Below are 59,381 nucleotides of genomic sequence, written 5' to 3' on the forward strand. Positions count from 1 at the left end.
AATTTCATGGTTCCAGACCTGGGCAGGGCCACTCTGGGCAGCAGCACCGTGTCCAGCTCTGGCTCTGGGCACTTCTGCAATTCTCGGCCCAAATCAGCTGGGACTCTGCTCTGAGGGCTGTGGAAAGCTGGAACCAAGTGAATTAAAGACTCCAAGCAAACTCCTCTGAAACCTGGATTTAGGTTCTTGTTTCTGCAGCACTCAGAGTTTGTTTGAACTATGAAAGTGGGTGAAGTAGCTCTGGCTGAGCAGCCTGTTTTGAGTTTGTTTTCCAGTTGTCTGCAGTATTTGAGTGCCCCTCCCACCAGACTTTAGAATCCCGATTCTGTGGGAAACTTTCCAAATTCTGGCTGGAATACTCGACCACTAATTCCCAACTTGCCCATCTGCCAGGTTTAGAAAAGATTTCTTTAAACCTTTTAAAACACATCTCTAAACTACTTGTTTATCCGTCAACACTGTCTCACACTATTTAATTTTAAAGCTTAACTTTTTAAACCCCTCAAGGCTGACCCTGCTCTGAACGTGGGGAGCTGTCAGTGACTTTGCACCATGTAACAACTGTCTGTGGTACCAGAGAGGCTGAGTGCCCACTGACCGCACACCCAACAGCTGCCCAGATTCTCCCACAGCAGCCTTTTCCCTCACCCCTGTTAAAATACTAAAAAAAAAAAAAAAAAAAAAAATAATAATAATAATAATAATAAAAAATAATAATAAAAAAAATTAAAATGGATTTGAAAAGAGGCTGAGGAGCTGGAGAGAGGAAATGCAATTTTCTTGTCAGCCTACCCGGGCTGTCCAGAGGCAATGCCAGAGCCCGATGCCCCGAGGGGAGCTCGGCTGGTGCAGACAGCGGGAATTGTTGATTGTTGCCTGTTTAATGTGCTTTGCCACACGGGCTGGCTGCTGACAGGGACTGGCTTATATGGAGCTTTATGGGACACTAATTTCAGTTCAAAAAGAACAGTTCTCTAAATGCCTGAGTGTTTGCAGAAGAGCCCCTGACTCCTCCTCAGCTGCTCTGCTCTCAGAGTTGGGAGCACCAGCAGAGATTTCCCCGTTTGAGGTTCCCTGTGCTCTGATATTTCTCTGCTTTCCCTGCTGGAGTGTTTGAGCTCTCCCAGGCCCCCCTGCCAAGCTCAGCCCCGTTCCCTGCCCTCACCTGGTTTTCAAGGGAAAGTCCCCATAGGGCTCCTCTGAAGCTGTCACTACATGGCCACACACACACAGAGCACGTATATGGACACAAAATATGTTATTTATTGTGAATTCTGCAAAGACACATTTAAGCAACAAAATATACATTTGTGAACCTTTAGTTTTATACATAACAATCTGCTACCATAGCAATAAATTAAATATACATTATTTACAACAGACATAGGTCACCAGAAAACTACAAAGCACTGCCTCTCTACGTCAAAAAAATAAACTTTGTCAGATACGTTTCTTCAAGATTTAATTTTCACTCTTTAACTCTCTCTCTCTCTTCACATTCTCTGATATAAATCCAGCATTTCCCTTAGCAGGACACAGGCAGTGCTACATTCATTGAAGGCGATGAAAGCATGCGGGGGGCTGGAGGGAGAGGCTGCTTGAAGACCCTCAAAAACTCTGGAAAGAAAACTGAGTTTGTGCTTAGGATCCCCTGCTTCCTTCAGAAAAAAAGGGAAAGAAAAAAAAAAAAAAAAAAAAAAAGCACTTCTGTGTTGTGCTTTGGCTCCGTGGGGTTTCAAGAAGATGCCAAGTGCTCTCCTGAAGGGAGGCCCAGGCGGAGCAGCAGCTCTGTGCCAGCCCCTGGAGCTGCACACCAGCCCCTGTGGAGGGGACAGGTCCCAGCCAGCACAAGGACTGGGGACAGCAGCACCAGGTGTGGAGCTGCACCTGAGCTGCCACTGCCTCACCCAGCCCAGGAGCTGGTCCTGGGAGTGGGCAGGGACCAAAATCCTGCAGGAACAGGAGCAGCCCCCAGCAACAGAGACTGTCCCCACAGAGGGGCTTCCCCATCACCCCCCTAAGGCATTTCTGAGCCCCCTCTGCTCCCTCTGCAGTGTCACTTCTGAGCAGGGCAGAAGTTTGTGTGCATGGAAACAGTGGAATCAGAAAGGAAAATGCACTGCCCAATAATTCTAGTGTCAGTTAAGGATCCTTTCCTTTATATATATAAATATATATATTTCATACATATACATATATATATATATATCTCCCTTTTATATATGTATAGATGTGTAAGTGTCACTTGTAAGCACAAACATTTTGCAAAATATGTACAGGAACACCTTCACCCAGTGCTGGAAGTGCAGAAGTCCCTGGGATGTGACACAAGCACAGCTCAGCCCCAGACCCACCCTGGGACAATCCTGGACACGGCGGGATGGGAGGCCCAGCCCAGCACGGGCAGCTGTGGGTGCTCCAAACTCAGCTGCTGCTGAGGATGTACAGCAGGTTTTAGGTGAGTAGTGCTGGAAATGTCCCATAGGAGCCTCATGCCAGACCCCAGCACCTCTGCTGTTCCAGCACAGGAGAGACAAGTCCAGAACACTGCAACTCTCCCTGAGGCTTCACACTGTTCTGCCCGTTAGTCCCATCTGAATAATTCCCAAACCAATCTAGGTCAAAAAAGAAAGCCACAGTTTCAAGTGAAAAAAAAGCAACAAAACAACCAAAAAAAGGCAAACCAGCTGACAGTAGCCACTGCATCGTCTGCTGAAAGATCTCACAGAGATCAACACCCATAGGAATGACAACATCCACAGAACCAAGTGACTTCTCAGAGGGAAAAGGAAACCCAGAGCAGACCCTGGGAGCGAGTCATTGCACCAGTCAGTGTTCCACTGTGCAGCCTCAGGAAATCAGACCAAAGCTTCTAAGAGGGGAATTGGGGGTGGGTTTCAAAGTGCTACTGAAGCATCATCAGACAAGTGCTGAACAGCAAAGTGTGTGATCCTGAGACACCTACAGCTACAGGCTGGGCTGAGCACACTGCATGCTCCTCTTCCAAAAGGCTTAAACTCTATTGAAATGCAGCTGGCTGGGAGCAGGAGGGAGCGTCCCCATGGGAGTTGTTGATATTTACTAGTCCTGCACAGCACCTAGGGCCGGTCAGACTGTTCCCTGCCTCTTCACAACTGTTCTCCTTTAACCTGGTTCCCCTCCCATCATAGCTGCAGCCTTCCCACATGGATTAATTACAGCAGAGTGGAGCACCGATGTGAACCGGATCATAAGGCTCTCGGGGAGCACCTCCCTGCAGGACCAGGGTGAGCAGAGCAGGTTCTGCAAGGCTTGGCTCATCTCTGGCCTGGGGAGATGGCAGGGAGGAGGTGAGGATTGAATCCACTTGCCCCAGAGAGAGGGCAGCAGGAGCAGCTACAGCCACGGGGGCTGCCCAGGGCTGATCCAGGAGCACAATTCTGCACCCCCTCCTCAAATGGGCTGTCAGGTCCTTTGTGCCCCTTGGAGCACCCACTGGGCGAAGGTGACTTTGGCACTCAAAGTCCTGTTTTCAGTAGGAATCACAAACTCGAAGAACTGTGTTCACTTGAGACTGAGAACCTGATTTCGTGAGGGTTTCCCAAAGGTCACAGGCTGGGGGGACATGGGGGAATATCTCTGCAGCATCATGGCCTGTCTTCCAGAGAATGGGTAAGGGAAACCTATGAGCAATGTGAAATTTATGGACAGGCTTCAGGAAACTTCACACGAAGTTCCATAAAGGAGCAAAAGGATTTCTTGGCATGTTGAGAGAGGTATTTTCTGGGAAAGGGCATTATGGGAAAGTTACCTTGCAGAATCTATAATCCTTTCAGAATAACAAGAGCTTGCTCAAAAGCAGCAGGACAGACTCTGCCAGGGCTGGAGCAGGCTAATGCCTCACAAATCACCAGAGTTTTATGCATTTGCTTGCCTGGTGATCCAAGCCATAGGGCAAAGCAGAGCCCACCAGGTAAATCCTCTCTGCTTCCAGTTCTAGTATTTAGAAAAGCTACAGCTGTGACAGACCACAGCTTGAGCTTTGGGTCACCTTTCCCAGGCCTGTGCTCAGTGTCGGGCAGGGACAAAGCAGGGAGGACAAACCTGCCAAGGAAGATGAGCTGGCTGCATCCCCAGCTCCACTCCCTGGGCCAAGTCACTCACCTGCCTCTTGTGCAAGAAACTGAGCAGGTTTGGAGTGAGGGGCTGCCTCTGCCCCAAGAATTTGGGGGTGTAGGAAGGAGCTGGGGGATGGCTGGAGAGACACTGCAGACCCCACTCTGGGGGAGCTGCCCAGGACCCCCCCAGGGAGGTTTTTCCCCATCAACCCCAGAGAAGAGCAACAGCAAACTGGAAGGCAAACTGCCCAGAGCCACTAGTACCTAACTTTGGCCTGACCTCCCACCCCTCAAAAACAAACATAACCCCGTGTTTCCCTACTGACAGCTGCAAATAAAGCATGGAGGGACCTAAACTATGTCTCTCCTGCTGCCCCTCTGCCCTAAAGGAGCTGCCAGGCAACCCAGGGACGGGGGGAATGGATGGTGCCCACCAGCTGCAGCTCATGTGGGCACCACAGGGTGACCCAGCACAGCACCAGAAGGGGACATGGCCCTGGCCACGTGTGTGTGCAGCACAGTCAGAGACACATCCCCTCCTGCAGGCAGAGAGGGGGCACCTGGACAGGGGGACACCAGGTGAGAGGGTGGCTGTCCCTAGGGACACCAGGTGAGAGGGTGGCTGTCCCTGTCAGGACAGGACTGTAGCAAGGTGGGAGCTCTTTTCTGGTGTAGCAGGCAGCTGGCAGGCCAGGGCCCCTCGCTGCCCATGGCCGGGGCGTGCGTGGTCCCATGGGGTGTTGAAGATTTTTCCCTTTGTTGAAACATTCTGTGCAAAGAAGAAAAGGATAAAAGTGTCAGGAGTGTGGAAGGAGAATATTGCCACCCCTGAGGTGCTGGCTACTGAAGCACCTGTCCCAGGAGCTGAAGCCACGGCAGTGCCCTTCCCCAAAAGGGCCAGGCCACCCATCACTCCCTGTGGGAGAAGGAAACTCAGTGATGGGGTGAAAATCACAGCTCTTTGAGACCCATGCTTTCAGAAATGTAAATTTCTCTCATTTCAAGTTCTATGGGCTCTTCTTCTCATCTTGGGTCTTCCTAATGACACCCTTAATGTCATGGAATAGAAGGAACCCAGGTAAATCCCACTGAGCTCCCTTTACCTCTGCCCATGAAATCCATCTCATGAATCTTCCATTTCCCCTTGGATTTTTGGAAGGGGTAAGGGCCTGCACTGCCTTTCCACCCCAGTGCTCAGGGCACAGCACAGCAAACCTGGAGATGAGCACCAGGGTTTGACAAAGGTTAACTGGGAAAATGCACCCAGCTGGGCTGGGGGCTGGCCCTGGGAGCAGGTGCAGGAGCACGATGCTCCAGAAAGGAACAGGTAAAGCTACACAGCAGCACAGGTGGGTGCAGACTGTCACTGATCCTGCCCTCTCCCTCCCTCACCCACAGCAGCGTTTAAGGTGCTCTGAGGTACAGTATGGATCCCACAGGCTCTAACAAGTGTGAGCAGCCGTGGCTGGCTGAACACAGCTGGCCCCCAAACAGCCTTTGTGCACAAAGCAAAACACTCCAACACTCACCTGTGACAAGTTCATTACTTCCTCCTGCTAGTGGCTCTATGTGAAAGAACAGAACATGGGGTGGGTTGCAAACAAAGGGGCAAGAAGGCACAAAATCCCTTCCCTTTTGTCCCTCACGGGCCCCAGGGTCACCCCCAGAGCCCAGACCCCCCCTGGCAGGCAGGGAGGACAGGGCTGCACAACCCACAGGGAGAGCCCTGGCACCCACCATGCTGGAGCTGCTGTGGCTGAGCTTGTCAAAGCGGAACTTCAGGTTGGACCTCGGAGAGTTTCTGTTCTTTAGATCTGCTGGAAGGAGAGGACAAACAAAGAACAAAAATAATAAACTGTGAACGAAAATATTTGCTGTAGTGCTGGCTGCACTCGCCCAGCTAGGCACTTAATGGGCTGTCAGGAGTGCTACCAATATTTAGTCTGCCTTGGCTGAATGTTTGGCAAAAGCTGTACGTTAAGTGTTTGCGATGGAACAAATTGAGGCTTAATTACATTTCACAGCCTTTCTCCTGGAAATGCCACTAAAAAGGCTACAAGGAATGACTGATCCATATAATGTATGGGTGGATTTTCATGCTCTTGGCAGGAAAAATACAAAATAAACACTCCAAGCATTAAAAGGGGCTGGTTTAAGGGTTCAGAAAATCGCTAATGAAATAAGGAGGAGGACCTGTGGGGTGCCAAGACACAAAAAGCCTGTCTGCACTCCATGGCCCCATTTTGCCTGCAATACTCCCAGTTACAGAGCTGTTTGGGTCTCTCTGTGCTTCCCAGCTGTTTCCAAAACAGCTCCTCTGCTGACACTGTCTCCACGTGGATGGTGGTGCCTTGTGGCAGGTCTGTGGCTCAAGGATGGGGATTTGTGGGTGAGGGGTGACTGCAGCCATCCCCTGTCTCCCTGCATTGCCACCACAGGATGGGCCAGCAAAGAGCTTTTCCTGCCTCTTTTGCCCTTTTGAGTTGCACCTCGTTGTGCAAATCACCCGACTGAAATGGATGGAGTTGGTGAGCAGGTTGGCAGCAGAGGAATGGAGCCAAGACCACAGGAAGCTGCTTGTTGATTAAATAATTGTGAGTCATGGCTCGGCCTCTGGAGCCAGAGTTTCCACGACTACTGCACATGCCTGTCAGGGGAGACAGAGGGAACAAAGGCACAGCAAGAGCCACCTCTGTGCTCTAATTGAGAAAGGAAACAAATTCCCCGTGGAAATACAGAACTAGAGTGCATGGGGCCATCCCTCCAGAACAGCCCTGTCAGGATGGGGCTGCCCCACACCCCGTGGGTGCCTGTCCTGCCAGGGCAAGCACAGCTGCTGCCTCACCCTGGGACCAGGACAAGGATATGTGTGGGGGCTCCTCCATCCCAGAGCCACAGAGCCCGTTCCAACCCTCCACTACAGGGACCCAGGGGCTTTGAGTGGCTCCAGCAGTGAAGGCAGAGCTGGTGTCCCCTGCCAGTCTGGCTGTCACCCACCTGTGGGGCTCCTGCTCATGATGACAGGAGTGGCCCCCACGCCGGGGCTCTCACTGCCGGGCGAAGCGCTGTAGACAAACACGTCCTGCTTGAAGGGCGACGCCGTGGAGGGCTGGCTCCCCTGCTCACAGAGACAGGACATGGCTTTCCCTGCAGGAAGCTCCTCCCCACACCCTGCCAGTGCCCCACTGCACCCCTGCCCACCGCAACCTACCCGCCTGGGCAGACCAAGCAGTGCCCAGGCCATTCCAAGGCTCACTGGGGTGTCACAGAATGGTTTGGGTTCTTGGTTTGGAAAGGACCTTCATCACCATCGAATCAGACCCTCCCTGCCCTGGGCAGCGACACTTTCCACTAGAGCAAGTTACTCCCAGCCCTGTCCCACCTGCTCTTAGACACCTCCAGGGATGGGGCAGCCACAACACTCCGATGTCTCACCAGGCAACCCACCAACCCTCCTCCTCCCCACGCCCAGAGATGGGGTGAAGCCTCTCCGTGTCAGCAGTGAGGAGGCACCTGGGGGCTGGCAGGCACTTCCCTCCTCAGAGCCCGGAGGTGTGGAGGCAGCAGGGAGCCGAGGGGCGCGAGGGATGTGCTGCAGGGAGGGTTTGGTACCCACCACGCTGTCGTACTCCTCCAGGGTCTCGCTCTCCCCCGCCGTGCTGCTGAAGCTGCTGGTGCTGGAGGAGGAACGGGAGATGTTCGACCGCCCGTTCTCTTTCAGCTTGATAAAAGGCCTGGAGAGAGGCGGAACGAAGGAAGGGCGGGTGGCTGTCACCAGGGACAGGGCTGTCACCTTGGGCTGGGACAGGGGGACAGAGGCTCCTGCACACGCCTGGAGCAAAGTGCTGCTGTAGGAATGAACCTTTGGGGGTTCTTCAGCACACAACCACTCCTGAGGGCGTGGGATAAGGCACTGGGAGGTGCCCAGCAGGAAGCCCTGCTGGGGTCAAGCTGACCCTGCCTTGGCAGGGAGGGACAGGCACAGCAGCTTCTGTGCCCTGGGGATTTGGGCAACCTCAGTCAAATGCTGCTCTCTGCTCTTCTTTGTAAAGACCAAAAAGGAGCTGTGCTCATGAATCAACAGAATCTCTCCCTTAATATCAGAATTATTTTCACTAAAATTTAGATATGGTTTTGTTTGACAAATTCCTCAATGTCTGTTGAGCTGTGGTGGAAGGAGGATGGGCTCCTTCTGCCTCACCTGTCTTTGTTGGGGCATATTTCAGGGGAGCTGGGGTTGGATGAGGTTTCAGATTTCATCTCTTGGGAAGAATGTCCCAAATCTGGCGTCTTCTGGGCTCCAGAAACACTGTCACTGAGGGCACAGAGAGACAGGTTGCACGAGTTATACAAGAGACTTAAAAAGGATGGTCAAATTTTACTACCTAACACCAACTATAAACTGTGAGAGTGGCAGATGCTCTGTAGGCACCACCATAAACTTACCACCTTGTCCTGCTCTCTGCCTGGCTCTCCGAGGTCGTGTGCAGGCGAGGGAACAGCCCTGACCGGCGCTTGATGGGGCTCCTGGACTGGTTCTTGGCAGCAGCAGCTGGGACAGGGGGCTGGAAGCACAGGACAATCTGGGTTTGAGAGCACAGCTCTCTCCTGGGAGTTCAGAGACTAAACATCCTGAGAGGAACTGCACTGTCTGTGCACCTATAAACCACATAATGCCAGAACTTCTTTTCTATCTCCTTTTACTTGGGGGCCAAAACCCCAGGAAGCTTATCTTTGGTTCTTCCACAAAATAAACCCAAGCTTGAGCAAGGCACCCAAACTCACAGCCTGCTCAAGTCTCCCCCTCACCCTTACCCTTGCTGCCCATGCAGGGGACTGCCAGGCTGCATCGGAAGAAGGCAGTGACCTGTCGGGCTGTGGAGGGGTGGGAAGAGGAGGGAACAGTGGGATGGAGGGACAGGGGGACAGAGGACAGGGGGACATGTGGACACACTCACCGAGAAGGTGGTCTTGGTCACCTCGCCACTGTTGTGCGCGATGCCCCCGCTGAGGCTGCCGGGGATGCCGCTGCCGTGGTGCTTCTTCTGGCTGCCCACCATGGTCTCCATGGAGTGGCTGCGCACGCGGATGGCTCTCTGTGCCAGAGGGGACAGCAGGTCGTCACCACCCAGCAGGTGCTGTCCCCAGAACTCCTCCCCAGCTTCAGGTAATCCCCAGGCATAGAGGAGAGCAAGCACACCCCAGCAACAGCCCTGACACCTGCAGCTGGGCATGGGCTGCCCTTGGGGAGCCCCACAGCCACCACAGGATCAGATTTTCCCCCCATTGCTCTGTGATACCAAGGACTGCAGTTATGGGACCAGGAGACATAGACACAAGCCACAAGCCTTGCCTCCTGCCTGGCCAACCTCCCAGAGGCCCCAGCAGGAATGGGGACCACAGCCAAGCCATAAGCCATGTTTGTGTGCACACCTTCCACTATTCTCCCTGGGCTCAGGGAGGACAGATCCTCTCAGCTATTCCCTCAGCCATGGCTGCTGCTCCTCCAGCCCCTGAATCCCAGCCCAGGATAAAGGCTAAATGAGCCATGGCAGACCAAACTCCTGAAGGTGCCAGCCCTGCACCTGCAGCAGGCAGGCTGTCTGCTGCTGGCTCTGGGGGTCACACCAGGGTAAGGGGAAGCTGCAGCCCTGAGCTCTCACCAAGCCTCCAGTGCTGAAGGTGACAGCCCCAACAGCCCCTCCTGCCCATCCAATAATGAACATCAAGCAAGAGTCCATCAGACTGAATTTATTGGGGTCAGCAGCAATTCATACACAATTCGGTGTTGTTCTTAGGTAAAAGTGACCAGATGCTTTGCTGGAAAGCAGCAGGCACAGAGTGTTCACACTCTGCGGCCTCCTGCCCTGGTCTGTGGAACTCTGGAGGGTTCCCCAACACCCCAGCCCTGAGGAGTGGCTCCTTTCCCCACACAAGAGGCAAAGGCATCTCTCACTCACTCAGAGACCAGCAGAACTGAGCTCTGCCCACCTCTGGGAACTGGTCCCCTGGCTGCCTGGCCAAGGGGATGGGTCTGCAGGCTGGGTCGTAGGTGCAAGGCAGCAGGTAAAAAGATAGGATGGGATGGGGAGCAGGTCTGAGCCCCTGCAGCCCTCCTTTCCCATCTGTGTCCCCTGTCACTCTGACAGCACACGGTGCAGGATGTAAGCCAGCAGGCAGCCCAGCAGGGCGGGCCCCAGGCGTTGGGGCAGGCGCAGCCCAGCTCGGCCCACGGGGCTCACCTCCCACCCCAGCACTCCCTGCAAAGCCAAGAGAGCACAGTCTGTCTCCTCAGACACACAGAGTGCCAGAACACCCCTGTTTAACCTCAGCTGAGACCCTGACATGAAGGCTGTGATGGATGACTGACTGCACAGCACTTCCATTCCTACACGTCTCACACTGGAACAGGACCCAGCTGAGCTCTGCAGCAGGGCCTGCCGAGCTGTGCACCCTCCTCCCCAGCCCGTCCTCGGGTACAGGATGAGGTGACTCATTCACCAGTCTCACTTCTCTGTGCTATGGAGATAACTGTGCCTGAGGTAACTGCAGGAGCTGTCCCAGCACAGTGGCAGCCAGGACAGCCCCCCTGCCCTGACAGTGACACCCCCCAGCACCAGCCCCCTCTGTGCCACAGGGCAGCTGCATCACAGACACCTGGCAATGCCTCATACCCCCTCAGAGTCAGGTGCTGCCTTCCACCTCCAGGGATGTCCCTGCTGCCCAGCCAGTCATTGTCCCTAGTGCCACTGGCTGCTCAGAGTTTCCTCCACAGCACTTTATCCGTTCCTTTTCCTGTAGCTCATCACCTCCCACCCGCTTGCTGTGGCAGCTGCCCCAGGATCCTGATCCCTATCCCACAGCAGTGGCAGCCAGCAGCCAGAACATGAGCTGGACATGTCCTGTCAGAGAAGTCACTTCAATGGGGATGCTCACAATGTGACTGTGTCAGCTTATGCTTGCTCCCATTAGGACCAGCTTGGGCACCTGGCAGGCTCAGCAGGCAGTGGTGGCAGCAGCCCCCACCTCCCCTGGCCACCCTCCCCTCAAGGGACACCTCTTGTCCCCCGACATGCCAACCCCAGGTGCCTTTTAGCTCTGCTGTCGGCAAGGGCAGGACTTTACCTTGAAAGACTCCAGAAAGCCTCCATGACCCCCATTCTCCATCTTGTCCTCCTCAGGCCCCAGCCCCAGCATGGTCTGGGTGTGCCCGTGGAGGTCATCGTGAAGGTTGTCCAGCAAGGCAGCCCGTGTCCTGTCCTGCAGGAGGGACAAAGGACTCAGCCAGGGCTCCAAGGGAGGAGCAGTGGCTCCAATCCCTGTGACACCAGCTCGTGCATCCTTAGGGCACTGCCTGCCCCATGGTCACCATGCTCTCGTCCCCAGAGCACCAACCCAGGTCAACAGGGAAGGGTGGCTTTGAGGAGGAGTGGGAGAACTCCCCAAACCCTGCTCCAGGCAGGGACACGTGGGCAGTGTTACCTCCAGCTTGGCAAACTTGTCAGACTTGCAGCAGGCGTTCTCAGCATTGATGAGCTTGGTCAGCAGGAACTCCCGGAACTCGGGGCTCTGCAGGGAGAGGTGGAAAACACCCACCCGTGTAAGACTCTCTGTATCTCTGGTACCACAGCTCTACCAACACAAAACCCAAGCTCACAGCACCCAGCAGTCCCTCCAGATGTGGTAGCATTGGTGGGAAACCCCAGATGGGTTTGAGGTGCTTGCCACACCAACACAGGTGCCTCAGCACCAGAGCTGCTGCTGTCTCCTGGCTCAAGTAATGCCATGCAGTGGTGCATGGTCACTCACCCCACCATAAACACCAGGGGCCTCAACGGAAACCAAAAATAATGCAGATCAATTCCAGAAGTCCTGTTTTCCCCAAGCTGGTGTGCTTGGAAACATCTTGGACATGCACATCTACTTTTTTACAGCTCGGAACATGCCTCCCTGTCAGCTCCTACCTTCTGGAACACCGGTGGGCTGGGCAGGGGTGGGCCAAAGGAGGGAACGTCTTCCCGGGCTGTGACTGATACCTGAGGAGTCAACAGACATGTTATTCCCACGGATAACAGGGTTTATGCCACCTACACCCTGGTGATACATCAGACTGTTCCAAGGCACATCCAAACACTGAGGACCATCAAACTCTTTAACAAATGAGCTGTTTTACAAACAGGTATTTTATGCACTGATGTCTGTGCACACACACATTATGTAACAGTGCACACATAACACACCTGTGTGTGTGTTCAGCAGACAGGTACACGTCCCCACCAGGCCTAACACTGACTGCATCACTGAGCACAGGGTAAGGGCCCTGGGCAGCCCTGTGCCAGGGACTCACCACCCTCACAGGGAAGATTTTCCTCCTAATCTCTAATCTAACCCTACCTGTTGCAAGTGGGAAGCCATTCCCCCTTGTCCTGTCACTCCATGCCCTTGTCAAAAGATGCAAAAATGGGTGGGTGCACATTGGGACTGCCCTCACCTTGTAGGATGTGTTATCTGCCTCGGGGTTTTCCACCTGCACCACAATGTAGGCGTGCAGGAAGTTGGAGGCAATCATGTCTGGGACAAATGGGGTGTTCTCCTCTTGGAAGATGATTGCCACGATGTCATTGCCAATGTGCCTCTTCCTCTGGAGCTGAACCAAAAGGGAGATCATTGGGTCAGTGAAACCAGGCAGTTCTGCTCCTGCAGGAGCAAGTGCCAGTCCCGGGCTGGGGAGCCAAGGAGCCACTTCCCACAGTGCCAGGGCTGGGCAGTGCCCAGGACACTGGGCAGGGCAGTGTCAGTGCATCCCCACTCTGCCCCTTCTGTGCATGCAACCTCATCTCTCTTACTTGCTGTGTGTCTCCTTCGGTAAAAGGCAGCTTTGTAGAGACATGAAACATTATCTCCCTGTCCCTGAACACCGTGTACACAGACTCCGCTCCCGTCTGCCCATGGCTGACATCCAGGCCTCCTCGAAAACTGGAGATCAAGGGAAAGGCGGAGAGAAACGGAGAGATATTAATTGAAAGCTTCAGAGAGAGCACCAGCAGCTGTCAGGGGACAGGATGGAACAGCCCAGCTCATTTATCTTTATCTAGCAACGAGCAAATGGGAAAGAACAAACCGTGCGTCATGTGTTGTAACCAGCCATGGCTGTCACTGGCCTGCAATACAGGGTGAACGTAAAGCAGGGAGGGCTGGACAGCCAGGGCTGACCACAGACATGGGCACCAGCAGTGGCTTCACCATCCCTCACCAGCAGTGGGGTCTCTGCCTGCTGCAGTGACCACCCTGGAGGCACCATGGCTGAGCCACGACACAGGGCACGGCACATTTCCACAGACCTCCTTCCATCTATGGCTGAATATAGCCAGATTTTATCACAACCTCAAAGCTGCAGGAAAAGAAGTTTTTCTCTCTTGGCAGCTCCAATTTTTTTTTTTTTTTTTTTTTAAACTCCCCCAGTTTTGAAAAACAAGCCAAAGCTATATTTGCTTCTGCTCCGCACATCCCGCTCATGAGCGAGATGACTTCTGTTCTCACACGTAGATATTTTTACATATGACATGGTCTCTTGTTAATGCATTTGTAAAATCACCCTTTTTATCTAACTTACCCTTTGAAGTCCTGGAGAGTTATGGTGTCTCCCAGAAAACTTAGGAAGTTCTTGAAGGCTGTGCTCTCTTCATTATTGCCGAACAGCTCCTCCTCTTGGGTCTACAAAACACAGGGTGCGTCTGCTGGCAGCCCCAATTTCCCTGCCTGTCCAATCCCCTGTCACCTCCAGCTCCACTATGGGGTCCCTGCTGACCAGCACCTTGTTCCGTGGTGTCCTGCACAGCCACAGGCTGCTCCCCAGCTGGGACCACCACCCACAGCCCACTCAGCACCCAGGACAGCCTGGGGTAAAGCTGCTGAGAGCCTCTGAGCCTCAGCAAGGACCTTAGAATAACATCCAGGCAATACCAAACCAGAAGTGAATCCTCTGTTGAAAAATCCCTAATCATCTCCCGCTTGCTGTATTTCCAAACAATGAGACCCTAATTATGGCCTTGCGTGAGTCACTCAATCCAACCCAAAATGCAATATGTAAGATAATTAGAGTGCCTGTCAGAGTAATTCTCAGTGAGTTCTGAGGCTGAGCTCTGCACTCCCCATGCAGAATCTCCCTGCTAATGACAGCATTTCCAGCAAGTGCCTCTCTTCAGAGCCCACAGTCCCTCCAGACAAACGTAGCTGTTTAGCTGTCTAAACATATATCTGATTAAAATACCACGCCTGCTAAAATCCGTCTTCACATCCGCTTTTCCCTACAGCAGCTTGTGGGCTGATTTCCACACTGAGACTTTTCAGTCGTATCATTTTTTAATGAGTGGGGAAAACATCCGAGCAATGAGAAACACAGTCAGTGAGGACATCCAGTGACACGAGGTGCTGCACATGGCAGGTTTAACGTCACAGCTGAGTCTGTGCTCGTGAAATGTGGATCTCTGGGGCACAGGGACATGCCCCATGAAAGTGGTGTGGGGATAACTCACCTGCCTGAACTTCTGATAGATCACACCGAACTTGAATGTGTTGTTGACCTCATGTTCATCATAGGACACTATCATCTGGGATGCCTGCAGGAAAGCAAAATGCCAATTGTGGTTTAAAATGTGATGGCCAAAAGATCCATGGTGAGGGGTGAGGAGAGCCCACTGGAGCTGCAGCAGGGTACAAAAACAGCTGAGCAGCACCAGGGGAGTGGAAGAGGGAAAGAAGTCAAATTCCCACATAATTAGGCTAAAAGTTTTCAACACTGGGTGTGGTTCTCAGTGTCCCTGCAGGACCACCTTGAGCAGGTTACCTCACCTTGGGGTAGAGAACTGGGTTAAACTTCAGGCCGGAGGCATCGTCACAGAAGGCCTGTGGGCAAGGGGAAAGAGCAGTCAGTGCCAGCTCCTTGGCCAAAACTTCAGCCATGAATGGCTTATAAAGAAGCCAAACACAGCCTTCGAGAGCAGGAGCTCCCCACTTCACATCCCATCCCATCCCTGGGATGCCCCATGGCCTGGCTGGCCCCCCTGGGGATGCAGCAAGACAAGTCCCAGGTCCCCCCAGGTCAAATCAGGGATCAGCAGGAAACCAAGAGCAGGGTCAGCACACAGCACCACCCAATGCCCCCTGACCTGAGAGCCCAGGCACCCTGCCCAACACCTCCCAACGGTGCCTGAGGTGCACTGGCACAGGCTTTCCTGCACGTGTCCCAGCCAGGCAATTCACCTTTGCAATCTGGGGGATACTCGGGAGTTTGCTGAATCCTGCCAATGGAATCCTTTCATGCAATGTCTTCACTTTGGACCTAGCAAAGAAACAACAGTGAGCAGACAGATGTCAGAGAGTGCCTACAGCAAAGCAGCACCTGCTGTTGGGAAACACTGTTGTGCTGCATTTGTTGGCCCTGGTTAGGGAGCAAATTTGTCTTCTCATCTCTGCAGCTCTTAAAATATTCATAATTTGGAGGAAAATGACACAGCGGCTCAGACACGCTGGGTCCTGTCAGCTTATGGAGGGATGGTGAGAGAAGTGACTGGTGTTATCCCAGGGAGGATTAAACCCACAGAGGTTTACATTCAGTTCCAGTGGGTTTAGCAACAGATCAGAGTCTCACGTTCATTATCAGGTTTAGCAGCCCCAGCACAGCAACACAGGGATGCTGCCACTCCCTCCCATCCCACCCAGAGCCCCTCCACACGCTGCTCAAGCTCGAGCCCTTGCTGTAGCAACAGAACCAGGGACACCCAAAGAGAGAATATTTTGTTAAACAAAGCTTTTTTTTTTTTTTTTTTTCCATACCTGAGTATAACCCTTAAATATTCTGTGCCATCTGTCTCCTCGCATTTAACAGACAGGATCAGATTTCCGAGGCTGCTGGCTGTACAGTAGAAATTTAAATGATCCTAAAAATAGAAAACAGCCCGTTAGCAGCCGGGAAGCAACGTGCTGAAGGCAAGGACAGTGTCTGCACACTCACCTGCTGCCCCAACACCCTCCCAGCACTCACACACCCACACCCCCTTCCAGGACCAGGGCTGTGAGCAAGAGGGCAGGGATGGCCACACGGGTCCCCAGGGACAGGAGGCTCAGAGCCAATGTCCCCACTGGTGTCCCAAGAGACCCTGACTGTGGGGCCAGGGGCAAATATGTGACCTCACTGCCATGCTGGGAACCCACCCGTGCCTCCATTCCTCACAAAGAGGGAAACTGTACAACTTGCCCATTTTGCTCACGATTGGAGAGTTTTCTTAGTCCAAAGTGTGCAACTCTGTGGAGCAGAGGAACCCACCTTCCCCAGGAAATGCTTGCGGTAGGCTCTGGCCTCCCCCTTGCACTCCAGCTTGTAGCCATAGGTGCTGGGGCTGAGGTTTTCCTCCTCCTCCTCACAGATGCTGCTGTCAGATGAGGTGGGCGTGCCAAGGTTTTCTGGGTCTTCTATCCAGTATCCCCCAAACTGGGGCAGGATGATCAGGGGGTATGGGCTGCCCTTCTCTAGGATCTGCAGAGACATGTGCCACGAGGAGTCAGGCAGGATTGGGGGGTGGGATGCAGAGCTCATTGCCCCATGTTTTGCCCCCCTGCTGCAGCAGACCCCAGCCCTCACACCAGGGGGGACAAGTCCCTCCCTGAAACCTCTTCTCTGTCACAGAAGAGAGCACATGGTACTGAGGAAAAGCCAAAAACCACAAAGGTCGGGAGGGGGGAACGTGCTTTATGCAGCTCCTCTCAGAAACAGAATCTTCACCAATTCCTCTGCCATCAGCAATTTGGGAAAGGCTTTCACTAGACAGTGTTCAGGGGGTTCAGGGCACCCACCTCATCGATGCTGGGGTATGGGATGTAGTCTTCCTGGAGAAAGGAACCAAAACACCATCTATGACCATCTGTTCCCCACCAGCTGCCCCTCAAAACCCCAGCCCTGCCCACCCAACCCAGGGAGTGTCTCCAGCACCCTCTGGCCCCTCACAGGAAGGCATCAACACAGGCTAAGTCCTGCCCAGAGGGAATTCCTCTGCTGGTGCAGCTTCCCAGTGTGGTGGCAAACCCCAACCCCTCTGCACAGCTGGAAGCTGAAATGCACCAGCCTGGACATAAAGCTGGATCAGGGATTTACAGGCACCATGCTCCCATCTCTGCAATTCAATCAGTGCCTTATTTTTAGATAACATCTAAATCCTTTCCAGCCCTTTGAGTGACTGTCTTTGACCATCACATTAAACCTCTGAGATAAGGGGGGGACACTTGAAAAGATCTCCTCAAGAAACAAAAATCAACCAACCTTGTGCTTTTGGCTTCCCGACTTCTGTTCTTCCAGTTTTGGTGCCTGTTTGGAACAAAATGAGAATGCATCAAATAATTTAGATGGTTCTACCAACACAGGGGGGTCAGTCCACCAACACGAGGGTATTTTGCTACGTGGAGATCACTCCAACCCAAGCAGCTGGAAGGTGGGGTCTGTTCCCAGGACGGGCCTCCCAGCACTGCAGTGGGGCCTCTGCCCTCAGAGACTCTGCTGGGGCAAACACCCCCAGTCACCGGCATGCACATTGCTGCTCACCTGCATCTTCTCCAGCATTTCGAAGAATTCTGCCGACTGAAAAGAAAAGAAGGAAAATCTACTGTTCGATAAGAGCAGACACAGGGCAGGCCAGTCCAAGCCACAGCACTGCAGGGACACTGGAACCCCCCAGGCACTTGTTCTGCTCCCTGGCTGTGACCAGGGGCTCCCACCCAGCCCAGCCCGGAGCTCAGCATCCTTGCTGCAGCTGCCCTTGCCAGAAACTCTCACAAGACCCCCTCAAATGCCAAACTTTGTGCACGGTTTGAGCAGGGGTTGGAATAATTTCTTTTCTTAATCACAGCAGCACTGGTGAAGCTGTTCCCAGTGGTGCTGGGCTGCCCAGCGCGGGGTTAATCCCCACTTGCCAAAGGAACTAAAGAGATTATTGAGCTGCTCCAGGGAAACCCTCAGTTTGTGCTGCCCCAGGAGCTGCAGCCACCGCACAGAGACACAGGGCGAGTGTCCCCCACCCTCGGCTGAGGGACAGGAGCGCCACCAGAGCGGGCACAGGCTCTCCGGGAGAGCTGCCAGCACCACTGATGGCTCAGCCCAGCCCTGCTCTCCCCGGAGCTCAGGTAACCCATTTCCCAGCCCCATCTACCTGCGCTCCCGGCGGTCCCGGTGCTCTGTGCCCCCCTGGCACAGCACCCCAGGAGCTGCACCTGCCGGCCAGCCCTGATCCTGATCCCAGCTCTTCCTGCTGGCAGCCACACACAAATAAATCACCCGGCCAAACTACGCCTGGGTGGATGCGGCACTCCCAGTAACCCGTGAGTGGATTTTCTGGAGGCGCGCCCGCCCCGGCCCTTCTCTCAGCCCTCCTTCCATCCCGCCCGGGTTTGATCCCCAGGAGGGGCAGCGCTGCAGCCCCAGGGGAGACTGAAAAGCGAGAGACGTGAGTGATTTGAAAAAAAAAAAAAATTAAAAAAAAAAAATTAAAAAAGGGGTCATGGTAACGAGGGGAAAGGCGCGGGGAATCATTTTTAGTGAGCTCTTAGAATAGATTGATTTTTTTCAAAAGACAAAAAAAAAAAATAGAGGAAAAAACAGAGGAGGGGGTGAGGAAATGAAAATCAAAGGGAAAAAAAAGTCTGAGATAGATATTTAATATTTGTGGTGAGCAAAGGTCGGGTTTACAGCACGAGCAGTCTGCGGCTGCCAGCACAGGTGGGGCAGCTGTGGCTTGGACACAGCCCCGGCTGTTCCCAGCTTTAGACCTCACCTACTGCCCCTGCAGGGTCAAAAAAAAACCAAACCCAGGCTCAGACAGCTCTCTGCCCACAGCTGGATGCTCTTTAAAAAGTCTTTTCCTTAGTTTGAGCTTGGTTTGGATCCTGTTTATCTCCAGGTACAAAAGTGTTCCTGGATAGTTCCAGGTCCTGCTCCACCCGCAGCCAGAGCAGAGACCTGACCCGTGGGGGCACCAGACCCACCTGCTGCAGTGAGAAAATACCCACAGGGTCTGAGCAAAGCAGGCTGTGCCCTTCAGGGAGCTCTGCACACTCAGAGCCAGCCTTCCTGGGCCACAAAGCAAAGCACCAGAAAGAGAACCCTGCACCAGGAGCTGCCACTTAGGGAGGGCAGCAAGCAGAGCTGTGCCAAAATCCCACCCCAGCACTCTCCCCCAAGTGTCACAGCATTCACCAGGGAGAAATCCATTACCTTCCAGGCCTCATCCCCACCTGCAGCAGCCACGCAGCCAGACCTCCTCATGGGCACCCAGCTGAGTGGGCTGAGCCACCCCTGCCCAGCCCCACACCTCCCTGTGTTAATGTTTCCTCAAGCCACAGGCACAGCAGGACAGATGTCTTGTTGTTCCAAAGGGTGGCTCCCCTGGGAGGCCAAGTGCCCGGAACAGGTTGGGCAGGAAGGTTTGCAGGGACAGGCAGGTGCCCGCTGGGATGGACAGCCCGAGAGGTGAAAAGCCTCAGGATGTTCCAAAACCAGGGATCTCACCTTCATGGTCGGCGGGGCGGTGAGCGGGGGGGACAGGGGCCGCTCCGGGGCCGTCACATCCGCGCTGTTCAGCAGCTCCTGTTTCCTGGAAAAAACCAAACACAGCCGTGTCAGCTCCCCCCGGCCCAGGCGGCGCACCAGGCAGGAGATAAGGGTTATCTCCCTTGGCAAAGCCGCGGTGTGCAGCTGCCTGTACAGTAATATCTGGAATCTGAGGAAAAAGCCCAGCAGACGGTGTGAGGAGGTGATAGGAGTCATCAGAAGAGCCCGTGCCCAGGGTGGGCTGCCAGGCCTCATGTGTGGGGTTGGTGGTGCAGGGACAGCAGGGCTGGGTTCCTGTGGCAGCCCATCCCCAGGGCTCCCCTCCCTCTGGCACCCTCCCCATCAGGGCAGCAAAGGGACACCCAGGGACAGCCAGGGACAGCCAGGGACACCCCAGCACGGGTCTGGAGACACCCAGCCAAGGGCCCTGTTGCCAACACTGTCCCCGACACCGGATTTGGAAGTACCAAGAGCCATCATGATGATGCAAGACCCCAGGAAAGTGGAAAGCACTGTGCCATGGAGCTGTCAAGACAGTCTCCCCCAGAAGTCCCCTGAGCTTTGGAAAAGCATGGCCCCAGCCCTCCCCTGAACAAGACTCCCATCCCTCTCTCCCGGCAGTTCCCGGGCAGGCAGCCACACCATCGCACAGCGGCACCGCCAGATGCTCCCCCGGGAGTCAGAAAATCTGAGATTTAATTTAGTTTCCTCTCGTCCCTGCCAGGTTAGTCCTGTGGAAACCGGGCCAAAATGTCCAACTGTTTATCTCGGCGTGAGGAGGTTTGGTTCCCATGGCAGCGCCCCGGGATGGCTCCCGCAGCACCGTGTGCACAGCAACGGGCACCAAAACACACGGCTCCTGCCACGGGCTGCACCCTGCCCCTGCCAACACCTGCCCCTGCAAACACCTGCCCCTGCAAACACCTGCCCTCCCGCCCTCCAGGCCCCCTCCTCCCAAGCCCCAGTATTCGTGACAATCACCTGGGCCTGCAGCCCCTCCTCAGCAGGGCCCTGTGCCATGGGGGTTCTGAGGGCATGAAGTGGGGAGGCAGAAAGGAGGCAGTGGGGAGGCTGCAGGGAGGCTGGGAAGGCCAAGTGGGACCAGCAGCATCATCCTACTCCCAGCCAGGGCAGTCACAGCATCACCTGGGCTGTGCCAGCAGCATGGACTGAGCCAGAGTCACTGGGGAAATACCCATTGCATTGTGTCCAAATGTGAATCCAGACCAAGAATTGATGCTTCACATCACATCAAACCAAAATAAATCTTCTTTCTCTCTTCTTCGTATCAGAGCAGGTTAAATTTATGTTGTTACCCCTCATTTGAGCTACTGGCACCTTCCATTTTTTGGATGCAATAAATTAATTGGAGCAATGTGGGGCAACAGCAGAATTCCTGTCCTGCCCACCCATACTGTTTATCAGGCTCCTTCCCTCTGTGCTCTCCACAACCCCACCATGTCTCTGCTGCTGAAAGACGCCGAGGATGACAGATTTCCCTTGTTTGCTCTTTGACTTTCTAGGACACTAAAGCACAGCCTGATCTGGAGCAAACCACTCATCCTCTGCTCTCCTTGCTTTGAACCCTGAGCTCTGCCTGATTGCACTCGGCTGCATAGTGGCCTCAAAGGCATAAAACAGATACGACTTTGAAAAGATTAAAGTTACAGGGATGCGCACAAATAATTTGATTTGATCTGGGATTTGTAGTGGGTTGCCATAGCATCGTAGTCTAAGTATTATAAAATCGCCCAACTCAACAACATGTTCCTCTGTCACATGCTGGCTGCTTCTTTGGGGCCAAACTGCTGGAACTGCTCCTGCAGTTCCGGGAGAGCAAAACAAGCCCATCCCCAACGCCTGCTCAGAGCGGGGCTCTGCGCTGTGAATCCGGGATGGTAAAGTCCAACCACAGGCGCCAATGATCCAGCCCACCATCAGCGCCGGGGTCAAGGGCTGGGGCCCATTTCCCAAACTGATGGTCCTCAGGGGATGATAAATGAACCAGGAGGAGAATTAGCACGTATTTGTCCATGCACCAGGGTGCAGCCCTCAGGGATGCCCCTGAAGAGACCTTGGAACCAGAGGGGGCTCACGGCAGCCCAGCACTGTGACCTGGTCCCAGCTGACACTGGGTGTGGGTCTCTGCAGAGCCCGAGGGACACCAGAGGTGGCAGTGGATAGGGACACTGGGCAACTCCTCAGGCACCCTCCTCTGCCATATCAAGTGTGTAACCAAAGGTCACAGCACTGTGTTCACCCCTCAGGGGGCACCTGGCAGGTACCAGGGGGCTCTGCCTGTCCCCAGTGCCCAGGGGTCCACTCTGGCCATAGCCACGGCCAGGGCCACAGCCATGGCCACAGCCACAGCCACAGCCACGGCCACAGTCACAGCCACGGCCACAGTCATGGTCACAGCCAGCAGCCACAGCCACAGCCACAGCCACGGCCACAGCCATGGTCACAGCCACAGCCATGGCCACAGCCACAGCCACAGCCAGGCACCAGCACACGGATGGGCCAGAGCATCCTCCAGAGCCACGTGGCCGGACACCAGCGGCCTCTGCAGAAGGAAACGTGGGCATCGCTTTCGTAATTTTATTTCTTTGTTTTTCTCATTAGGCAAATTAAGAGAGAAGGAAAAGAGAGAATTAGAATCCTGCATACTTAGTAAATCTAATTAAGGAAATACCTTAATGCGGTTATGGCAGGGCCGACTGCTGGGTTTCCAAACGGAGACCAAGATCACTCCAGCCACCCCAGCCCCCTCCTGGGACCTGTGGGCAGCTCTCAGGGAGGCAAAGCCCCCCTGCCAAGGGCTGCTCTCCTGGCTCCTTCCAAAGCAGGACAAAATGGGGATTTTTCTCCCCATTTTGGGCACTGGTGAGCTCCCAACACAGCAAGGGCAGGTGTGGTCTTTCTCTTTAGAGCATCCCTGATCACAGTCCTAAAACACTTCCAAATTAATATCCTGTATTTGGTAAACCCCACGGACATACTAAAATTCTGATTAAAAAGTCCTGTCCAGCACAGAGCCAAGGCTGCCTGGACCCTGGAGTGTTCCCATCCAGACCCTGACCCCGAGTGCACACTTCTCTCATGCTCTCAAGCTAAAGCCTAATGAAAAACCCCTAATGCATCCCACCTCCTCATCTTGTCCATCTGATTTATTTCCCAGACAGGCTCTAGATCTACACAGTACATTTAGATAAATCACAGGTGGGGAGGGGAGATGTCAACGTGTTACCTGACGTGGTGAAATGCTCCACAACGTGTGGTTGGCTCTACCTCTGTCGAGACGTACAAATGAGATGGGAGCACCCCAGGCTACCCCAACACCTCTGCTTAATTCCACAGATCAAACCTGGCCTAAGGAGGTACCAAACTCCTCCAGCAACAAGTTCTGCCTGTCAGATGCCTCATCCTTGAGAAGGTCAGCAATGACTCTCCTGTAAATTAACAGCCTCTATTTTTGGACTCATCATTTTTTATCCTTGATGGGCATCACCTTGCCAGCTGCTTCCTTTTTAGTTTGTTTAATATTCCATGCCCAATCTCATAAGTTTTCCGAGGGGACTGTGCTTCCATGTCCCTTTCCATCCTCCCCCTGCCCTGGCTCAGCATGGTGGGCAGTGGGAGAGGGGCACAGGCTGCTCATCCTCCCTCCTGGGGGGCTCCTCTCCATCCCCCCCACAGCTGGGACCAGCCCCTGGCTCCTGGGACACGAGCACCTGCTGACACACCAGGCAGGGCAGCAGTGGCCAGGAGCCCTTGCCAGCTGCTCACAAACTGAAAAAAACAAAACAAGCCTCAACCAAAACTCTGCGTTTTTTGCAACACAGACAAGGGCACCTTGCTGTGAGTTTACACCTGGAAATCTGCAGTGAGTGCCTGAATGAAGAACCTTGCCCTGACTTTGAGCAGCTCTCCACCCAATCCCAGGATGCCAGGCAGGCAAGATCTCGCTGCATCATCACTCATCCCAGGGAGGACGTCGGCAGAGGACATGCACTGCTGCAGGCTCCCACTGATGTCAGACACTTGTGGGGCTCCAGAATCCCCCCAGACAGGGGGTCCAGCCCAGGCACTCAGTGCTGCAGAGCTGCCAGACCCCTGGGGAGAGCCCCTGCCATGGAACCTCTTCCCTAGAAAGTGATTTACCTTGTTAAGTCCTGGCTCAGCCCAGCCCTATTCAGCAGTGTTGCCTTCTCACATCCAAGCCTGAGAGTCAGCAAAAAAAAAAAAAAGAAAAAAAAAAAAAGTGCAGCATTTTCTCATCTACAATTCTTGCAATAAATTACGTATTTTCAAACTGCCAGCCTGCACCTGCACACACACACAGCGTCCCCAGCACCCTGTCCTGTCCTGGGAGTGGGACCGCAGCCCTGCTCAGAGAAAGGTGACATTTAACTGCCAGGGATTGGCTTTAATTGCCCCTCTGAACAGCAAATAAACATTGCTGAACAGTTCAGAGCGCCCCACACTTGAGCAGGCAGGAGCCCTGCTGCCTGCTCTGGGGTCCCTGCTGCCTGCCCTGGCCGTGGGGTCCCTGCTGGGCAGGGGGGACACCAAGGAGCTGATCCCTGCTCTGCCTGCACCTCTGCAGACACTGGAATCCTTCCAGCTGGCCAAGGGCTTCCTGCTGGGCCAGGCCAGGCCAGGACAGCGAGGCTCGATATGCAAGTAATGGTGAAAAGAAGTTTTTATCTTTTACAAAATGTGCTGCCTACTCTCCCTCGCAGGAACAGAGAAAGTGGCAATTTCCTGCAGATCTGGGTAAATCAGCCAAGGCACTTGCAGAGATTTTCAGACCAGAAGGCTCGTCTGATCCTATTCCTGCCAAACCCGAGCCAGGAGCCTCGGGCGGCCGTTTCTGAGCTGATTCAATAATTTGCAAATTGCAGAGAGCAGCTCCCAGAAAGCTCCATCAGCCGTGGCACCGGTGCCAAAGGGCAAGGGGAGGCTGTGAGAGGAGAAGAGCCCCACCACAGGGCACCCACCCACCCACCAGCCCTCCACTGTGACGGGACAGCCACCAGAGCATCACCTCACCTTCATGTGGGATAGTGAGGAAAATTCATTGAGGTACAAACACAGTTACAAATCCCAGAGGAAAACAGGAGCAAGGGGGAGCCCCCAGCAGCAGCCAGCCCCCCAGACCTCCCTGCTCCTCCCCTCCAGCTCAGGTGGGCACAGGTGAGCAGCCTGCAGGTGGAGGGGCGGGCACACATCACCCGGCTCTGCCAGGGGAGCCTGGTGTGCTGCGCTGCACTTTGCTGGGCTGCTGACAGGGAAGGGACACGGGCCACCACAGACTCTGCAGCTGCCACCCATCCTGCCAGACTTGCATATGGCTCGTGGAAAGCAAAATTCAATTGCAAATGCAGAACAAAGACTGAATGTAGGAGGGAAAAAAAGCAAATAGGAGCAGGTGGAGGAACAGAGTCCCTTTTGACGATGCTGCTACCAGTCCCTTCCTTTTCCTGCAGATTATGTCACTTTGATGGCCCTGACAGCTTGCATAAGATGAAACAACCACCGTGGAGCACCGCTTGAATTCTTGCAATCACCCCCAGGGAGGCTCCTCAGTCCACGGCAGACGGAAAAAACCTCCTCAGGGTCTTGTTCTCCCCTCGAGGTGTCTGTGTGACTCTTGTACTCAGTAAACCCCACAGCAAGAGGCGCACTGAGACGTTTTGTGCACAACACAATGCTGGGGGGAAAAAAAAAATAAATAAAAAAGGAAAACCAGACTCACACACCACGGGGCAGATTCCTGTGCAAGTTCAGAGCCAGGTTTTTTCCTAAGCACTTTCAGTGTCGTGCTGAGCTCATTCATAGAAACCTGGTCCCTGGGGGAAAGAGAACTCTTGGGCAAAGTCTTGCTTGGTGTGACAGGTAAAGCACCCCCTGCCCTTGAGGCAAACGCAGGATTGGCCGAGGAGTTTCAGGGGGTGCAACATCCAGAGGAGCATTTGGGCCCCCACCAGCGTCACTCTGCACTCATCCCCACACACGGGGGTCTCTACCACACACAAAAAAGGAGAAAAGATTTCCAGCCCCCCCAAGAGCTGCTGGCTGGTGGCTGAACCCACGGCCCAAGGGCAGAGCTGCGGCTACAACAGGCCTGGGCTAAACAGGACAAACCCAGGGAGCAGCAGCAGGGGCAGGAACAGTGAAACCCACCCGGGAACCTCAGCGCAGTCCCCACACTCTGCATTCAGCCAGGGAGTGTGGCACAGGGTTCCCAGCCCCGGGTGGGTCATTGAGGACCCTCTGCTGCTCAATTGGGACCTGCAGGGTGGGTTTTTCCAACTGCTCTGCTTTGATGATCTGCCTCACACCCCAGCAAGGGAGAAGGAAATATCCCACAACAGCAAGTGGCACAGGAACTCCCCGGGAATGTTCAGCATCACTGAAATCCTGCTCTCCACAGCCCCAGCTGTCCAAGGCAGAGTCCCTGTGCCAGCAGCACTGGGAAATGGGGTACAGACCCTGCAGCCCACAGCTGAGGGCAGACAAGATCAGAGTCGCCTCACTCTGATTTTACATGCTTATAGATTAGGGAGTGGGAGAATATTTTACAACAACTATTCCAAATAATCTATTCTTCATTCATTCCAGTTTGGTACAACATCACAAACTGAACCAAGAAACAAAACAAAACAAAACAAAACAAAACAAAAAAAAAAAAAAAAAAAAAAAAAAAAAAAAAAAAAAAAAAAAAAAACCACCACCTCAGTGTGCAGCAGTGCCCGTGTCTCTTCCCCCCTGACCCAGAGGCACACACTCTGTGAGGTTCGGCTGCGTATTCCTGACTATTTTTAACACTGAAGTTGCCGGAGCAGCAGAGCCCTGGGGGCGAAACCTCCGTGCCGGGGGAGCCCGCAGGATCAGCGCGGGGTCAGCCCTGGGGCCGAGAGCGGCTCCGGAGCGGGGCGGGGGGAGAGATTCCGGCTCGGACAGCGCTGGGAACGGGCCTTTTCCTCCGGCACAAAGTTGAGCACCAAGTGCAGCCCGTGGTTTGGGCGATGAAAGATGAAACCGTTTGTCAGCTGTTCCCGGCGCGGCGGGACAAAGCTGCGGGGCCGGGCCGGGCTCTGCCCGCCCGGGAGGGGCCCGGGGACCGCGGGGGTCCCGCCGGGTCTGCCACAGCAGCGGTACCGGGGCTCACCGGCTCACCGGCTCACCTGGGCGGGAGGGCGGCCCCTGCACACACCGGGACCGGCACCGACACCGGGACCGACACCGGCACTGATACAGGCACCGACACCGGGACCGACACCGGCACTGATACCGGCACTGACACCGGCACTGATACAGGCACTGATACCGGCACTGACAGCGGCCCCGGCCCCGGCCCGGAGCGCTGGCGGTTATTGCGGTGTCGCGCTCCCGCCGCCCGCCCCGCGCGGCTCACGGTTATCCCAGTACCGGTCCCGGTCCCGCTCCGGCTCCGGCGCCCGCCCCGCGCGGGTCCCGGTTACCCCGGTTATCCCGGTTATCCCGGTTATCCCGGTTATCCCGGTTACCCCGGTTATCCCGGTTACCCCGGTTACCCCGGTTATCCCGGATCTCCATCCCCCGCCCCGCAGTCCCCCCCGCAGCCCCGGCGGGTCCCGAGCGCTCCCCGCGGCGTCACCTCCTCTCGCTGCTCTGCCGGGAGCGGTGCAGGAGCCCGATCAGCACCACGGCCGCCCGCACCCCCGCGCGCCGGGCCCGCGTCCTGCCGCCCGCGCGGGACATCGCGGCCCCCGCGACCCCTGGAGCCCCTGCGGGCCCTGCCGGGAGACAGAGCGACCGGCAGAGCGACAGAGCGACCGAGAGACCGAGCGACCGAGCGGCGGCACCGGCGGGGGCGGCGGCGCGTCCACGGCCGCGACCGCCCCCGCCCCGCGCCGCCGGGAACGAGCCCAGGGACGGGAACGAGCCGGGAACGGGAACGAGCCGGGAACGGGAGCGAGCGCGGGGACGGGAACGAGCGCGGGGACGGGAGCGAGCCGGGAACGGGAGCGAGCGCGGGGCCGGGAACGAGCGCGGGGACGGGAACGAGCGCGGGGACGGGAACGAGCCCAGGGACGGGAGCGAGCCGGGAACGGGAGCGAGCCGGGAACGGGAACGAGCGCGGGGACGGGAACGAGCGCGGGGACGGGAACGAGCCCGGGGACGGGAACGAGCGCGGGGACGGGAACGAGCGCGGGGACGGTGACGGAGCCCCGCGGGAGCGCCCGAGGGATGGCACCAGCTCTGCCCCGCTGCCCCTCGGGCCGGGGGCTGGGTGTGTCCGCAGACCCCCGGACAGCCCCGGGCCGGCTCCGCGGGCGGAGCTCTGAGCGCGTCACCGGCCCGGGACCGGCACAGCCCCGGGTCATCCCGGCCAGGAGATTGTCCCGGCACAGCCCCCGGTCACCCCGCACGGAGATTTCCCCGGGCTCCGCCAGGGGCGAGGTGCCAGCACAGCCCCTTCATCCCCCCAGAGGGAGGACCCGCTCCTGCCCCACAGGCGGTTCCTCACCGCAGCAAAGCCCCCCAGGACCTCCCAGCCGGTCCCAGCCGGGCTCTGCCACCCCCTGCAAGGGCCGAGCATCCCTCCCCTGAGCCCAGGCTGCAGCAGCCCCCAGCCTGTCCCTCGCACCCGGAGCTGGCACACAGCTCCCTCCAGGAAAATAATTCTTTTTTTCTTTTTTCTTTTTTTTTTTTTTTTATAAAGTAAACTGTAAATTATCTACTTCTCACCTCAGCACCTTTCCCTGGAAATCCTTGTTGCCGTGGTGATAAAACACCCAGGTCCCTCTGCCCCCTTTATCTCACCATTCTCTTCTGCCGGTTTAATTCTCACAGGAATTAGACACGGGACAAGCTGCAGCACTTTGAGCAAGTTCCTAGTCTGAGGGATGAAAGCAGCATCCCTGCTGCCAGGTGTGGGATCAGACAGGACAACATCCCTCCAGCACAGCACAGGGCACAGCACAGCACAGCACAGGACAGCACAGCACAGGGCACAGCACAGCACAGCACAGCACAGCACAGGACAGCACAGCACAGGGCACAGCACAGCACAGGGCACAGCACAGGACAGGGCACAGCACAGGGCACAGCACAGGACAGCACAGCACAGCACAGCACAGCACAGCACAGGGCACAGCACAGCACAGGGCACAGCACAGGGCACAGCACAGCACAGCACAGCACAGGGCACAGCACAGGGCACAGCACAGCACAGCACAGCACAGGGCACAGCACAGGGCACAGCACAGCACAGCACAGGACAGCACAGCACAGGGCACAGCACAGCACAGCACAGCACAGGGCACAGCACAGGACAGCACAGCACAGGACAGCACAGGGCACAGCACAGCACAGGGCACAGCACAGGGCACAGCACAGCACAGGGCACAGCACAGGGCACAGCACAGCACAGGACAGGGCACAGCACAGGGCACAGCACAGCACAGGGCACAGCACAGGGCACAGCACAGCACAGGGCACAGCACAGCACAGCACAGGGCACAGCACAGGGCACAGCACCTGCCCAGAGCCTGCTGGGTCTCACAGCCCCGCAGCCATCAGGAACAGTCCAGACAACCCTCCTGCACCCGGCCCAGGCCACTGCCCAGGTGGGTTTAGCTGGCCCGGCCTCAGGGCAGGGAGGGCAGCACCTCCCTGGCAAAGGGACACAGACACAGAGCCCCTGGGACAGCTGCTCCAGGTGCCACAGCCAGCTCAGGGCTTTGGGGGGACCCTGACACAAACAGGGGTCTGTTGGGGGGCACACACAGGCTGCAGGCAGCCACATCCACCATCCATTCAGGCAGGACCTGAACAGTTCCTAGGGAAGAGATGGTGAGAAAGCCCCCTGCTCCCCACCCAGAGAGCGAGAGCCCAGCACGGAACAGGAGCTGCCTGGGAACCCCCAGCTGGGGCAGTCAATCATTAACAATGCGTGGGGCTCCCCTGGCAAAGCCTGTAATAAATGTGTTTGCTCAGGAGAAACAGCTTGCAGAGGCCACAGAGCACATCTGGCAGGGAGCAGCCGCTCTCATCCTGCCTGCCACACTCCTGCTTCACCCACCTCCCCTGCCCGTCACCCCCTTGTCTCCCAGCCTTGAGGAGATCAACACAACCTCAGTTCTGGCCTCCTCTGTCTAAACACTTCAGCAGAATCTCTAATCATTTGGCTTCTTTAAATACAACAACAACAAAACCCCTATCATTGCCGTACTCTCTTTCTGTATCCCACTGTAAGTCAGATAAAAACAGGAGTGATGTTATTTTTATCAACACTCAACATGAATTCACCCCAGATGAACCAGACAGCGTTTCAGTGTCACCACAGCACCCATCCCGTGCACATGGAGCACTCCAGAGAGTCCAGACCCAAACTTAAACCCAAGAACAGTATTTTTGTATTATTTTGTATTATTTTGTATTATTTCATCAGATCTCGTTATCCCTGGGGGGACTGAGGCAGCAGCAGTTCCAGCAGACAAGTGTTGAGGTACCCACTCCCCCACAGGAAAAAGTCCAACTCCTTCTCCAAATTTTCCAAAGTCCATTTCTGTCTCGTCACAACAACATCAGGTGATGCCAAACTCTGAATGGTGGTGAGAGAATGTGAGTAGGTGAGAGGAATGAATCTTGCTAAACCTGGGTGCTGCCTCCTCTGCCAAGCTTTTCAATACAGTTTTTGGTGGATCAACAGATCTTTTCCTGCAGAAAATACCTGTCTGCTTTCCTTCAAGCTGAAGCTATCAGTCTAACAAATTTCTCAGGCACAGGGAAAAAAAAAAAAAAAAAAAAAAATTAGATCCTGTTTCTGTGCCAAATTACACCAATTCTCAAATTAGTTTCCAGTTAATGGAGGGGGAGGGAGGTTAATTTTAAATCTTTTAGCTCTCACATTAAACAGGCAGATTCAAATTTCATTGAGTCTCCCTCTCTGGAGACATTTTCCACATCTCCCCTCCCCTTTTGCAGACAAGTTAAGTATTAATCTCCTCTTGGTTTATGCTGAAGTGGCTTTGTATTGATTTTTTAAGATGTTTAATTCTCTTCTATTTGGAAATAGACAAACTTTGAGCAGAAACTCAGTCGTGTTCCCTCTCCAACCAAACATGGCTCAGCCCACAATGGAAGTAATTGCTTCTGGACCCATTGCAGCTGATTTTTAATTTATAGGCTGAGGGCAGGATAATAGATGGTGGGGGGCTGGGGTGGGCTGGGGGCTGTGGGTTCCTGGGAGGGCTGGGTGCTCACACAGGTCAAAGGAACCAGGACCTCCTGCTCCTCAGGACATCACCTCTGGCTGTGAGAGACCCTGCAGAACCTGCCCTGCATTTCTCAGGTTCTGCCATCTGGCAGCCTCTCCAGGAGGGACCAGGGCAGGATGTCAGGGATCCTGGGAAGGCACACAAGGTGGCAGGGCTGGTGCAGCTGAAAGTTCCTGCCCTGCCTGTCTTCCCCATGCCTCACCCCCTCCAGCTCCATCCAAGCTCCTGTTCCTGCAGGGAGGCCACCAAAGCTTCCATCACCTTCCTGAATGTTTGCAACAGGGACCCCCTGTCAGGGCCAGCACCCCCAGAGGATCTCCAGATGTCCCAGAGGACATCTCCCAAGACAGAACCCTGCAGTTGAAGAGACTCCAAGTCTCCATCCTTCCTTTAAAACATCAGCGTCACCCCTTCAGTCACTGAACTGTCTCCAGGGTAAGCAGCTGCCCTGGTTTTATGAAGAAATAAATATCTCTTGAAAAATGCCCTGACATTTTCTTCAGAAAAAGCAGTTTGGCAGCAAACTTGGAAGCCTGAGGGGCTGGAGGGAGTGCAGGACAGGCCAGGACAATTACACGCCGTGATTAACACATCACCTGGCAGCCCTCTGGACCCTGCTGAGAAAGGGAGATATGAAAACACCAGAACAAGACTGAGCCTTTATCCCCAGAAGTACTGAATCCGCTGTGAATAAATGACACTATTAATATTATTATGAAGCCATTAATTTATGTAATAACTTTGGCTTTTGTATAGAAGCTGCTGTGAGATGAAACCCCCCATAGGTGAGCAGCCCATCAATCTTCCTTTGACACCTGCAGGGGCCTTTCCACCTGCAGAGACCCAGCCCCACACTCACACCTGAGCCACAGCCACAGCTCGGGTGACTCAGGGCTTCTCCAGCCAGAGCCACGGTGCTGCCTCATCAGACAGAGCAGGACACGTCCCTGTCGCCCTCTGTGCCTCCCTGGGCAGGAGATATTTCTGGTTCTCTCTCTCACGAGGGGCAGTGCCAGAAATACACGAGCTATGCCAGGCATTTGCCACAGCCAGCCCCACCCTGGGGCACCGTGCCTGAGCCCAGAGATCTGCCTGGAACCCTTCCCCACCCCTTGGGACCCCACAGGCACTCACCCAGAGCCCCCCTGGGCACTGCCTCCCACCTGAGCAGGGAACCTGCAGTGCCCAGGTGGGAGAGCAGAGATGGGGCAGCTGCGCCAGCCCCGAGCACTGGGAGCCAGAGAGGAACAAAAGGAGACAATGCAACACGGCCCGAAACCCAAAAATAGCAACTGTTTCCCTGCAAAGGAGCAGCCACATCCCGATTTCCCTGGCATGGCAGAAATGGATTTGGGAGCTTGCAAAGGAGGGAGAAAGCGATTATAGTGTTCCAATCGGTGCTGCAGGAGGAGGATAAGAGGGCACCCACTTTTAGAGAAGTATCACAAGAAAATAGAGCTTTAGATTACATTACATCCAGCCCCAAGTAATCTGATTAGAAATTTCTTTTATGGCTTCAGTTAGAAGGACATGAAGGAAATCCCAGGAAAGCACAGAGCCAGCAGTTCCATGGAGGCAAGGAGAGACAGAGCACCACGAGCTTATCTCCCCAGAAATGCCACCAGCCACCCCAACACCAGGTCTGAGAGATTGGATGGATGTGTGCCAAGGCACGGGGCAGCCCCAGCTCCCACCCCACAGGTTGGCAAGGCCCCCCTGCACAGCAGTGCCCCAGCCCTGGCAGCTCCCTGTGCCCTGGCCTGTGGCTCCTGTACAGAGGAGCAGGGGTGAAGTGCAAGAAAGGAGAAATTTACCTGCTGAGCTCAAGGAGGAGCACACAGGCAGTGAGCCTGCCCTGTCCAGAGCCCATCCCTGTGACAAGGGCAGTCAAGCATTGACCTTCTGCCTTGCCTGTGGCCAAGCAGGGTCCACGAGTGCTCACCTCCCCAGCACAATTTCCAGCCCTCCCAAGGAGCAGGCAGGAACAGAGGTCAAAGCCACCATGAAAGAACAAAAATGAAAGAACTCTTGCTGCAGAAAGCAGCTGAGGTCAGCTGGGTCTTGTCACCCTCCCCTGGGCAGGGGGATGCTGAGGAGCACAGCTAAGGAAGGTGCTGGGAACACCCCAGGCTGCCCCTGCTCAAGGGCACAAAGGCTCCAGAGCACCCCAATGAAACAGCTCCTGTGTGACAGACACACTGAACCAAACCACCTCCAAAGGGGCAAGACCTGAGCCACAGCCAGGCCAAGAACTTCAAGAAAGCCACCCAAGAGCATCAGTGCCAGGGGCCTGGAACACTGACCGTGCCACCAACACATGAATGCACGAGTGGGTGGCTTTCCAGGACTCATTTATCAAGGAACAAAGCAAGCTGTGGGTACAAGGAGTCTCTCGTACACCTCTCCCAGCCATTGTGTGCCATGTGGCGATGAGCCAAACTCTGTCCTGTAATTGAGACAGCCCAACTGAGTCACCCCTGGGGTCTTCCTGCCCAGCAGCCTGGCTGTGTGATGGCAACTGGGGGCTGCATCAGCTGCAGCACGGTTGATACAGGACGAGGTAGTCATGGCCACGACAGCAGCACAATTACATGGAAATTGTATTCCTGATAATTTGGGGTATTTCTCCCCGTGAACACAGGCCTCCTGAAGAGATGAGCTCCAAGATTTCAGCGTCCAATTAAATTAGATCAAATCAGCAGAGGAAATTAGTCTTTACAGCATGAGCAGATCCTCTGAATTTTGCTAGCAAATCAGTGAGCTAAATGTCACCGTTCATCAGTACCATCACTAATAAAGCCAGATTTGGGATGCACAGCTGCTAACGTGTGCCACTGGCCCAACACTTCAGCACCACCAGCACCCTGCTCAGCCCCTGGCCTGGCTCTGCCTCCCATACAGAGCAAAGACCATCCCTGGAGCCACTCTGCCGATCAATCACCACTGGGATCCAGCTGGAAGCTCAGGATCAGGCCCAAACTTTAACCTCAGTGGAGCAATGCCCTTCCCGAGGATGCTGCAAGGGATGTGGGAGGAGGAGGTGGCAGCAAGGGGGTCACAGAGCAGGTCCCAGTGCCACAGGGGGTGGCAGCAGGAGCAGCAGCACCCAGGCCCCAGTGACTCCTCTGGAGATGACACCAGCTCAATTACCCGCCTCCCTCACACACCTTGTTTGATGTGAAAGCATTAAAAGACATATAATTTGTGGAGCTAAAACACAGGTATTATCTCTGACACATCCATACTACAGGGAACGTTCTGAAGTCAATCACATCCTGGGTTTTTTTGCTGCTTCACAGATTTTTTCCTTGCCTCTTGCTCCAAATAAGAAAAGATGGAAAATGAAGCCGTTTTTAGCTGCAGAGCCACCATCCTCCTCCTCAAATCACCTCGCACTTTGCAACCTCATCAACGACCGGGAACAAGAGAGCCAGATCATCTTATCAGGGCTTTGGAAAGTGGACTCTGCATTCTCAACTAGAAAGGATTAACACCGTATTGTTGTAGGAAAAAGGAGCTGTCACAGTCCCTGGTGTGACACCAGTAACATTTGAGAGGAACGAGACAGGACAGTGCCTGAAAGGACTGACCTTTGAGACTTCACAGAGACTCAGAATATAGCTCTGACCTATTCAAGTACCTGTCAAGCCTCTACACATCTCTTCTGGGTGGGAGCCTGAGATGAGCCATGTTTTCACAACAGGCTTTGGAAGATGTGAGGTCCTTGGATACGGTATGGGTCACTGAGAGCATCACAAGCCCCACTGGAAATGAAACAGCAGAGATGGAGAGGGCCATTTCCAGTCCAGGACCAGGGCCCTGCCAGCACCAGGCCATTCCATGGCACAGGAACACCACTGGGTGCCAGTGGCTGCCCATCCCTGCCCGACCCTGGGTTTGCTGGCGCCAGGGCACCAGGACACCGGGACACCAGGGCCCTGCCAGCTCGCAGGGAAAGCGACAGCCGGCGGGAGCGGTACAGTAATTAACAAAATTATCATCAGGAACAAACCGCAGGCTTTGGCACAACGCCTGCACTGCCACGCCAGCGCTGCCTACCCTGCTCTGGGCTCCTTGGCTTGGCAGAGATGGGGCTCCCCAAATCACACCCACCTTGGCAGGGAGAGGGCACGTAGCCACAGCCAAGGGGAGGCCAGTGGGCACATCAAGTGGGGCAAGAGCCCCTGGAAATCCTGCCTGGGTGACTTCAGTGACTCCTGCAGACAAGGAGGGAACCCAGAGGCAGATGGTGCCTCAATCCCCAGGGCCATGATGGCTCCCTCCACCCGTCACGACAATATTTGCTCTCAGAAGGTGCCTGTTCTCCCAGCAGCCGCCCTCCGACTGCAAACAACTCCCCAGCCTAACGGGCTATAAATATGGCAGGAGGAAAAACCAGCACAGTTTATTAGTTCTGAGACAGAGCTAAAAATAGACCCACGTGGGGCTGCTCCGTCCTCTGGGCAGATGTAATTGTGGATAATCTAGCTTTAAATACGGGAAGGCTGTCTGACAGCAACAACAACATTTTAACATATGGACGGGGCGGCACTCACGGGAAGGCGCCGCCGCGCCAACGTCACCATGGAGTGGAGTCTGCTCCTCCAGATCCCAACCCACCTCCCCTGCCCCATGGCTGGGCTTGCTGCAGGAACAACCCCTCACACAGACCCAAATATCTACACCAGGCCACTGAGGGAAAGCACAGAGTCAAATACCAAGGGGGAGCACCAGTGGAGCTGTGCCAGTACCCATTCCCCCAGCCTGAAATTTTATATAGCTAAGGCTTACCAGATTAAATGGCTGAAACAGTCCAAGTCCTCAGAGCAGACAGCACCCTCCTCCTCCTCCTCCTGTGAAAACTTCCTCTGCCCCAGCCGGCTGTGAGACGAGCTGAGGGGATGCTGTGTGGTGCAGGGCTGGGTGTGGGCAGGCAGCCAGGGCGATAACTGCCCTTCAACGAAGAGGGAAGCGCTCCCGCCTGCCTGCCTGAGATAGCAGGGAGACGTTGGGACTGGCTGGATTTGGTAAATCTCCTTGGGCCAATGAGGAAGGACAGACCACGGCCCTGCCACCAGCCCAGCAAGCATCTCCAGCAGCTGAGGGCGTGCAGGGACAGCAGCAGCCACCACCCACGGCAGCAGCAGAGACCTGTCACCACCCTGGGGACACACCTGCAGCTCCCTGGAACTACAACAGGCTTCATCCCAGCAGGAACCCAGCACAAGACCTGCTGCCAGCACAAGGACTCATTTTGCCTGGCATGCCATGCCCAGCCCTGCACTCTGCTGGGTGCACAAGTAACACACTGATCCAGCACTGACCCATTGAGAGACTCAACCTGGCCTCATCCTGCCCCTCCAGCCCAGCACTGGTTTAAACTGAGTTTAAAGTTCTCTGCAAGTCCAGGGGATTCCTTGCAGCCTGGGCCTGTGTCCTGGTTTAGGAGTCAACCCAGAACACCCTGCACCCTCAGCCCTTCCCCAGGCACTCTGGCAGAAGGGGGTCACTGCCAGGCTCCAGAGCTGGGACATCCATCCATCCATGTCCCTGGTGGGGGTCACTGCTGGGTTTACACTGGGCTGGCTCCACGCCTGGCAGCAATGGAGAGGAGCAGTTCCAGAGCGATGGAGATAGGAATTCTCCCTGTGTGCTGCAGCTGGCTGCTGTGCAGTAGTTCCGACAGCATTTCCTTTGCATGTGCTTCTCCGGCTAAATATAATTGCAAAACATACATTTACATGCAATTATCCATTTATGAAGTGCTAATAAGTCAAAGGAATTTACTTAGATGCAATCTGCTCACCAGACCTTGTCCTCACAGGACCCAAGCACAAACCTCCAAGATCAGTGCCACAGTCAGTGCAGCCACCTCCGAGTCACTAAATCATTCCCACGTCTTCCCATTAGCTCAGTTCCAGCCCATCAAGCATTAAAGAGCCTCAAGCCTGGACAGCTCTTTTTACAAAGGTCGAGTAAATCTTTCATCTCTTCCCACCTTCATCCTGCTGCTGCCATCGGCAGAGGAGCATCACATGCTCTTTCATGTGAGTTCTGACTGCACACTCCCTGACTCCCAGGAAATGCTGTACATGGCTCCTCCACTCCACAGAGACAGGATTATTTTCGTGCTATTTTTGCTTTATAAGGCTAAAAGAAGAGGTGATTCTGCCTGAAGGAGGGGATTTTTTTACAGATTTTTTTCTGTTTAACAGTCTGTGGTTTCTCAGCACACCCCGTCAATACCAATGAGAAATAACCAGGGCACAAAGGCTGAGGAGCTGTCAGCAGGCAAAGGGCTGGTGAACCCCCATAAAACATCACTCTACCAGTTTGTATTTGTTCCACAGAGGAGGAGGAAGAGCCCCACGAGCCCCCATCCCACTTTTCCACCTCCAACATCCCCAATACAAGGACTTTACAAGGCCAAGGGGGCTCAAGGGTCTGTGCCTGCATTCTTGGGGACCCCTGCACTTGCTGGGCTGCTGTGAGAGGCAGACAAACCCACCTGGCTGCCTCACCTGGCCAGAGCTGCTGTTTGACATGCAAAGATCCTTTGCAGGCTGATGTTTCCCCTCAGGGTGACCTTCCCACTTGGGAAGCAGCTTAGCTGCCATCTGGCTCAGGCCTTCCCTCCCAGCAGCACAACCTGACCTCAGACACCCCGTGTCTGACTAGGGCTGCATGGGGCCCTGCCCCCAGGGGAACCACGGGGACCTCACGACCCTGGGGACACTTCCAGCTCCCTACAGAGACTTCATGTGGCACAAGAAAACACCAACACCCAGCAAGGCTGGGGAGCTGCTTCTGGACACGATTCCCCTTCGCCAGCTGCTCCAAGTGCTTTCCCCTGAAGTGGGTAAGGAATAAAAAAAATGTAACAGGAAAGTAGGGATGATGCTGGAATTGGTCCAACTCAAACCCCAGGGTCTGCACTTACTGCCCAAGGGTCTCAGTCTCTATCCCACAGCTCCCTGGGCTGGCCCCAGTCCCAGCAGCTCTCAACAGCCCCAGCCCTGAGCACAGCAGCACCAGTGCCTGCTTCCCCCCTCTGGGATGTGCACCCCAAAAACAGTGAGCAGAGTCTCCCCAAGCCCTCTCCCAGACTCCTCATCCCCCACAGGCTGCCTTTGGGCAGGAGCATTTCTCAGCTCCCCGTGGCAGCCGGAGCTTCCTCCTGCCTCAGGACAGTGGGTTCCAGAGCCAGGGCTGGCCTGTGGCCAGGACACTCAGACCCGAGGGGTGGGACAGGGCACAGCAGCTCCTGGCTGGGTGTCACCGCTCTCAGATTCCTGTGCCCGGCAGGCACGGGCATGGCACAGCTCCTTGGGGCATGGCACAGCTCCTTGGGGCATGGCACAGCTCCCATGGCACAGCTCCCTGGGGCACGGCACAGCTCCCATGGCACAGCTCCCTGGGGCACGGCACAGCTCCCATGGCACAGCTCCCTGGGGCACGGCACAGCTCCCATGGCACAGCTCCTTGGGGCACGGCACAGCTCCCTGGGGTATAGCACAGCTCCCATGGCACAGCTCCCTGGGGCACGGCACAGCTCCCTGGGGCACGGCACAGCTCCCCAGGGCATGGCAAAGCTCCCTGGGGTATGGCATAGCTCCCCGGGGCTCGGCACAGCTCCCATGGCACAGCTCCCCGGGGTATAGCACAGCTCCCTTGGGCACAGCCAGCCCCAAACTCCCCAGAGCTCCCCGGGTGTCTCACTGGGGCCAGGCTGTGTGGCTGTTCAGCAGCAGCTCCCCGGGAATGCCCCAGCCCCGGGCAAACCCTTCTCTCCCCACCTGCAGCCCCGGGGCCTTTGCCAGCCGGGGGGGTGAGCCCAGCCCTGCCCGCGGTGCCGAGACCCCCCATCCCTCCCCTCTCCCGGCCCTCCCGCCCCGCAGAGCCTCATCCTCCTCTCCAGTCCCTCGGACACATCCCTGGTTTCCATAGGAACCGAGGAAACACGAACTGAAGAAGAAAACGCAGAGACACAGGCAGAGGGAGAGCTGAGAGACAGGCAGAGGGAGAGCTGAGAGACAGGCAGAGGGAGAGCTGCCTTGGTGCCCCAGTGCCACCTGCGGGGGTGAGTTTATCCTGACCCGTGTGGGCGAGTTTATCCCTCTGGGGACAGGCAGGGCTTGTCCTCCTCCATCAGCGCTCCCGCTGCTCTGTCCCTCCAAACCCCGGCTCCAGGGGCCTCCCGGGTCCTGCAATTCAGGTTTGGTGTCCGCAGCACCGCGAGGCTCCCTGGGGTGCTCCAGGGCCTGCGGAAAGCAGCTCCCATTTTCGGTAAAGCTCATACAGGGAAAGAAAACCTCCGGTGCCTGGTGCCTCTGTGCCGCGGGTTAAACCAGGACACTCCCACAGAGGCTGCAGCAATAACAAGAGGGCGCTAAAAACCCGAAAGTTCGCGTTTATAATGTTTTTATAATTTTAAAAGCTTTTTACAAACACAAAACGCATTTGGGCCGAGCCCTAATTACAGAAGCATTTAATAAAGCGGCCTACCCACAGACCAGAAGCACCGCGGGGTTGGGGAAGCGTTGGATGCCAACAGCAGTGGATGTTCATAAAAACTGCCCTTCCTTTGGCCAGGGCAGGAAAAGGGGAGACAGAGAGAGGAACGTGGCCGGCCCAGCCCCTCACCTGCCCAGGCACCGGCACAGCGTTCCAGGCACGGCATTACCTGCCGGGCACGGCGGAGACTGCAGGGTCCAGGGGGTTTCTGCTGCTGCAACAGCCTTAGGAAAAAACAATCAGGGCAGAGTGTAGAGTACAAGGAGCAGCTCAGTCCTTCTCAGCTTGGCGGGGAAAGGAAAGTCTGCAGAGAGTTCCCTCCGCTCCCCAAAGTGATAAACATTGACTCCTCATCATTTCAGCACAACCCGAGCCGTGAGCGCGGCCCCAGCGGTTCTGCCGGGCCGTTTACAGGGGGCATTTCCCGGCTGGTTCAGGCAGCAGCTCCCCCGGGCTTTCCGGATACTTTTCCATTAATGAATAATTTGCAGGATGATTATAGAGGGAAACCGCATGAGCCATCACCCTGTGCACTGCCTGGGGCCCAGGGGAGGCCCGGCCAGAGCATTTCTTATCGGCACGGGCTGGAGCTGATAGCGCTGGAGCTGCTCGCTGTGGGGAACCCCGAGCCGGGAGATTGTCCGGAATTCAGGAGAGGGGAGGATGCACCGCATGGGAGGGCAGGGAGCAGCGCCCAGGATGTGCAGCCAGGAGGACAAAGCTGGTGGGAACAGGGGGCAGCTCCCAGACAGCCACGAGCAGAAAATCATCGGTGCCACCACTGCCAGACCTTCATCTCCTTCTTCCTCCCCATCGGCCGAGGATATTTCCCAGCGGGCATGGTGACCCACACAGCTCACCCCATCACAGCACGGGACAGGAGCTGGCCCAGCAGCCACCCTGCCAGAGCCACACAGCCCACACCACCCACCGGTGCCCAGCAAGTCTGGGGCAAATCCAAGATGGACCCACCAAGGGATGGACACTCCTGGAGCCCAGTAACAACTCCACCCCTTCCAGAGCAGTGCCCAGAGCCCCTCAGCAGCACAGGAGAGGAGCTGGTGACAGGTGCCCACTGCTCCACCTCACCAAAAAACAAAACACAGAAGCTCCAGAGTTGACTGGATTCACGCCCAGAAGCTCAGTGCCAGCCTGAGCTGCTGATTCCCAGCCCCACGAGCCCCGAGGCAGAGCTGGTGCCCTGTGAGCTGCCCCTGCACACCTCAGCCCACCCATCTCACACTGATCACATCACCGTGTTTGCTGCCAGCCCCCAGTGCCTGATTCACTCCAGGCTGTCAGGAGAACAGACTGTGGGACACGCACATGTCCTGGAGTGGGCGGGCATGGCTGGACTCCACTGCACCAGCTGGAGCCCAGCTCCCAGAAAAGCATCCCCCACACTCCCAGCACCACACATCCCACTGAAATCACTGCGAGAGGAGAGCCAGGTACTCACTTGATCTTCAGGCTGGCCAGCATTGTCTTGTCGATCCTGGGGAGAGAGCAGAGAGGGTGTTACTGCAGGCACAGGGGCTCCAGATGTCGCTGGGAGGGGGTTGGGTGCTGGGGGCTGCTGCCAAACACGACCTCAGCGCATCCTTTGGGGTGCCAGCGCTCCGGCTGACACGATGATCACCACAGAGAGGCTTCATTGGAAAACAAAATCTACCAAGATTTAACCCAAAATGAAGCCTGGCAGCAAGAAAGAAAGAAAAAATCCCCCGAGTTTTTTCTTGGTGCAAAATTGCTGCCTCCCAGTCTGGAATGCCAGAGGTGAGCTGGGCAGCAGAGTGCATCCATCACCTGTGTCCCAGCTCTCCCCAAAGCACAGCTGCCACAAACCACAGATTCACAGATAAGGGACCTGTGACAGCCCTGGAGGGCTGGGAAGATCCCACCAAACCCCACACACTGCAACCTGGCCCCGGGCAGACAAAACACAGAGCAGCCCCAGCTGGCTCGTGTGGGACTGGGAGCCCCAGTTGCTCCACTCATTTCCCTGGCGCTGAGTAATGAGTGCTCATCTCCTCAGAATCATGGTGGTTACAGTCATATTAATATTAATTAATGAAAATCATAATAATGTCTCAAAATGCGAAACAATGTCTTTTGGCAGGCACTGACAATGTTCTGTTATCTGCCACACGGAGTCAGTTCCACATCTCAAAAAAAGACTGAGCAGCAAAATAACACCCCCAACACCCTCTTGTTTTGCACTGTGGCCGCAGAGGACACGGCACGGCCACAGAAATGCAGCTTCCCCCACTCGCAGCTTTACCTTCTCCACCCACAGGCTGGGCTCCACTCTGAGGAGGGGCTGCACCCATGGGTGGCACAGGGGTCCCCAGCACTCTGTGCCACGGGCTGAGCCTGGCAGGCATCGAGGCACAGGTTCCATTACCTTTCCCAGGGTCTCTCTTGCAGCAGCCTCGCCCTCATAAAACCCCACAGCCACAGCAGCTCCGTTCCAGGCATCTCCCCAAACATCAGCTCCCATGCTGTGCTCTGGAGAGCCGGCACGCTGCTGCTCCTAAAAATAGATCTAGGGCACCTGCTATTGTGACTTAATACCTCAGAAGCCTGCCCAGACCTTGTTGATCATTAAATCATGTTGAACAGGAGAGCAGGCTGGGGAGCAGGGCTGCTTCCAAGCTCAGTGGCAGAGGCAAAGCAGCTCAGGGACAGTGGGTGGCTGGGGCAGCTCCCATGGGACCTGTCCCTGAGTGGGAACTGCACAAGTGGCTCCCTCTGGAACCACGGGAAGGAAAAACGGTTGTTGTTATTTGGCTTCTTAAGAGTGAGAAGGGGAGAAAAAGAAACAACAACAACCGAAAGAAAAGAAAAAAGAACCAGAAACAAAACCACAGGAAATGAACTCCCATGTCTGGGAAACCGCAGTTGCAGTGTGACTGTGAGAGCCGTTTGTCTGCCCTGCCCTGCCCTGCTCCAAAGGCAGCAGAATGAAACTCCCACAGCCCTGGGGCTCCCCGGCCTGGGCAGCACCAGCCCCGGGGGCAGCACCCACATGGCTTTGCACATCCCTGCAGCCAAACTGGGGCACCACATCTGCCCCCCAGGACGGGCACGCTGCTCCGGGACCTCGCCGGCAGCTGATGCAGCTGGTGGAGAGGAAAAAAATAGCAACTTCCATCCCAGCAGAGGCTGAAAATAGCGAGTGCAGCCACAGCAGGAGGTGGCTGGGTGTGCCCCGGCATCTCACACGCCGGGCCACAGGAAGGGTGGGACCGTGAGAAGATGTAGGTGCAGGTACGGGGCTGCGGCAGGTCCCTTCTTTTCCAGTTCACGCCCAGGGCAGGGCTCTCCGGGCCGCTCCAGGGCTTTCCAGGCAAGTGTCTTCCCCAGGGGCCGGGGAAAGTGCACTGACCCCTTTGGGAGCCCCACCCCACAGCTCAGGGAGGATGGGGCTTCCCCTGCAGCTCTCACCGTGCAGAGACTGGTGTGGTGTCTAAGGAAAGCCCATGACTCCTTTCCCCAGCCCAAACTGCAACAGTGCGCAACCCCCAAGAGCCACCACAGCCCCCAAGAGCCAGTGCAACCCCCAAGAGCCAGTGCAGCCCTCAAGAGCCACCACAGCCCCCAAGGGCCAGTGCAGCCCCCAAGAGCCAGTGCAGCCCCCACCAGCCAGTGCAGACCCCGTTTTCCTGAGTGACTTTCCAGCTCGTGGTTTTCTTTCCCCTGCAACTGCCAAAGCACAGCAAGAAAAAACCACAGCAAGGCCCAGCTGGCCCCGAGCACCCTGCCAAGGAGGGTCATGGCTCTGCTCCACCACAGCAGGAAGCCCTGGGCAGTTACAGCCCCAGAGCCCCTCTCACAACAGCAGCCTGGGGCAGGGCTGCCCCAGAGCTGCGATTTGGCCACCACCAAAAGAGCCCAAATATCACAAAACTCATTTGTACCGAAGCCTGTCCAAGCGCTCCCTTCCCCTCTGTGTGTAAAGAAAGCACAGCCCAGCCCAGGCAGCTCTCTTGGCCTCAGCCAGGCGTGAGCTCCATCCCAGGGGACCCCAAAGCCGAAAGCCTCTGTGCACCAGCTGCCCTCACAGCCCTCACAGTTACTCAGCATTTCCCCAGCTGGTCTCTGGCTGCTCCATTCCACACCACATTCCCCTACACTGCCCCTGCAGCCCCTGCAGGACGGGGGCACAGAGCAGCCTTTTGCCCCAAACACCATCACAATTACAGACTTAGAACAGGCACAGAACACCTCGGAGAGGAGACCTGGAGAGAGGGCAGGAGGAGAACAGAAGGTGTGGTCTCCTTAAGCTGTTTCCCTGGAGATCAACACCTCTCAGAAAAAAAGAGACAGGAATAACAGTCCCGCTGAATTTGGGGTGCAGGCAGCAGCCCTGCTGCTCTGCTGAGGACAGGCAAGGCTGGGATGACTCATGGAGGTGCCAGCGGCGCTGGGAACCTGCCCTGGAGCAGGAGGGAGCTTGGTGCACAGCCCAGGGTGCCCAAGGTGGCCGTGAGCATCCCTGTCTGAGCACAGGAGGAGCAGGGAAAGCAGGAGAGAAAGGTGCAGGGCAGACACTCCTGCCGTGCCCACAGGAGCCCTCAGGAGGTCACAGGGGCCCTCAGGGGGGTCACAGGAGCCCTCGGGGAGGTCACAGGAGCCCTCGGGGAGGTCCCCCCGCTGCCCATCAGAGCTGGGCAGGTTTTGCTGGGCTGAAGCTGTGCCAGGCGGGCACAGGGGCAATGAGGTCCCTCCCGTGGCCCGCGCTGGCAGGGAAGGGAAGGACCCTGCACGGAATCGCTGCTCTGCAGCCGCCGGGGGAAAGGAGAGCTCCTCTCTCGGCTCCCGGCAGCGCGGCAGGGCCCGGGGAGGGAAGGGGAAGGGGAAGGGGAAGGGGAAGGGGAAGGGGAAGGGGAAGGGGAAGGGGAAGGGGAAGGCACCCACCAGCCGTAGCCGCCGAAGGAGACGCTGCGCTTCCTCTGGAACATGTTGGTGCTGCCGGGGCGCTGCGGCCACGGGGACAGCGGGGACAGCAGTGACGGGACAGTGATGGCACAGCGGTGATGGCACAGCGGTGAAGGGACAGCAGAGATGGCACAGCAGTGACAGGACAGCAGAGATGGCACAGCGGGGATGGCACAGCGGTGACAGGACAGCAGAGATGGCACACCAGAGATGGCACAGCGGTGACAGGACCCCGGAGCCGTGCAGGCACGGCCGGAGCGGCGCTTCCTGCCGGGGCCAGGGCGGGGGGACCCCAGCGGTCCCGTCCGGCCGCCCCCAGCGCGGCAGCGCTGCACAGGCGCACACACAAACGCCACCAAAAAAAAAAAAAAAAAAAAAAAAAAAAAAAAAAAAAAAAAAAGTCATTTCCTTTTTTTTTTCTTTCGCGGCCGCAGGCTTTTCGCAACCTCACGCTGCAAATATCGTATTTCTCCTAATGGCAGGACCACCGGCGGGGCCGTGTCGCCCCCAAACGTCGCCCCCGGGGGCGCCCCAGGCACCGAGCCCCCATCCAGGGGGTCACCGGGGCCAGCCTGGGGCCGCCTCTCCCTCTGTGCCCCGAAATGTCAGCGCTGCAGCCACAGCACCAGGCTGGCTCTGGGCAGGGGAACCTCCACTCGCCCTCCTGTGCCCTCGGGAATATCCCTCTAAAGGCATCAAACCTCAGGAACCAAAACCCCATCATTGCATCTCTCACGGCAAACAGGTGCCTCCATCCCAGAGCCCAGCAAGGCACCCCCCAGTAGCCCCCATGTGGCACACGGGCATCCTCTGGTTCCCCAGCAGCTCTGGCAGGCTGGAGTGGCACCTGCAGCCTGACCACCGCCCAAACCCCCGTCCTTTAACAGCCAGGCTTCAGACATCCCATGGGAATGGAAATGCTGACATCTAGCTGGGTGTGAGCTCCCATCCATCACGAATCCCAGGAAAAGAGATGCTGTTCCCTGCACCACGCTCTGGGCATTGCAGGGCACAGCAGAGCCCGGGGATGAGCCTGGCTGCAGGGGTGGGCGTGTGCCCAGGGGCTGTACCTGGTGCCCAGGGGCTGTACCCGGTGCCCAGAGGCTGTACCTGGTGCCCAGGGGCTGTACCCGGTGCCCAGAGGCTGTACCTGGTGCCCAGGGGCTGTACCCGGTGCCCAGGGGCTGTACCCGGTGCCCAGAGGCTGTACCCGGTGCCCAGAGGCTGTACCTGGTGCCCAGGGGCTGTACCCGGTGCCCAGGGGCTGCACCTGGTGCCCAGGGGCTGTACCCGGTGCCCAGGGGCTGTACCTGGTGCCCAGGGGCTGCACCTGGTGCCCAGGGGCTGTACCTGGTGCCCAGGTGTCCTCACACCTTTCACCTCCCCAAACCAACCACCTGCACCCACCCAGAGCTGGGCTACACCAGGGGATCACCCTCTGCCAGTCCAGGGGAGGAGGAAAGGTGGGAACTCTGAGCCCCTGGGCAGGGGAGAGGCAGGGGGAGCTGGGCTGTGCCAGGGCACAGCACAACACCAGGGCAGAGCTGTGCCCCAGGATGGGATGAGCTGCTCAGCCAGAATCCTCTGCCGTGCCCAGGGGATCCAGGAGCCCAGAGCCACTGCAGCCCCGAGGCCAGAAAGAGCCTCTGACTGCCCAAGGTCCAACCAGATCACTCACCTTCCACCCCACTGATCCAAGCCTGGTGCAGGCTCACAGCATTCCCATCCCCTGGCACTCCACGCAGTGCTGGCCCCTGGGCAGAGGCAGCTCTAGCCCAGTGTTCTCATCCAAGCACCAAAAAGCTTTAAATTGAGAGACATTTGAGTTCTGTCTGATGTGTGAAAGAAAGGGGTGGAGGGAGAGAGGGTATAAGGAGCTGGAGACAGAAATCACTCAACTCCAGGGAAAGAACTTGGACTGAAATCCAGCTATTTCAACTCCTACTTCTCTGCCCACAGCCTTAAAGAGATGAAACTATGGAAATTCTTTGAATTTTAGAGCTCTTCTTAAGGACATTATTTTTAAAAAATCCCAAACCCATGCTGCAGGCTTTGAAGCCATAATTCAGGTACTAGAAAATATCTGGAGCAGTCGTTTGCTTGCAGCACGTTTGTTCCTGGCCTGTGTGATCTGTGTCAAAGCTCTGCATCAACAGCAGTGTGACGTTTTCCTCTCGCTTCATCTTCCCCCAGGTCATGTCTTCCTCACACTCCTCCCAGCTGATTTCTGCCCGGCTCTGCCTCTAAACTGCTCACAATTAACATGTCTGAAAATAAAAGCTCTGGGTATAGCCAGGCACGCTGAAATGAGACCCAGCAGAGCCCTGCGTGCAGAGTGTGGGATAGTGACAGTGGCTGTGGGAAGTTCTGACCTCAGCTGGCACCACACCAGGAGAGCCCCGGGGAGGTGCCCAGCCTTAGACCTGTCCCCCTGCAGCACCATCCACTGCATCCTGTGTGCTGCTTCAGCCCTGTGTGAACTGCCAGAGGTGGGATGGGAGCAGGAAGGGTGCCATGGGAGCAGGAAGGGTGACAGGGGAGCAGGAGGGGTGACAGGGGAGCAGGAGGGGTGACAGGGGAGCAGGAAGGGTGCCATGGGAGCAGGAGGGGTGACAGGGGAGCAGGAGGGGTGACAGGGGAGCAGGAGGGGTGACAGGGGAGCAGGAGGGGTGACAGGGGAGCAGGAAGGGTGACAGGGGAGCAGGAGGGGTGCCATGGGAGCAGGAAGGGTGCCATGGGAGCAGGAGGGGTGCCATGGGAGCAGGAGGGGTGACAGGGGAGCAGGAGGGGTGACAGGGGAGCAGGAGGGGTGACAGGGGAGCAGGAGGGGTGACAGGGGAGCAGGAGGGGTGACAGGGGAGCAGGAAGGGTGCCATGGGAGCAGGAGGGGTGACAGGGGAGCAGGAGGGGTGACAGGGGAGCAGGAGGGGTGACAGGGGAGCAGGAGGGGTGACAGGGGAGCAGGAAGGGTGCCAGGGGAGCAGGAAGGGTGCCATGGGAGCAGGAAGGGTGACAGGGGAGCAGGAAAGGTGACAGAGACACACACAGCAGGGCAGGACCTGACTCCCCTTTGCCAGGAGGTCGCCTCAGTCAGTAGGTCACAATCACTCCCACAACTCTTCCTCGTCACATGCCAAAGCACAGAGAGACCCCACACCTGCCCCAGGATGTCACAGCACGAGAGGGCAGGCCCCTGGGATGGCCATAGGGAAACATCTCCATTTCCTGCTGTCCAGGAGGGTGAGGGGCAGCCCCTGCACAAGCCCACCCTGCTCCAGCACTGGGAATACCCCGGCTGGCAGTGCTGGAAGTGGAGCTCTTCCTGCTGGCAGCCCCCCAGGGCCGCATCAGCCACCACAGACCCGGGTGACAAACTGCATTTGAACCAGGCAAAGGTTAAAAATGTACCAGGGACCCAAGCTCAGCTGCCCCAGGCCACCAGCCTCCCTCAGTCCTGGGTACCACACACTGCCTGCTCAGCACCGTCTCACCCGCAGGGGCGTGCCTCCAGAAATAGTCTCAGCAATGACATTTTCTCACTTCCCCTCTTCCCCCCGAGGTATTTCACACAGGCTCAAAAACAAAAAGGAAAAATTCTTCCTCCTTTCAGAGCAGGAACAGGCAAAATCATAACCGAGCAGCCAAAATTAGGGAACAAAACCCTGGGGGAGGACGACTCCTCAGTACCATCTGCACCAGGCTAAATTAACATCTCCCAGGGGCCTCTGCCAGAACCAAGATCCCATTGCTCCAGCCCAACCTGGTGAGCAGTCCCTGCCCACTGGGAACAGTGCCACACTGCTGGTGGCACCTCAGAGCAGGACTGTGCCCAGCAAGGGCAGCGTAATTCTTCCCTTTCTTACTGGGGTAAGAGACTGATTGCATCATTAGTGCTTTAATATTGCCTGCGGCACTCTGAGGGCATCCAGCTTCCTATTATGAGTCTAAAGAAGGTTGTGGGCACCCAGAAATATTAGATTTTTGTCCTGACAGGAAGAACATGCCGTGCACATCACCAGCTTGACCTACAGAGCAAAGGAAAACAGTGTCCAAATTACCTCTGACTCAGTTCATGGAATATTTTAAACACTATTTTTTTTCCCCTTTATGGTACTGCTGAAGTGAAAAGAGAAACTTGATGTCTCAAATGCAGCTTCCCACAAAGCCCAGCTTGCTCTCAGGGGTGGCTTTTCACTGCTCCACAGCTTCAGAGCAGAAGGAGTGAGAGGCCACCGGGCTGGGGACAGGAGGCCGTGTGTCACCCAGGAGGAAGGAGAACTTCAGACAAAGGACAGGAAAGCCAGAGACCTCCCCGAGCCCAACGCTGTGCACAGCTCAGGATGCAAACCACCCTCCAGCTCCTCTTCCACCTTCCTGAGAAACCTTTGGTGGCTCGTGGACTCACCCCTGTGTCCAAAGTGACCTGACCACTCCTGCTCATTTCTGTGGAAATGGCTGAAAAACAGACCCTGGAGGAAGCCACGCTGTGACCTGCAAAGCATCACTCCTCGGGCAGCTGGCACAGAGGGATGCTCACACCCAGGTGGGGCAGCACCAGCTTTCCCAGCAGCCCAGGGACTGCCCAGCAGAGCAGAGAAACCCAGGAAACCAACAGGTGCTGGCTGACAACCAGGTGCCTGTGCCCCCCAAAGCTGGTCTCTCCCACCATCACAGGAACCAGCTCTTTGCTGCAGAGGACACAAATCACGTCTCATCACAGCCCTGTATGCAGGAACTCATCACACTGGCCTCTCAGGCTCCCTGAATTCTTCTCAGTCCACTGTGAATTTGATGCACAGAGTCTCTTGTTTTCTCAAGTCCGTCCATTTTAGAGCCCTGCCTTGCTAGCAAGGGCATGAAATTCCTCTCTCGTGTAAAGGCATGAAAAGGCTCTCTCCAGGAAAAGCCTGTTCCAGCACACAGATTTTCTGTGCCTGTTTCCTCCACCTCTTCCAACCACCCCTTCCCATGGCAGTGGAGCCTGAGGGAGGACCCTTCAGGGGAGCAGCAGAGGCTCACATCCTCCTGCACTCTGCCTGCCCAGGAGCCAGCAGGAAGGTTGCTCTGTGCATCCAGACAATGCTCACCTTGCACAGGATGCTCCACAGACAGGGCAGGCACCTCTGGCCCCACCGTGCTCCCCTCTGTGCCTGCTGCAGCCAGACCTCCCTGCTGCAGCCAGACAGACACCCCTGCTGCAGCCCGACACCCCTGCTGCGGCCAGACACCCCTGCTGCGGCCAGACACCCCTGCTGCAGCCAGACAGACACCCCTGCTGCAGCCAGACAGACACCCCTGCTGCAGCCACACACCCCTGCTGCAGCCAGACAAGGAGCTGCCATGCCAGCACCAGGTCCCTGGGCACTGTCACCATGGCTACCTGCACATCCCCTGCACATCCCACACTCCGTGGAGGAGCAGCAGCTCACTGCTCGCCTGCCCAGGCAGAGCAGGGGCTGGTGGAGAGAGGATGCATCGGGACAAACCTCCCACAGAAACCTGTTCCCAGTGGCAGGCTGGCAGCTGCTCCAGGAACCAGAGAGCTTCTGGCCCAATTCGCACAACAAACACGGAGCAGGGGGGAGGCTGCAGCCAATGAAGAAATTGTGGAGAGACAGAAAAAGAACAGCTTAAACTGAAAACCAGGGCTGGGAAAACGTGGGGGCGGGATGAAAGCCTGGGAATGAGAGAGACCTGAACATGCTTTGGCTGGAAATTAGGAGGTTTCTAATCCTCAATACAATCAATCTCTGGAACAGTTTCCTAATAACAGAAATAAAAGAAAAGAAAAACAAACAACACTACCCTGACTGAGACTCAGAAGGTTTGTGAAGATGTTACACAAGATGGTGAAGTCTAGTGGGAGGTGTCCCTGTCCATAGGAGGGGGTTTGGAGCTGGATGACCTTTACAGCCCCTTCAACCCAGACCATTCTGTGATTCCATGATCCTGTGCTCCCTGCAGCAGCAGGGCTCACTGGCCCAGCCCGTGTCCTGGCCCTTCCCCTGACAGGGGCTGTTCCCTGAGGCTCCCTGCCCTGCACTCCGGCCTCGGCAGCAGACAGGAATTGTCTGCCCAAGGCTGGGCTGTGCTGGCACAAGGTCAGGCCTCAGCAGCCAGGGCTCAGCTTTGAGGCCAAACCCGTGCATGGGCACTCTGAACGTGTCAAACGAGGCACACGGGGCTTGGACTCGAGCTTTTCCAAACCCTGCTACCTCTTGCCAACATCACCTGCATTTTTCGACCATTTTGCGTGGGTTTTGCAAGAGCCGGGCTGAAACCAAATCCCAGTCAAGAGACAGTCTCTCTGCTATCCAGCTTGGAGGCAGATGTTAACTCCAAGCAGGGATTCATCTACTCCCACAAAACTGCAAAACTGTCTGTGGAGAATGAGCTGTTTTTAGCTCCTGGAAAAAAATGTCTCCCCTCCTGTTGCTGCTGAAGTCCTGTTCCTGTTTCCACAGAAGAGCAGCCACCGAGCCCCAGAGCCTCTGGCAGGTGCCCCACAGGAGCAGCAGCAGCCACCGAGCCCCAGAGCCTCTGGCAGGTGCCCCACAGGAGCAGCAGCAGCAGCAGAGGCTCTTTGGGCAGCCCCCAGGACACTGCTACAACACAGATATGCCTGGGGGTGAAGGGGAGGGAGGATGGTAAAACAAACAAGCGGAGAAAAAGGCATTTCTGCTGCCATGGTTATGGTCCCCGGTGGGAGGAACCGGCAGCAGGGGGAGAAGGCAGGATCCGTGAGCCGTGGTGTGTGCGAGCGCTGCCTGCAATCACACCCCGCCTTGGGTCTGAATTTAAACTCTTGGGCACGATTCCAGCCCTCAATAAATCGTGCCTGGTGGACAGATATCATGTCCCTGCTGCTACTCAAACAACGAGCAGCCTTGAACAAAACAGCAGAGCCCGGAGCGTGCGGCAAACGGCAGAGCCCGGCAGGATCCGTCTGACACCCCGCCTTTGCCAGGGATGCAAAACAACATCCCATCCCTGCCGGGCCCCGTGCGGCTCCAGGCCGGGCACAGCGGTGCTCTGCCCCGGGAACGGGCAGGATGGAGGGAAACGCTCTGGGCAGGATGGAGGGAAACGCTCAGCCCGGTGAGCTCAGGGATGAGCTGCCGGCTCGCACAGGGGCAGCGCTGGGCAGGATCACCCCGCAGACTGCTGTGGGCATGGGGGAGGCTCAGATCTCCCTTTTCTGTGCAGACACTGGGGCTCCCCAGCCAAGGAGGTGCCGGGGGAGGCAGGACAAGCCCCCCCGCATACACCGGACCCACCACCACCCGACCCCCGGGGGCAGCGGGCAGAGCCCCGCACGGGCTGCAGGAAATCGCCTCCTGCAATGGTCAATATTCCAGAGCGGTGCTGACAATCCCTTCACCGCCTTCCCTCACAGGGCTCCCGCTGCACCATCCCCAGCCCTGAGCCCCGTGCAGCCCCCGCATCCCGGCCCAGCCCCCGCCCCGGGCAGGACCCGCACGTACCGCCGAGGATGGAGCCCGGAGCCCCGCGCCTGCCGTGCCGTGCCGTGCCGTGCGGTGCCGTGCCTGCCGTGCCGTGCCGTGCCGTGCCGTGCCGTGCCGTGCCGTGCCCGCCGCTCCGCCCGCGGATCCCGCCGCGCCTGCGGGGCCGGCCCCGAGTGGGGCGGTGCGGGGCGGTGACGGGCGGTGCGGGGCCGTGCGGAGCCGCGCGGGGCGGTGCGGGGCGGTGACGGGCGGTGCGGGGCCGTGCGGAGCCGTGCAAAGCCGTGCGGAGCCGTGCGCGCTCCCCGCTCCCCGCCTGCCCCGGGATCCCGCAGGCTGCGGGGGCAGAGCCGATTCCTGCCCCGTGCCCTGCCCACAGCCCTGCCCCGCGCCCTGCCCTGCCCAAAGGGGCATAAAGGCGGTAACAAACACACCCTCGCCGTGGCTGTCCCCTCGCTGCCCATCCCACCGAGCCCGGCCCGGAGCATCCCTGTGCCCCCGCAGCCTCCTCGTACCCCTGCAGCTCCACTCCCCGGCCTGCAGCATCCCTGTGCCCCCGCAGCATCTCTGTGCCCCAGCAGCTCCATTCCCGGCCCCAGCAGCTCCACTCCCCGGCCCGCAGCATCCCCGGCCCGCAGCTCCACTCCCGGCCCCAGCAGCTCCACTGTGGCCCAGCCAGAGCTCACACTTGGGCTGCCTCGGCAGACAAACACTTTATCCCCATGACAGACACACAGACACCACCCATAACTGGTCACTGGTGTCACACAGACTCTCCAGACGGCTCCAGGTAAATTCCCAGGGGAAACTTTTCCTCTGGGAAATCAAAGGAATCCAGTGCAATTAACCCCCTCGGGGAAGCAAATGAATCTAGTGGAATTAACCCCAGCAGCACTTCACATTAATTATAAATGATGTTACAGGCGTTTCAGCCGCCCGTGCCAGATGAAACACGCGCGTCAGGCAGGGGTGAGGCTAACGCAACCTCTGAAAGCAATTTGCAAGAATTAGTTAAAATCAATAAACAGCGCAGTCATTCCAGCGTCTGGGAAGGCTCTCCGGCGGCAGGCAGAGGAGTTCCCACGGCGGGGAGCAGATGGCAGCAGTGTCTGCCGTGGCTCCTGCCCAGAGCACCCGGCACCTCCCTCACGGCCCTGGAAGTCCCTTCCAGGTGTGAATGTCACCTCCCTCCATCCCCACTCTGCTTGTCCTGCACGAGGAGCACCCACAGCCCCTCCTGTCCCGGGAAATCCAAGTCCTTTGGACACCTCTTCCCTCTGTTCCCCTCCCACTGTGGTTCTCATCCAGGCAGTTCCAGGCAGATAAATATTCAGGGCTTCAAGGGCTCTTGGAGCAAAACTGCTCTGAAACGGAGAGGGAAGAGCTTTTAGTGCCACAGCCACTCAGGGGCCCGGCGTGTTCCAGGGCTCTCTGCAGGCCAGAGAGCAGACCCTGCTCTCTGTGTGTCGGGAGGCCCGTGAGGCTTTTATGTTAATGGTGTCTCATCATCAAACACGGGATGGGAGACGACAGCGGTGCACATGCATCAGCAGGAGAGCACAGCACAGGCCTGGGATGTGGCTCCCAAGGGGAGTTTAAGCACCAGACAAAATCAGGGGATCAGAAGAGATCTTTTCCAATGATCACTGATGGCTGGGGGAAACAGCCCCTGGCTCTCATCTGTTTCTTCAGTAAATCTCAAGTGCTGCACGTACAAAGCAGATCCTCAACCAAAAGCATGGGGGGGGGGGGGGGTTACAAGAAAAGTTTGGGCAGGCAGGTGGCAGTTTGTCCTTTCCACTGCTTCAGACTGAACAGCACTCACATGGTGTTTGCAGCTCCTGGTGCAACCCCTGCGCCTGAACTTTATTTTAAAACAAAATGTTCATGTATCACAGGGCTCCCAGACAGGCTCAGGAGGGGCTTGTGAAAGAGCCAGCAGCAGGGTACGGGTCAGAGCTCCCCAGAGCCCCCTTACCTGCTGGGGGAGCCCAGGTCTGCCCTGCTGAGGATGCGGTGCTGCTGGGGCGAGTAGAGCCACTGGAAAGCCGTCAGCGTCCTCTCCTCGATGCGGAACCGGCCCTCTCGCACGTACCTAAAAATAACACCCAGAGAGACTGAAATATTCATCAGGCCTGGATTGCGGGGAGGGAGAGGCAGGATGCAGGAGCAGCAGGATGCAGGAGCAGCAGGGTGCAGGAGCAGCTGGCTCAGCAGTGCTGCTCTGAGCAGCACACTCTACACGACCACGTTCCTTGTGGGAGCAGAAAATCCCCTCACAGCCCACCTGCCTGCACCCCTGTGCCACCCCATCCCTCACTGCCCCCACGGGCACTTGGGCATGTCTGGGACAGGCCATCCCTTGAGACTGACCCCCAGGGAGGGGTCCCTGCACCCTCCATGGGTGTCTGTGGGGCTGCTGCCTGCCTGAACCCTGTACAGCCCCCAACCCACTCAGGGCCCTCAGAACAGACCCACAGACCCCCCATAACCACCATGTGCAGGAAAACAAAGACCAAACATTTCCAAAGCAGCACAGGACACTCCCCTGTAAAGCCCCAGGGATCAGAGGTACAGCACCCCCTGCTCAGCACCATTGTCTTGGGGTACAGCCTGCCCCCAGCACGCCCCCACCCCCCAGACCAGCCCCATCCCCATCCCCATCCCCATCCCCATCCCCATCCCCAGGCTGTCACTGGCTCCAAGGCCAAGCTGAGGCCTTTCCAGCATCACTTCAAATGCCAGGCCAGAGGTTGAGGCTTATCAAGTAACAGGCGAGTGAATTGATGGTTATGGATTTGATTAGCAGAGTATGGGTTGCCTGTTAACTGAGCAAAATTCTGGTAACTGCAGTTGTTTCCATCCTTTGGAACAAAACCCTGCTGCCTGCTTCCATCCCAGCAGCCAGCTGCACTTCACACACACTCCTCTGAACACGAAATTTCATCAGCAAGTAATTAATGAGTTAATTTATTAAAGCCCCTGTCGTACTGATTGGAGACACAGCTGCAGCACCCATGAACCTCAGCCAGAGCTGGAGAGAGCTCCTGTCCTTCCTCTGCACATGGATGCTCCGGGAGGCTCATTCCCAGTGTTAACTGCAAGGATGTGCCCACACTGCCTGCACGGGGCCAGGGGGATGTTCCCCAGTGCCATGAGCTCCCCACTGGGCTCTGGAGTCTGCCTGGGCCCCCTCAGCCCAGCCCAGCACCGTGGGGTCCTGTGGGGCTGGGGGCAGTGACACTGCAGGAGCTGACACTTCCCACTGCAGCTGCAGGAAACCCAAAAGGCTCCCTGAGCATCGCCAGCACAGAGTGACCTGCCAAATTCCTAATGGTGCAACGCCAGTGCTCCCTGCAGCTCTGGTGTATGGGGGCCCTGCACAGAGCAGAGCCAGGGTGTCCCTTGGGGAGTGGAGTGGGGCAGTGGGGATGCACAAGAGCCAGGCCACAAAGCTGCTGTAACACTTGGTCCGAGTGTGTGAGGGGGAAAAGTGTCCTTGGCTGCAAGGAGGGGGAGAAAGGGAAGGAAAGAGAAAAAGCTGCAGTGACTCCCGCTCTACAGACTTGCCCCGGTTTGTGGGGCTCTCTCCCATAGCTGGGGCTCCCTCCCATAGCTGGGGCTCTCTCCCATAGCCGGGGCCTGGCCCGGGCTCTGCCCCCGCCCGGGGACCGCCCCGGGCCGTCCCAGCCCTTCCCTCCCCCAGCGTCCCCGGGAGCCCCCGGCCCCAGCCCGGCCCCGCCGCAGCGCCCTGCTCAAAAGTCACAAGCCTCGGACGTCACAAACTGCACGATTCGACATAAAAGAGCACAGACAAAGCTTGTTCTCAATGTCAGCCCGTCCCGGCCGCCCCGGGCACAGGCAGGGCCCTGTTCCAGCCCCGTCCCGCAGCCACAGAGCGGAGGGGCCTCAGTGAGTGCCCCACGCGGGTCCCGGGGACTGCCCGGAGTGTGAGACCTCGGCAATGCTGCCGCTCCCATCCTCCTCCTCACGGGCAGGACCCTTTCCAGAGAGCAAAAAGTCTTCGGGATGGGACCCTTCTATCCCTGCCGGCGACCCCCCTCCCTCCCGGCCCGCTCCCTGCACCCCCGTGTGTCCCCCCGCCGGGCCCCCTGTTCCATCCGGGACCCCCTCCCCAGCCGGGCCCCCCTCTCCAGCCTGTACCCCCCTCCAGCCGTGCCCCCCTCCAGCCGTGCCCCCCTCTCCAGTCGGGCCCCCCCTCCAGCCGGGACCCCCCCCCCTCCAGCCGGGACCGCCCCCCCTCCAGCCGGGCCCCCTCTCCAGCCGGGACCCCCCCCCCCTCCAGCCGTGCCCCCCCCTCCAGCCGGGCCCCCCCTCCAGCCGGGACCGCCCCCCCTCCAGCCGGGCCCCCTCTCCAGCCGGGACCACGCGGCGCCCCTCGGAGCGCCCTGCAGAGTCCCAAATCCAGGGCGAGGTCCCGTGTCCCCTCAGCCCTACCCGGGGTCCCCCAGCCCGGGTTCTCCTCCTCTCCCGGGCGGAGAGCATCCTGCATCCCTCTCACTCAAGCTGAGCCCCTGCGGGTCCCAGCTCGGGTTCCCCGCCGGTAAAGCCGAGCCCCCCGGGCCGGTCCCAGCCCGGCCCCCCCCGGTAAAGCCGAGCCCCCCGGGCCGGCCGCGCTCACCATCGCACCAGCTCCCAGCGCCGCTCCCCCGCCGCTTTGCCCGAGGCCATCCCGGGGGTCCCGCGGGGATGGGGGGGGGGTCCCGCAGACCCCGCTCGGAGCCCGCTCGGCTCCTCAGCCCCGGCCCCGGCCCCGGGCGGCTGCGGCGGTTCCTGCGCTCCTCCCGCCCCTCCGGCGCCCGGGGGGACCCGGGGTGGGGGGGGGACGGCCCGGCAGGTGCGGGGGGGCCCGAGCCGGGCCCGGTTATGTAAAGCGTTATGCAATGACCCCGCCGGGGCGGCCCCGACGGGCACGGAACGGCCCCGGTGCCTCCCTGCGGAGCCCGGAGTCACCGAGCAGCGCATCCCATCCGGGGCTCCCGGGAAACGTTCATTTCCCAGCCTTTTGACACTTGGAGCAAGTCCGGCTGAGCATCCCGGAGTGCCTCGGGAACACCCACCGGGGGATAGAAACCCCCAAAGGGGCCCCGGGATCCTGGCCCAGCCCCCCAAGCCCCCCACTCACCCAGCAGTGCCCAGAGGCCACACCTGCACAGCCCGGGGGCTGGACCCGCCCCGGCTCCTGTCACGGTCCCTGCTCGCTTTAAGAGCACCCACCCAGCCCCCCCGGCAGAGCTGGCACAACTGTTCTCCCGTAAATTCAAAGCCAAACCTGCCCGAGCCGGAGTTTCCCCTCCCAGATCCCCTGGGCGCTGCAGGGGGCTCAGGAAACAAACCACACAGGCAGTCAGGGGTTACTGCAGGGAGCTCTCCACCACACTGAAAGCTGTTCCCCAAAAAAGGTGTTCTGGCCCTAAATCCTCACTTTCCTGATCTTTGAGAAGTGAATGTCACAGCTCAGCAAACCCAGGTGCTGCACCCACAAACCAACAGCTTCATTTAAAGCAAACAGAGTTAATCACTCAAGTAAATTCCTTTTATTGGTAATCCTGGTGTCCTGCTGTTGGGGGGTGCAAACACATCTGAGGGGCATTGAGGTGTCCTTGTGGCTGGGGGGCAGAGGCTGCTCAGCCATGGCAGCTGGAGAGGCTGGGCCTTGCCTGGGCCACAGCAGGGGAGTTCAGATAAGGGTGTCCCAAATCTGGGCAGTGACCTGCCTTCCAGAGGGGCTGTAATATCCTACAATGTATGGGCTGAAGGCTGGAGAGAACACCCTGCCCAGAGAGAACACCCTGCCCAGAGACAACACCCTGCCCAGAGACAACACCCTGCCCAGAGAGAATGTACCCATGTGCCAGGTGGGGCAGCTGCAAATGGGATCCCCTAAAGGAACCCTCGTGTGTGTGTCAGCTGGAATGGCCAGGAAATCCCTGTACACCATATCTGGTGGTCAAGCAGTGCTGGGCTCAGTGAGCTCTGCAGGGCCTGAGGGCTGTGATGAACCCACAGTGGTACATGGAGAGAGAGCCCACAGGGACAGCTGAGCTGATCCCCCTCTGAGCTGATCCCAGTGCTCCCCCCCTGAGCTGATCCCACTGCTCCCCCCTTGAGCTGATCCCAGTGCTCCCCCCCTGAGCTGATCCCAGTGCTCCCACCCCTCACACTGCCCTGAGCAGAGCCCTGACCCTCCCCTGGCACTGACCCAGCCTCAGTTTCCCTCCAGCCCCTCCAGCTGCAGGAGGCCACGGGCAGGGAAGCAGTGACGGGATGGGCTCGAGGGATGAGAGAGAGGAAGGAGGAAGCAGAGGAGAGGCTGAAACTCACCCTGCTGCCCCTGCAGCCCCCGAGCTGATCCACCCCTGCTTCAGCACAATTTTTACAGACCTGGGAGATTTAAAAATAAAAGCGACTTTCATTGAAAAAAAGAAGTTTTTAAACCATGAGAAAAATTAAAAATTGGTCTATTCACATATCACATACACATTAACACAGAGGAACAATTTGCATTGCTCAGCTCGAGCAAATACCCTGATGAGTAGATTTTCCAATCCCTGTGGAAATGTTAAGCTAATGTTAAATTTATTAAAACCCTCCAGCTTTTAGCCTTTAGACTTTAAGGAGCTTCTTATTAGGTTCTTCAAAGCAATTAGAAAGCACACACACACACTACATTTCAATTAGGTTAAAAAATAATATCTGAGGCAAAGTTAAACTCGTTTATAAATTAAATGCAAAAATCCCCCTAATAATTAACTCGGGGGTGGAGGGGAGGAAACTCTGGTCTCAAGGCACTCCCGTAGCCACCCTGGAAGGGCCCAGGATCCACATTAACTCCAGTGCGCAGGGGCTGCAGCTCCATTGGGGACCAGCTGTTTGGTCCAGGAGTCACCACTGGAGGGATTTGGGTTTACCCAGCACAGGCCCTTGGCCACATCCAGCCCTGCGGGGAGAGGCTCCATCCCTCAGCCCCTCTGCAGCCCCAGGAGGAAGGATGGTGGCCGAAGCAGCCGCAGGAGCTGCCCTGTCCCTGTCCCTGCCCTCCGGTGTGCGATGCGATGGCCGCTGTCCCTGCCCGCCCCCTCGGGGCCAGCGGGGCTCAGACCAGACAGCATCACCCAGCCCTCAGCGCCAGGGCGAGCCTGGCGGAGCTGTGGGGACAGGAGGGGCCGCGGTGCCCGGCACAGCTTCCCCCGCAGGGCAGCCCTGCCCAGCCCTGCCCAGCCCTTCCCCGGCCCCGGCCCTGCCCAGCCCTGCCCAGCCCTGCCCTGCCCAGCCCAGCCCCGGCCCTGCCCAGCCCTTCCCCGGCCCCGGCCCTGCCCCGGCCCTGCCCAGCCCTGCCCTGCCCAGCCCCTGCCCAGCCCTGCCCAGCCCTGCCCAGCCCTGCCCTGCCCAGCCCCTGCCCAGCCCTGCCCAGCCCTGCCCAGCCCTGCCCAGCCCTGCCCAGCCCTGCCCAGCCCTGCCCAGCCCCGGCCCTGCCCAG

The 59,381-nt window shown here is 57.2% G+C and overlaps 1 protein-coding gene across 9 annotated transcripts; it reads right to left on the reverse strand.

Moving 5' to 3' along the window:
- Positions 1-1,272: 1,272 nt before the first annotated feature.
- Positions 1,273-53,951, reverse strand: RAP1GAP2 (RAP1 GTPase activating protein 2). Of its 9 annotated transcripts, none has more exons than XM_083875208.1 (25): positions 53,859-53,951; positions 40,936-40,971; positions 19,651-19,735; positions 17,692-17,727; positions 17,413-17,457; positions 16,950-16,982; positions 16,423-16,632; positions 15,933-16,036; positions 15,360-15,438; positions 14,949-15,002; positions 14,633-14,716; positions 13,711-13,811; positions 12,944-13,073; positions 12,589-12,744; positions 12,062-12,133; positions 11,580-11,666; positions 11,223-11,357; positions 9,056-9,193; positions 8,544-8,662; positions 8,299-8,412; positions 7,714-7,831; positions 7,095-7,215; positions 5,835-5,914; positions 5,627-5,662; positions 1,273-4,866 (listed from the first exon to the last, which is right to left on the reverse strand). In XM_083875208.1, exons 2-24 carry the CDS (start codon positions 40,956-40,958, stop codon positions 5,654-5,656), a joined length of 2,133 nt encoding a protein of 710 aa, XP_083731334.1. In that variant the 5' UTR covers positions 40,959-40,971; positions 53,859-53,951; the 3' UTR covers positions 1,273-4,866; positions 5,627-5,653. The 9 variants fall into 9 exon arrangements, with proteins under 9 accessions (XP_083731334.1, XP_083731330.1, XP_083731329.1 ...); XM_083875204.1 differs by lacking the exon at positions 53,859-53,951 and adding an exon at positions 44,397-45,106 and having other exon boundaries at positions 5,835-5,911; XM_083875203.1 differs by lacking the exon at positions 53,859-53,951 and adding an exon at positions 44,397-45,106.
- Between the last annotated feature and the right edge of the window lie 5,430 nt (positions 53,952-59,381).

The sequence above is a fragment of the Zosterops lateralis genome, assembly GCF_965231275.1.
Source record: "Zosterops lateralis genome assembly, chromosome: 19".
Lineage (NCBI taxonomy): Eukaryota > Metazoa > Chordata > Aves > Passeriformes > Zosteropidae > Zosterops > Zosterops lateralis.

Bases quoted from the DNA above. Each gene is read 5' to 3' on its own strand.
- RAP1GAP2 (XM_083875200.1), bottom strand. From the start codon at position 41,966: ATGTTTGGGGAGATGCCTGGAACGGAGCTGCTGTGGCTGTGGGGTTTT. The intron at 19,736-40,935 runs GTGAGTACCTGG...GGTTTTTTCCAG, and splicing joins CTGGCCAGCCTGAAGATCAA to GAAACAGGAGCTGCTGAACA. The intron at 13,074-13,710 runs GTAAGTTAGATA...CTTGATCTCCAG, and splicing joins ACTCTCCAGGACTTCAAAGG to TTTTCGAGGAGGCCTGGATG.